The following is a 72,089-nucleotide window of genomic DNA, read 5'->3' as shown; positions in this document are numbered from 1 at the left end:
TTTTAATGCATCTGCCGCAGACTAAACAGCCGCAGGGCCATTGTGATTGGTCGGCCAATATTCACCTCCCGTCGGGGTCGATTGCAGTTTGGACTATGATGAGCTTCCTCGTGAAAAATGACCTCCTCGTGAATATATACATCAATATATATTCACGAGGAAGTCATGTTTTTAATCGTGTTCCCTGAATTGTATTTGTTCATCATACGCGATTTGTCGCGCGATAATGTCGCGTGTTTTGAAATAATACTGTATCGTTGGTGCCGGGCAGCCACAAGAGGGCGCCAGCACGAACCCACGGTGCAACCGTATTGTTGGGACGGCTGCTGCTTGACCAGGGAGACCCGTTGTTGGACTGCGCCGACTCAGTGACATTTTGTATAAGCTTTGTTTTTGTTGTGAGTTGTATAAAGACAGAGCCTCGTGTAAAGAAAGTGGCAAGAATAAATGGCCTAGAGCCCCGAAACCCTGAAGAATTGTGTCTGTGGTTTCCTTCGTCTGGGGTGTAAAAACACAGGATCCGGTCTACGTTACAATACACACAAATCAATGAGCGAATTTACCTAGGGCGACAAAGTGAATGTATGTCAATTGCTTTCGTTTTGCTGAAAAACACCCATTTTTGTGATCCATGGACTGAAGTTTAAAACGGTGTTTGTGTTTAAAACATTTTGAATGAATTTTGTGCTAAAGGAAAGCTTATGAAATGGGCTTTCATATCCTAGATATTGAAAAAGTTACATGCAGAACTATACTAAAAAAATGGTCCCAACATTTGGGTTTCGGGGTTTTTTTTGGCTCACCCTATACATACATTATTTTTGTTATTGACATGTCAAGCTACATGTGTATGTCACTCTCATTCTCAGCAGTGTCACTGATCATCTGCTCGGTGACTGAGTGATGAGTGAGTAACTAAACTCGAACTTTATCTGCTCCTGGTTCCATTATTTTCCAACCCAAACTAAACTCGAACTTTATCTGCTCCTGGTTCCATTATGGCCGCACGAGACTCAGCGATTTCAGGGCCCCTACCTCTAAATTACTCTCATCTAGCGTGAGGTCAACTCGCTACACACAGTCATTTGTCATTTTGCTAAATGTCGAGGGTAAAGTGGTGTTGTATCGTAGTATAGTAATAAATGAATGAACGCAAAGAACGAAACAAGAATACCGGCCGATAGGTGTTACAAAACTCAACTAATTTAATTTTCTCACGTGGCCCTTTATATAGGGGCAAGCCAGATCCTGTGCGCAAGGATATTAAATAAAGTAGTCCCACAATTTACATATAAATAGATATTACAAGTGGTTAATTACGTACAATACATGAAAGGTGCATAAAGCGCCCTCCCGGTCCCATCCCGATGAACCTTGAACTCGGCCGTTGGAAAACTGGGAATTCCCATCGCTAATTACGTGTAACGTAGTTGCGCAAAAATATTCCCTGTAATGCAACTAGTCATATTTTGCAGATGTTTGCCCTATGTCGAATGGTAAGTCAGATTTTGTAGGCTTTACGTTAACTTTAGTCCCCCTAATTATTTATTTTTGGACAAATTAAGGTCACAAAAGCCTATCTTTATCTGTTCCTGGTTCCATTCTGGCCGCACTATACTCAACAATTTCAGGGCCCCTTCCTCTAAATTTATCTCATCTAGCGGGATGTCAACTCGCAACACACAATTATTTGACATTTTGTCAAATGTCGAGGGTAAAGATAGGTATTAAGTTATGTACGTCTGGACACAACAACGGCCAGATCGGCAGCAGCGAAGTACCGGTGATGCAACTAAACGTTAGTTTAGTTGCTGCATGCACGATACATCCGTCACGTGGCGCGTGGCCGATGTTTTGATATGAACCTTGAACTTAACAGTATTATAAATTACTCGGCCGTTAGGAAAAGTGGGAAATCCCTATATGCTTACGACGTGTAATGTAGTTGCGCAAAATTATTCACTATTTTGCAGATTTTTAGCCTATGTGGAATGGTAAGTAACATTTTGCAGGTTTTGCGTTAACTTCAGTTCAAATTTTAGATCTAGTATAGGCCCCATATATTATATATTTTTGGACACTACACAGTACATGTACACTACTGTTAATCATGATTTGCTGTAAATTAAACGAGCTCCATTATTTTGGGCCCTAATTCGGAGTATCACTTGATTGGTTGGAGGATTTTTTCAATGCGTATGTGACACTGAATAATTGGAGTAGATTCCAACCACCAAGGTATTATTTGTGGTGTCCCCCTGGGGCCCCACACTGGGACCACTATTATACTATTGATAATTTATGTTATTGATAAGCCATTTTGTTGTTTTGTTGTACAGCCTTTTTTATTTGCGGATGACACAACTCTTCTTACCTCTGGGAATGACTTGAATGCATTGAATATGGAGGTTAACAGAGATAATAAGATTGGTTCAGAGCAAAAAGGTTAAGAGTCCATCATGATGAAACATGTTACATCCAGGCAAAATTTAAGGAACGGTACTTACCTGATATATCATTGTTTTTTTTTAAACTGTTCTCAAAAAACCTACTACTTGATTTTTAGGTCTTGAGACTGATAACAATATGCTCTGGAAGAAACAAATTTCTCATGTTTGTAATAAAATTTCCAAAGCAAATTATATTCTTAGTAGAACCAAAATACTTATGGAGATAAAATAGGGGCTATATAGTATTTCTATTTACAATGGATTGGTTAATTCGTATTAGAATTATGGAGTCTTGGCATACAATAATGGATTGTTTCTCTACAACTGAAGAACTTGCATTAGGAATGCCTGCCATGCCAAATAAAATGCCCATACTATATACCTCACCTCTCTCTTAAGTTTAAAATTCTTCAGTTTGAAAAAGTTAATAATTTTGCTTAACACTATTATGATTTCTTTCATAAATTGCTTCAAAAATAAGTTGTGATGAATTGTTTCCCTTGAACCAAGATATTCACTCGTGTGCTACTCGTCAAGGCAATCTCATTCATTTGCAAAGCACTTGTAGGCTAGCCATTGCCTCTGCTAATTATAAACATGTTTTGTCTACCATTGTTAATTCTTTCCCACCTTTTTTTTTTTAAAACAAGTTAGTGAATTTGTAAAAAACGATGACAGTGTTCATAAAGCATTTAAAATAATATTATTAATTTCATAAGTACATGAAATTTCTCTGTGCCAATCTTAACTGCCTTTCCTGTCCATAAGGAGCCACGCAGTTTTTGTTATCTGTTACTTTGTATTAAACCCAGAATGAACAACATCACAATTTAAATTATGCAACCGAAATAGATAGTATAATTATATATTTTTTGGTAATTTGACAGCAGTCTTGGGTGCTCCTCCAGAAGGCTTTGTCCTCGTGTCGGATGTCACCCACATTATGATTATTTTGCTCTTAATACAATTGTTATAATTCATTTTGTTAATCCATCATTTTGTGTAACCTTTTTATATGTATGGAAATTAAAACGAACGAACAATCAAACAAACACCTCAACACCCCAAAACGCCAATACCCCAACAAACAAACAAACAAACAAACGAATTCCAAAGGACAACTTAATATATTATGATTTACAAAGTGACATTGCTTGCCGCAGTGGTCAATACTACATGACCGTTCTACTACATTATTATAATTAACTTTATTACAGCTCTAGCACTCCGGGGAAACTCAAAACAAAATTATAATACATTTCTACATGACCGCTGCATCATAGCATAGCGGGGAGACTCGACACCTTATGTCTGATTGGCCTATACATTTTAAATAATGAAAAAAGTTACCGCGAAATTAACAGTATTTTTTTTCTTTCCCCACACATTCAGGCGCCAGTTCGTGGATTCCTCAAGATGCTGCTTGCCATGTTTGTGTTCTGTGCACTGAATCTTGGCAACGGCATTTCTGGCCTTCCCGTGCCCGAACAACACCCAGTCCATGCGAGGGCGTCTTGCGCTTCATGCATCAATAAAGGGAAGTACCATGTTAGTGTTCGTAGCAGGATTGGAATTTTAGCTGCGAGTCGGTCCAAACGAAATAGTAAATACTTTTTGAAGAATGCAAAATTCACAATTAAACTTTAAATGCCCATGATTTCTAAATAGTATTACTTACAAAAATATTAGGTCATCAACGTTCACTCAGTCGTTTATGATAAATTTAGCGACGCGATTTTGTAGGGCGCAACTGGGCCTGTTTTATATAACATTGATAAATGTATGCACGGTTGGATTGTTCTACAGATAACGAAAAGACGAAACAAACAAAATACGAAACTTCAAAGGAAAAATAAAAGCGTATCACTTCAAAACACCACCACCACCACCACCACCAGCACCACCATCACCACCAGCAGCAGCAGCAGCAGCAGCAGCAGCAGCAGCAGCAGCAGCAGCAGCAGCAGCAGCAGCAACAACAACAACAACTCCAAACTCTGAGAACATTTTAACGGAGAGCTTTTCATCCCAATACAAATTGGGACAAAATGTCAATTTATATGTTTTTCCAGTCAATTTCCTAAAAAGTTCATTTACTTCTGAAAACCAGTCTATCATTTTCATCTGTATTTGAAAATTGTTCTGAACACGTGTTTCATTTTCGCCACCAGAGCATTCGATTTCCTTTCAGTTCAATCAATTGAATGAAAAAAGCTGCACCTTGCGTTGATATCAGATTCGTTTCCAAGACTTCTTTTTTCGCTTTTAGAGGGCTATTTCAAACATTGACTATTTCGCTTGCAGTTTAATGTTCTGTGTAATCTGCTATGTTGAATGAGAAAAACGTACTTTTGATTGCACATTCACGAAATTGTATTTCAGAACTTTGCGCCAAAGTGTATGCTTGCGTAAATGAATGCACAGGTAACGTAATTGGCCGTCTATTTCTCAAAACTGAATGCACGGCCAATGAAAACGATTTAATTTTCGTTAAATTGAAATGGAGTTAAAGACGTGCATTCAAATTCAGTGGATATTGAATGACCGATTTTTAGATGTGAATGAACATTTCAGGAAATTGGCCGGGAAAACCTATATTAAAAAAACGGGGAATTTGAAAACAACAGATTTGCATTTCCCGTTGCTGATGATCGGGATTTCCCCTTTTCAACCTACCGTGACGTCAGCCTTGCAAATATAAAGTATGGCGCGGAGAATGTATTTTCATTCAATAGTAGCAATCGTCGTGTTTGTCGCACCATTAGATCTGTACTTCAAACTTCTTTTAATGTTCGCTTGATGTTTTGTATCCAACTGATCTTCTAGTGGGTATAACATAATTAAAATTGGGTTCATGTTTTTTTAAGATGTGTTATGTTTTTGATGGTTATTGAAAATCATCTGGTTTTGAAACTCCCCTCCAGAAATAGCATATATAGGCCAATGAATCAAGAAAATAGCCATAGCCATTACAGTCGATGTTCAATAATAATAACTAACTTTTCGTTGACAAATATTAGTATTTATTTTTGTTCTGTTCGATTCATGCAGTCGTCCGCTGCATGCTTGGCCTATACGTATAATTAATGTGCAGAGAATTTTGCCATTCTCCACAATAAACCACGATTAAACTGTTGTAAAAAAAAAAGTACTAGGCCTATCTAGGCAAGCTTAGTAAAGCTATCCCAGTCCGATTCAGTCTAAGGGGTCCATATAAATGTGGTAAGCACTGAACAATCAAGAAAACACTTGTTAATAGAGCCTGAAAGTAAAAGTCACGCGACGAGCTTCCAGACCCCTCGTGCGGCTCGCCTATGTGGGCACTTTACAGTCTGGTCAGTTTCCCTTTTACATGCTATAATTTTCGACAGAATGATTTCTAACCCCAAGAATTTACCTCGAGAGACTTGGGGTGGAATAATATCCTAATTACTTGCGTGAGAACAAAAACGTATGAAGGCGATACAATTTACCTACACAGCCGATGGGTTCTAGATTAAGTGACATGAATGCAGTCCTTATCAGCGATCATTTAAAAAAAAAACATAAATGTTAATTTTAGTCTCCTATAAGTTTCGGTTTTCACCAAATGATCGCCATACAATAATTTTTTGTTTTGTAAATTTTCATCTTTATACCAGAGAACACCGGGTTCCACTAGTCTAGTCCACCGGGTTTTTTTTTTAGATTTTCGGAAGTGAGAGGTCGAATTTTGACACAATGTTTCTTTTTCACGTCAGGCTCCTTTTCATTTTTTTTTTATTCTAGTAGCAATTTTACAGAAATTTCTTTTAAGGGTGATTTTCGAAAGAAATTAATGTACCAAAAATAACTGCAAATTTTAGAATTTGTGCACGCTGATTTCCTATTCGGAAGCGCGCCACCATGCAGGGCTGCACTTTCAGGCTTTATTCCCCTTAACTATGAGTTCCGTAAAAATGTACGCACATGTACATGTTGTTTTTATGTGATGCAGCAACCATATTGCTAACTTTTCGAATCACATGTATGCACATGCCCTACCATGCTGCACATGTGTGTACACACACGCAAATCACACGCGTCTAGTGCACCCACAGTGACCACAAATTCGTCTCAACAATAGAGAACAAAACATTGTAAAGGTCTCCACAGGGCAATTTCTATAGATGAATTGGTCCACTAGGTTTTCACAAAATAGATCTGTATTTGGTTCATTCCATGTCAGACCAACGCACTTTTTTTACCTCATGTCTTCCGATTTTAATAAAAATTGCTGTGCTTGTAGGTCCTAATGAGCAATGAATACACACCAATTTTTAGCCCGATCCGACCTACCATGTGGTCAGGGCAGAAGCCACAAAAAATGACATTTTTAGAGTAAAATACCACCCTTTTGGTATAAATATGTCAAAACTATGGCAATTTTCATCGAATATATGTGAATTTGGTATTAAAATAATGAAGATTGCATGCTCAAATCACTTCTTTTGTCAAAATTAAATTTTGTGAAAAGTAGGTCACATGACCTTTAATATGCTATCGTAACCTTTGACCCAATTTTTGTAAAAATGTATCATTCCGAAAATCAACGAAATAAAAATAACTTGCTAGAACATGTCTTCCTCTATCAGAATCTACTAAAAATCAGTTGGGGTCTTCAAAATTTACAACTTTATGACTACTTTTGTACAGTTGGTAGGTTACAAATGAGTCAATTTATAGACTTTACATAAGAAATACACCAACACAACTTACTATTCTGTTTCTTAAGTTACTAAAATTAATCTAGATTTTTATGTATAAAGTACAAAGCCAGGAAAAACAAAATTCTACCTTCTGATTCCAAAGAAACTGTCTAATCAGAATATCTGGACTCGTAAGTGTGCTAACCACTAACAGTAACCAGGCCTTCACCCAGTACAGCGGACTCACGTCCAGGTGAAATTCATCTCAAAGGAACAAAATGCCAAGTCTGTGAGAGTCATTAAAGTTCAAGAAGCACAGTGATGAATGAGTTAAGGTAACTTTGATTGTAATATTAAGTATTATCTTCAAGCAAACTTGAATCCTAGACCCTGATTAGGCCATCTATAGCAACAACTGTGTGATTTTAATATTGCACAGCTTTATTGCACCCCAGATATTAAAAATGTACGTGTACATATGTTGTGTTATTTCCTGATGAACGGACCAATACACTACATGTATGCACGTACATCATCACCGCGTGTACGCATTTGATATCAAGTTTGCTTGAAGATAAATTGGTTATAAATCCCACTTGCGCTCGTGGAACACGGAATTATGTAGTGCATCGAGTGGCATATGGGTCACAGCAGCATTGCATTATTTCATATTCCAATTGCGCTCGTGGGATAACTAATTATCAGTGGCACCCAGGAGGGGGGGGGGGGGCTTGAACCCATCCCCAACATTGTCAATTGTTTGTTTGATTTTAGGCTAGTTTTTGTTGGTCCAATCTTATACAGAAATTTGAACCCCAAAACGATTTATGACCCCCCCCCCCACCAAAAGCCAAATCCTGGGTGCGCCACTGCTGATAGGTAACCCTGTGAGTCTGGTTAGACCTCATCAGCCCTCAGAATAAGAAATTCACAAACCAAGATATATTTTAGTAACTTTTGAAACAGAATAGTAAGTTGTGTTGGTGAATTTCTTATGTAAAGTCTATAAATTGACTCATTTGTAACCTACTGTACAAAAATAGTCATAAAGTTGTAAATTTTGAAGACCCCAACTGATTTTTAGTAGATTCTGATAGAGGAAGACATGCTCTAGCAAGTTATTTTTATTTCGTTGATTTTCGGAATGATACATTATTAAAAAAAATGGGTCAAAGGTCACGATAGCATATTAAAGGTCATGTGACCTACTTTTCACAAAATTTAATTTTGACAAAAGAAGTGCTTTGAGCATGCAATCCTCATTATTTTAATACCAAATTCACATATATTCGATGAAACTTGCCATAGATTTGACATATTTATACCAAAAGGGTGGTATTTTACTCTAAAAATGCCAATTTTTTGTGGCTTCTGCCCTGACCACATGGTAGGTCGGATCGGGCTAAAAATTGGTGTGTATTCATTGCTCATTAGGACCTACAAGCACAGCAATTTTTATTAAAATCGGAAGACATGAGGTAAACAAGTGCGTTGGTCTGACATGGAATGACCCATATCTGAATCTGTATGGCTACGTTGCAGAAACCTATTCAGGCATTATCGCAACGGAGTACTGAGGTACTCAAGGCACTGGGAGTTATGTCTATAATTAGATGAATGAAGTACATGAGAGATATGAGACCCATTATGTGGCACCAGGGTTTACAAGGTGCTGCGGCCACTGCCAGAAACACCGGGGCGAACCCCTTCTCTTAGCGACAAGTGTTACTGGGTTCTTTAACGTGCATTACACAACACACGGGACCTACGGCTTTGCGTCCCATCCGAAGGACGAAGTGGTAAAGTGCCTTGCTCAAGAGCACAAGCACCATGTTCCCACGGTCAGGATTCGAACCCGTGTACCACAGCACACGAGTCGAACACTGTAACCATTGGACCACAGCACCCCACTAGATATATGGGTTTTACTCAAAAACTAGGAATTTCCAAGGTGGGTTGATTCGTCGCAAATGGAAGAGTTTTAGAAAAGGGATATTAATTCCAAATTTCAGCCAAGGAAACTAATTCTAGTTAAAATAAGAGCATTTTGAAACTTCACTTTCAAAATTGAACACTTTACTACACGAGAACAAAGAAATGTTTTCACAAGGATACAAATTTGAGAATGTGTGAGCGCGCATTGTTACGGCACTAAAGTGGAACGCGTGTTTAAGTGTAACTGGTCGCACTTTTGGAAAGATGTAAACTAAGTAGTTTTTATATTTTGAGTCAAGTATCCGCAGCGCGCGTACGTACATGTATACATATCATGCACTTTGTCATTTGTCATGTGCCCGTTTTCAATAAAAGACGTCGGACATAATGCAATAATGATTGCGATCATTCGACAATCAAAGCAAGTTTACTTCCAAGCTGGAATCAAACAATCATCCATCTTCACACGTTTATCGGGTAAAGTCCATGACCTTTAACTTCCCCTTTATTTACATTGTTGAGGTTGTTTAGGTTGTATTTCCATTCTTGCAATACGTTTACATTGCATGTCATCTCTGGGGCAATTTTCGGTTTTTTTCTTGAACAAGAGTTTAACCTTTCTAATTTGCAGTGAGCATGAATAATCAAGACTTATCACAGGGATACCGTACTTCAACATATAATTATTACAACTGTTTAGTTTTCAAAATAGTAGGAGAAAAAAACTATTTAAAGTAGAAATATTAGAACTGACGTTTAATTATAAATCTCCATGAAGGGAGAAGAGTAGAGGTGAATTAATTGTGTAAGAACATGGCAATGATAACGAACACACCTTTGACATGAATAAACACATACAGTCGTGTTTTACATAGCTCCCGAGGACAAGCCATTGTATTTTCCTTTGTCCCTGTAGTATAAAACTCTCAGATAGACTAAGCACATGAACGCACGATCGAAGACAGTTTTCAACAAAAGATGAAAGATCGAGGTCAACGAAATCTGTTGCTTCTCCCCTTGTCCGTCGGTCCTCAGTGTGTGTGTGTGTGTGTAGTGTACGCCGACAAGACTTACAAATATGTATAGCTTCGCTCAGTTTCAGATTTATAAAACTCCATCAGCATGGGAGGGGGGTTGACAGTGGCAAATCAAAATTAAGCGATGTTCAACACAACCTAAATTTCCCCATTCAAATGCACGGCGGGCGGGAAAATTATTTTTAACGTGACGAAGGTAACTTGACTTTATTCTTTCCAAAAATAAGATGACATGGAAGAATAAAAGAGATTTCTTCTTTCTGACAGGTAAAAGCCAGTCAGTCAGTTAGTCAGCAAGGAAGGTACAAAGAGGACCTTTGTGTACCGACCCAACTGCTCGTGGACCCTGAGCAATAGTCTACAATTTTCTCCCCTCGTTGTTTAGTGTGACATTTAAACGGAGAGAAGACTAGAAATTACAGAAAATGTATCTTATTCAAACCCAGGTGATGACCCCATCTTCAAGGAACCATTTTACGTCACACCCGGCAACCTAGTCTACTTGCAGATGGGCCAGACTTATCACATGCCATGCCCGATCCGTAGAGAAGGCGAGAAGGTCAGCGTCTTCTTGTGGTATCAAGGAAAAGACATCGTTGCCCGATATACGATTGTAGCGGGGGATACGAACTTCACCCAGAGTGATCGCTTTGAATTGTCTGGCACGTATGGTCTGATAGTCAGGCAAGTTGAACAGGATGACGGCGGAACGTACACTTGTTTGGTCATACCATATGGCAGCTCCAAAAGACGACAGAGCCTTATCGATGTCACTGTATTAGGTAAGATTTAGGCCTATTGGTGAATTGCTTCCGACGTCATGCACGACCCAGCATATGGCGTTTGCAAAAGTCTTAGAGAGCGAGGATATTATTCGTCCCTTTTTTTTTGGAATTTCCGTTCCTCCTTAATCCCCAAAATGATAATATTGAAGCCCGCACCCTAATCATATTTAATTTTTTTTTTTGGGGGGGGGGGTTGGCTCGAGTCCACAGATTAAACACGTTAAAGATCCTCCGTGGAACCAGCTGATTAACATTTCCACCCCTGTATTTTTGTTTAGTCTCTATAACGCAATATAAGGCCGTGAAAATTTCTTCATCATGGTCCTAGTCATTGACCAGATTTATTTTTCCACATTATGATTTGTGTACAAACGAGTTAGCTGGCCTGTAGGTGCAGCTGCATGTCTCTACGTGTAGTATCCTACATTCACATGCTCCAGCATTGGTCATAAGTTTACTGTATGAATTATTCAGGAACATATTAGAACGATCATCATTTGCAGATATTTTCAAATTGATTAAACACATAACGAGAAATACGGTAGCAGCCGAGGATTTTACTATGACAACTTTGTTCAAATCCTTTTCTTCAGATAAACAGTTTCCCGTCGTTGATGACGCTGTGGCGACAAGGCAAGAACAGAATCTCACCCGCGGAGAACGACACGAACTTCCATGCCCCGCTGGACTACCAGGAAATGGAAACCGCCGGGCCACAGTCTACTGGTGTTTAGACACCGGCGAGTCTGATTTTACGAGTATTATCGGAGCCAGGTTCTCAGACGAAGAAACCAAAGTTTACCTTGAGGAATACAACATCACCGTCGATAGTTCCTTGGTTATCAACTCTCCGAAAAGCAAATACAGTCGTTTCTGGTGTCATCGCTCTGTGTCAGGATCACCACTAAAATCTGGGTATATCGATGTCAGCGTAAAAGGTACACCATTTTGGGGGTGGTTGATAAAGGGAAAAGAGCAGTTGGGAATCAATTTTGTGTGGCTAGTTACAATTTCTTTGGAGGTTTTGATAATAAAAGATGTGCTCTCTGTGTCAAGATTAATATGTGTATATCGATGTCAACGGAAAAGGTGACAGGCCTACCTTTTGGGGTGGTTGATAGGGAAAAGAGCAAACGGGAATCTATTTTTGGGGGCTAGCTATATGAGGAGGTTTTCGATAATGATGTTGTGTCTTGTTTTGTCTAAAGTTGACTTTTTATTCCTGTTATCTTGTACCAGATCCGAGACCAGGCGAGATGCCCATGGTAACTACTCATGAGCCCGGACATGTTGGGAATGTGAAGCTCAGTGTGATACATGTACTAGTTTTAATATTCGGTCTGTTGTCAGCAATTGCATGCTTAGTTGCGATTGTTCTATGGAGGAGCAGGACCCTTTTCCACGAACGCTCTGGTACATTTCCTGAACCTGAGGATCAGATACAACAGAACCGGCAAGGTGGGTATCCCTGACATTCATGGTGAACTGCAAACAATGACAATTATTCTGAACAGTTCATAGCTGTTGTTTTGGGCCATGATGTGGTTTTAAAATAGCCCCTATAGGAGAACTCAAGATCACAAATTGTCTCATGTTCACTCTAAAAGTCCCTGATCAGCTTTGACCTCATACTTTCAGGTTCAAAATTACAATTTACAGGTCAAAATAACACTGTTCTGGATAATTATAGGTATAATTTTAAACCAGAAAATGTCATTTAGATCAAATAGAACCCAGGTTCCGGGTGCAATTATGACCTTGCTATTTTTAGAGTGTTGTTTGGATGAGCCCTTATTGACGCATGATTTTGCGTGAAGGATGGTTCAACTTATACCCTTAATACCAGTGGTACATGCATGCAATTAGAACTATGGATCCATGTTTCAGAAACAAGTGTTGAACTGATTGCAAGTGAGGAACACCAAGATGAAACCAGGATGGCGACTGCAGGTATCTGGTTCTTTTTCCGATTCTAAAGGTTGTCTTTACTGAAATATCAGGGGGGGGGGTAGATGTTTTCCTCTGTAGTTGTACGTGATTGTCGAACAATTCAAAGAACGCAATGGTATAGATGCAAGTGTTATTTGTACATAGACTGACTTATGTCGTTTTTTTTTTTACTTCTTCGATCGAAATTTTTTTCAGCTAACTTGTTTTTCATTTTATTTAGATGAGGGTTGTCACGAATCGACACCTTTGACTGAAGCCACTGGAACTGATACAGCAGGAGATTCTGGTGAGACTTTCTATAAAATTAGGCCCTAGTACCACACGGAAATCAAGTAAAAAGTATACAACTGTGTTCCATTTTGCACAAATAGGCTGTATTGCAGCAGTGCCAATTCACAAGTCCAGTCACAAGTAAATAATTCCTTTCACACGTCCAATCTCACATGTACTATGTACATCAGATTTGAACTGGCCAACCGATCCCGTTAGCTCGGTGGTCGAGTGGTAAGACATCTGCACTAGAAAGCAGGAGGTCGTGGGTTCGAGTCCCACCCGAGTGATTTTTTCCAACTTTCACTCGGGACGTAACACACTGAGTATACAGTGTTTAAAAACGTCGATGAAGGGCAAAACCTAATTTGAACATTAACAAAGGAACTTGCAAATAATTGTCGCCGTACATTTGAAAAGCTTGTGAGTTGAGTTGGAAATGCATGACTCGTGGGGACTTGTAGGGATTTGTGATGGGCTCGAATATGGCACTGCAAACGGGTAAGGCATAACATAAGATTATTCAACAATAAGTGTTTGATATTGGAATGAAATAATCCTGTGAACGACACAGAGTACTGATATAAATTTGATTAAAACTACGTAAATTGAGATCCGGGGTCTCCACTGATATTATGCAAGGGAAACGTAATTAGGCCTACTGGTATAACATTCACAATGAATAAATAAATTCGCCAGTGACTTCGATTGAAATCTGTTCCACAGTGGAAGTGTAATGCTTGTTCGTCTTTTGAACTTCAAATATGATACTTATACATGAAAAGATTGTTGATCAGTAAGTATTTATGCCACCAACAGGTAATGCAGTTAATATTTTCCCTGCAAAATATGCCGTTTTTCAGTTTTGCTTACAAACTTTTTTTTCGTCAGATCTGCATGACGACAAATCGTCATGGTTGACTGCAGACACTGCAGCTAAAACGCGCCATACAACAAGAGATTGTGGTAAGAGAGACCAGGAATTGAAATAAGTTTTACATTGAAAATGAAGCGAAGAAACGTAAGGGCATATTGAAATAACTTGGCGATGTGGTATTTAAATTCAGTAATCATTGAATCTGTCAGATCCGAAAGAAGACTAATCGTCACCATGCAGGTACTGCAGCAAATACGCCTAAATACAATAGGCCTACAGAGTTTTGGTGAAAGAGAAGTATAATTTATATCCGCGTTTAACTTTTGAAGGTGTATAACAGAGGGTTCGGCGATTTGGTATTTTAATGGAACAAACTTGACAAAAACTAAATTGAATTAATGTAATTAATGCACTAAAATGCGAAAATGGGCTGCCTACAATCTTGGGCAAATTCTTCCAAATTGTAGGTAATTATTTTATCTGAAATAATAAGGTACATTCATACTAATGTTGGGCAAATATCACCGCCAACAAAGTTTTACCAATTTTTTTTTTTTTTTTAAGTGTAAAATTGAAGTAATATTTTATTGATACATCAATCAGGAGAATCTTCTTCGTCAAGGACCAACGCGGGCGTATATACTATATACATCCAAAGCAGTTCCGATTCCATCACAAGTACCGACAGAATTATGAGAAGGCTGAAATCACCACATAAAGGTTTTACCTCGTCACAAAAACCTGTTAAAGTGACATCCAAGAAACCATCATATGCGGCACGGAGATCCGTGCCCAAACCCAAACGTTATTCACCACTGAAGAAATCTAGCCATCGTGAAGCTGGTAAAAGAAAGTTTCTTTTCTTCTGTTGTTGAAATAGTTTTTCTGAGACGATTCAGCAAAATGTAAAACATGAAATGCCTTTCCCACTATCATACTGTGTTGTGTTTTGTTGCACATGCAGGTGAAACACAGTCTGTGTTGCAAAAGGCCTCTACTCCTGAGTGTGCAAAATCAGAACTAGAGAAAGTTCCTCTTGTAGAAATTGTGCAGCCGAAAGATGAAATACCTTCTAAGAGTGGTGGACAACAGCAAGACAAAGTACTGGGGGACGAGGGAAACAACAAGGATGACCAAGGTTATAAGCTCATCTTCTTTTATTTATTCCTTATATAGACTAGACAAGGCTAGGCTAGTAAAACTGGTACAAGAGCTTACACAATTCTTTTCAATTGATTCAGAAGTCTGCATCTGGTCTACACAATAGGCCGGAGTTAGCCTATTCATTGGTGCTATTGTATTGGTAATCCAATACGATAGCATTGCCCGGCTTACAAGGTCAGTCAATGAGCCAGTCAGTCAATGAGACAGTCAGACATTTACAAAGATGGTCCTCTGAACTCTTTTTTTTTGTTTTGTTTTTAATTTTGTTTTTACTGCCAAATATTAAATAAGTTTCAGGGTAGCTGCATGTATATCTGGCAGGCAGAATAAAAGGAGTAGATTGTAGCATTTTATTGAGTAATTACATGTACAAAAGTAAAAACAAATGACAATGCTGGTTCTTGAGCCAGAATCCTCTGGGCTTATCCTTTTGATATTATTTGAGCGCCATAAACTTAAGATAATTGTTAAGCATAGGTAAATCATATAATGCTAATTAAGTGATGAATGAATGTTACGGACACGTTGGTATTGTGAATTCTTAAAACATTACAATGAGCTTGATCACGTTCACGGACGCAGGTTGGTTGGAGGGGCAGCAAGCGCTTCAAGACAGCAAGACTGGTTGTCCCAGTCAGACATCAGTGGTCGAAGAGGAGACACCTCAGACAGCATCAGCACCTGAACAAGCACCGACCGAGATTGCTGAAACAGGAACCAAGACGATTGGAACGAAAGACCAAATGAAAATTTCTGATGAGAAGGAAGGTAATTTTCAAGGCCAATTAACAACATAAGGAAGATTTGCACAATATAATGGAATGGAGCCATGCTTGCATGCTGCGGATGTTACAAATATAAGTTTTGTTTTTCTTTTCAGGTGTGAAGACAGCCAAACCTGATGTGAGTACAACCGATAGACCAAAGCTGTCATCCAACCCAACTCAAGACCAAACCAAAGCAGGAAAAGTTGAAAATGACAAAAGTGAAGGAGACAATAATTTGTCACCAGGCCATCAGAAGAGCAAAAAGGGTAAGCTTAAAAAGTACAAGAAGAAAGCAAAGTGGAAAGAAAGGCTGAGAGTGGAACCGAAAGGGAAAACAAAGTCTCCAGTTAAAGTTCGTCTCACATCTGAAGATGAGAAGACAACGAATGACAAGACTGGTTCTCGGTTAGAATCACAGCTGCAACCGGGAGACAAAGAAGAGCAGGAAAAGGAAAGAGACGAACATCGTTTAACACGAGAAAAAGGTGAATAACAAAATATTCCAATTTGTTTTGGAACCACCGTTTCGTAATTTAGCTAGAAACATCCTTAAAAAAATATATTTTGAAGTCCTGGCAATCTAGTCTAAACTAAGGCGCTTACGGGCGCTTCAAGCATTGATGAGTTTGAATATTTGTTGTTGGAAAACTAGCCGTGATAGATGTATAGTCGACTTCATATTTATTTTGAGGCTTAATTGCACGAGATAATTTGCTTGAACTCTTTCCGTTCCCAGATCCAGAACAAACATCAAATCAGCAAGTCGCGATATGTGGATCTAAAGGCATCGCATCCGTTGTCGAATCGAGTCCAACGAACCCAGACCGCCTACTCCGATCTGTACCAGAACTAATTGATGACAATTTGAACGCATTGTCCGGCGAAAAAATGTCGAAAACAATACCAGTTGCAAAGAAAAAGAGAGAACGGAAATCCCCATGCTTAACGTTTGAGCAAAATGCGAAGCGGCAGAAATCCTCGGAACCCCCTTCTTGCGAACAGATGAATCTTACAGCCCCTGCAAACAAGGCAATTGAACGAGGTAGGGGGTACTGCAGTGCTTTTTGAACTACCCAAGTGTCACTATTTCTTTTCTTTCAGTTGTACATAAGAAACCTTGCATCACGATTTTGTTTTTGGAAAATGAATTGTGTGGTTACTAATAAAAATTGTGTGGTTACTAATAAAAATGTCACCTTATGAAAGTCATCAAGTCAATTCAATTCAACATCTGTCAGTCGTATTTTGGTGTTGAAAACCAGGAGGAGAGCGGAGTGTTTATCAAAACTAAGATTTTTTTCATTACCGCTTCTGATGTTGCTCATTTGATAAAGTGTAATCTTTGTCCCTCTTAATTCTTTCTTTTGCAGGTAGTGACGCAACGATGTCTCTTGTCGATTACCCACCCGTTTCTGATCCCGATGTAGCTCCTACCCTACCAAACTACTATCCAAATCCCACACAGCCCATTGCCCCTGTGAAACCTTTTACATGCAATGATCCTGCATCACCACATTTCTCTACAGGGGCTGCTGCTGCCTCTGTCCCCCAAACAATGCCGTATAATGATGGTACATTTGAACCCATGGGCCACATTGGTACTCCCGAAGATACGCCATTTTTTACACAAACTGCATGTGATAACTATGGTCCCTCTGATATTCCATTATCGACCAATAATTGGGAAGATCCACATTCCACAGCAGGCAATCCTGAAGTACCCGTGCCCTCAAAGAACCCAATTTCAAGCGATGATGAGTCAATGGGTTCGAAGAGTGACATCGAGAATGAAGAGATAGAAGATCCTATAGAGCATCAAGCAGTGAAAGAAATTGGTGAGATATATCAAAATATTAATGTAATAACACTGGGAAAAACAGCATTGTATTTGTTAAATCCCATCTCTTCCTGGTGGTCACACTCTGGGCATTAACATTTGGTGGAAGCAGTTTCTGCTGTAGATCTGAACTTAAAATGTTCACATTTACCCTAGTACGAGAAAGTTGCAGGTGATGTAAAAAGCGTGCACATTTTTTTTTCAGGGATACGTCTGTACGATAGGCCAGATAATAGTGATTTCAACAACGAAATGTTACCCTGTTTTAGTAGTGTTGGGGTTAGGATCTGCATTGGGCGGTATATACCTTCTGTGTTGTGTGGCATTTATGTCTGAAACTTTCAGAAAAGAAAGGAGTGAGTGAGTAGTGACTGAGAGAATAATTGTATCTTTGGCCGTATCATTTTTTTAGAAGATGAAATGGAGGTACAATCGACAGGTGAAGAAAAAGACAGCAAAGTAAAACCGAAGAAGCCACGTTTATCACAAACGCGACAAATTGTAAGAAATCAGAATCCGCACAAACAAGGTATGTTGCACTAAATAGAAAACATAGATTTCTAGCTCACAAAACGGTCGAGTCCGGGGAAACAAAATTAATTGCGTTGGAGCTTTTGGCCATAACTAAAAACTAAGTGGACCTAAACATTATTCTATCCTTAGACCGTATATACCTGATTGTTTTTAAACATAATTATGCAAACTTAAAATTGTGTTTTAAATTGAGAGAATAGAAAATTATGACTTTCCAAAATAATGGTAAACTTGTGTTTTCATTCTTCCGAAGATTACCGTCGCATGAAGCGGTATCCGAACCTCAAACGGTAGACTAGTAATCAACTGCAGCTGGTTCGGGTTCTTTTGTACTTGTTAGGGGAAAACTATGCTGGATTAAGAAAAAGTGATAACCTAATCTTGTAAATTACTACGATCATAATACGAAATATTAGCCTTAATATTGTATTGTCGAGATTTGTTTAATGTTGTGTTGTATGAATGATATCTACATGTATACATATATTTGTTGGTTCGTATTATATTCGGGGCAAAGGACGACCAGGGCGCACGCCGCAGTATCACATGCTGTTTGTGTTCCATTTGGAGAAAAATAGGCCCTACTTTAAAATATACAAAAATAGTGAAAGCTCCAGGGAAGAGGCGATTGGGGTTGGAGGGGGATGGTCATCAGTAGATCAGTAGAAATACTTTGAAAGAAATCGGAATGGAATGGAAGCTCAAGTAAAAATTCGATGTATTAGATCGAATGAATCCCACTCTAAATCGTCATGTGCAGTCTTTTGTCGATTGGAGCAAAATTCAATCAAAATAAGGGAATTGTCCCAATTTTGGAAACAGAAGCTAAAGAGGAAACAGAGTTTTGTTTTGAATTGTTGCCAGTTAATGTTAACGTAGCCCATCTCTTCTCCGCTGCTTTAATAAAGCCCGCCGCACACGAGAGTTACGTGCTGAGCAAAATGTCATTCGAGGCCGTTTGCTCAGCATGTAGCTCACAAAATATCCCCGCGTGCGGTGAATTTCTGCTGAGTTTCCTGCCTCGTGAGGCCGTGAGGCAAATATCAGCCCTGCTTGATCGCATCGCGAGGCGAAAAACTGGCTGGTTAATATTTTTAGCTCAGCGCGTAGCTCAGCAAAAAAAAAAAAAATCACCGCACACGGGGATATTGTGTAAGCTACGTGCTGAGCACGTAACGTAGCTCTCGTGTGCGGCGGGGTTAACGGTAATGGGTCCTCGGAGTTAACAATTGCAAAATACTGCAACTTAAAACTTTCACGAACGGTCATGCAAGTCTGTTATTATTTTATGAGTAATCAGGGGCGTCGCGAGGGGGGGGGACCCCCCCCCCCGGAAAAAAAGAAAGAAAAGAGGCGCGAAGTCATATTGCTGTTCATTCATATGGGTCGGGGGGGGGCAAATGTCCCTGCCCACCCTCGAAAAGTGAGAAATCGAGATGTACAGGGATTTGGGGGTGGGCGAAATGAGTTTGGTCCCCTCTAAAAATAATTCCTGGCGACGCCCATGTGACTCATGGAATGTGGATGTTCCAAGTAATAGTCATGGAAAATATCATTGAATTGTGCACAGCCTATGATGATGATGATGCGTATTCGGGTATGGCAGTCTGATAGGCCTTGACATATGCCTTTACTTTATAGGCCTATTGTATAGGCCTATATTATTTCTAGTTTATTAACCTGTATTATTTCCTCTTTGTGCATATCACGTACTTTGCTCCGTACAATGTATCAATGTTTTGTTTGTGGTGTTCAGTGGCCATATGCGCCAGACTATCATTATTTTACCGTGAAAAAAAAAATCGAAAAGCTGGGGGGTGGGGGGGGGGGGGCTTGGCTTGCGAGGGAGAATCTTGGGGGGGGGGGGTGATGCCCCGTATAGCCGGGGGACAGAAAGGGTGTGGTGTCCCTTGCCTCAGAGTGATGGCTTACCGGAGTATGTTCCTATGTTTCAGATGCCAAGACTGATAGGGGATTGGTAATTGAAAGCCCTGATTTTGTCGTGGAATTTCATTATTTCATTCAAATTTTTGTTGGGAACCCTGATTTCATTCCGAATTCAGTTCTCAGTCGATCTTAATGATGTCCACTCGGTGTATTCAGCATACATGTTTGTTGTAATTGAGAAAGGAGAACTATAACTATATGAAATGGATTACAGGTGCTAGTAAATAATCGACGCTGGAGGGTTTTCAGCCTGCATGCACCGCCCCTTAACCTGAACTTTTAACTTAACTTTTAAACATATAAGCATGATGTAAAAACAAAACACATGTAAAATGTAGCATGATGTACATAGTAAAAGCCCATGTTTTGCTTTCGTAAGCTGTATATTGTTTAATGATACGAGCCATGAAAGTATAACGCTTTTCTGAACCAGCCTGGAATTAAGTCCAATCACATTCTATGTTTTAGATTGTCCCAGCTACATAGTAAACATGCTGGAGGTCACGCAGTAGAAGATCCTAGTATGGATCAGGATAGGTCCTTCAGTGTCACTTGACAGGCCTCAGGTGCTTGCTCAGAATTGCGGTGAAAGGATTACACAAACTTGTGCACAATCTAAAACCCATATTGCTGTGAGGTCAGCCTGGAATCAAGACTACTCACATTTCTATGTTTTATATTGTCCCAGCTACATGGTTAACATGCCGGAGGTCATATATCAGCATCTATTCATTGATGCATGGACAAAAAAAAAAAAATCTTGAGATGTGTGGCTCATGTTTGGGCTTTTTTTGGGATGAAAAATTGTTTGGGAATAAACAAATATCCCGGTAAATTACATTACGTGTGGTTTGAAAATCATGCACGCAATGGCATGTTATAGTTGAAATTTGGATGATGGCTCAGAAAAGGGGGAACGGATTATTTAATTCGTAGATTTGTATATTGTATTGAAGTTAATACAGTTCTAGTCGCAAAGTACACTGTAAAAACTGTGTGTAGAGTTCTAACACTTTTTTACCCACTTTATTAAGATTTATGGATGTGTGACGAATGAAAGCCCACTAGTACCATGAAGTATAAATTGTGAAAAGTAAATATAAATGATTTATCGGGTTGATGTCACTGTCAGGCTTCCATACTGTACACAGCCATAAACATGTGTCTGACTAGACGTGAAAAAACTAAAGGGTATCCGAAGTTTTTAAAGTCTGAGCACCATTTTTTTCAGTGTCGTTTTAGTGCTGTCATCGGTTAAGTCGAATTAGCAAACCATGCAGCTGATTTAATTATTGATGTTGATTTACTGCTTTATCTAGTTGGTTCAAGTTATGTATAATTGGAGATTTGGTTAAATCCTTGTTTTTGGACTAATTTGTAAAATTTAATTTTCTCTTTGTGTATATGTATCGTACTTTTTAAATGATCATTCTAATTACTATACGCATGTTTTAATAACCAATCGGTTTTTAATGTATTTTCCTGCAATTTGCATTGTTTTTGTGTTTTAATCCAGGACCCCCAGATGGGGCTTCGCCGTGAAACGAGAAAGAAAATTAAAACAACACTTCTTAATTATCAAACATTTATATAATTAATAATAAATTATCATTACACTTCAAGAATTCACTTTGGCCCCGAGTTGACTTTTCTTAGTCCGTTCCTTTTGTCAAACTAATACGCCAAGGCAAGTCTAGTAAAGCGGGTTGCCTACACAGTAGACCCGATGTAGCCCATTCGTTGGCGTATAATACACGGCAATCCTATTTCAACCTTTTGGGCCAAGGCGAGACTGAAGCAACTAAGTGAAAATCAGTAAGTCGGATTAAAAAAAAGAAAGACCTTGAACAATAAAGCATCTCATGACAGGACAGGGCAGGTAGCAATCAAAAATCGTCTAAAACCAAACCCTCATTAATATGTAGGGCCTACATTTGAAAGAGAAAGTGACGTTCCGAAGAACAAACAAACAAACAAACAAACAAACAAACAAACACCCCAACGGACAAAAAAAGCAACAAACAACTCAAGCAAGTGTATGAAATGCCAACGCGGAAATGTTTTCAATTATTTGTGTTTTCTTTTTCTGAGAGTTATAACTCTCATTATGAAAGTAAAACTAGAAGCTAGGCCTGCATGCACAAACTGCCGTTCTGCAAACGGGAAAGCCATACCCTCAGAGATGTCATATTTTATTTCGAGCTGACATGGCACATCTTGTTCTTAAATGCGCTGTTTCCATTTTTCAAAACTATTAGTGGTTCCTCTTGGATTGCTAGGTTGTTAAAATGGTTACAGCCCGATAGTCCGAAGGTTCGATAGTCCGAATGGTCTTTGGTCCGAAGGGTCATCAGTCCGAAGGTTCGTTAGTCCGAAGGTTCAATAGTCCGAAGGTTCGATAATCCGAAGGTTCGATAATCTGAAGGGCCCATTAGTTCGAAAATAGAATAAGGTTCATTAATCCGAAGGTTATATAGTCCGAATAAACGATAGGGTTCGATAGTCCAAATCGACAATAAGGTTCGATAGTCCGAATACAGGATAAGGTTCGATAGTCCGAATAGACGATAGGGTTCGATAGTCCGAATTGACAATAAGGTTCGATAGTCCGAATTAAGAATAAGGTTCGATAGTCCAAATGGGCAATACGGTTCGTCATTATGACACTTCGGACTATCGGACCTTACCGTTGATTCGGACTATCGCACCTTATTGTCGATTCGAACTATCGGACCTTATAGTCTTTTCGGACTATCGAACCTTATTGTCGATTCGGAATAATGAACCTCCGGACTATTGAACCTTCTTACTGATTGACCTTATCTTAAATTCGGACTATCGAACCTTCGGATAAATGAACCTTCGAACTAATGAACCTTCGGATTAATGAACCTTCGGACTAATACATCAAATTTTCGGATTAACGCACCTTATTTCATTTTCGGACTAACGAACCCCCTCTTATGAATTTTTTTTTGCATTCGGACTATCAGACCTTCGGACTAAAGAACCTTCGGACTATCGGATCTTCGGACTATCGGGCGGCCCCCGTTAAAATACACTGTATTTTGACGGCAAATTTTGAGCTGAGTGTGTTTTCAAGTGTTTGAACAAAATAGATGTTTATATTTAACTCAGTTCTGCAATTGTAATTACAAAGGCATTTTTTATGAAGAAAACAAAGCGAAAAAACATGCATTGATTAAGCTGTTCTGATTTACAAAACAATCATAGCGAAAGGTTTTTGAATGTTTATTAAGCACAGAATAAGAAAATTGCTTCACCTAAAATGCACGTCATCTATCAAGGCGAATCATAACAATAATTTTTTGTTATATTTAAAATTTTTAAACGGGAATACCAAAGCAAATTTTGAAATCTTATAGAAGAAAAACACATTTACACTTTAGTAAATCATGAAACTAAGTCTTATTTAAGTTGGCAATGCATTTAAGCCTAGACCATAACTTTATGAATTTGGTTAATTAAATTATATGATCCAGTGTATACAGGAAATAGTGTATGTACAATTGAAATAAGATTCCCTTGCAGGCAGCACATTGTAGTATTTCTAAATATGTCTATAGAAACTTTAAAAATCAATATTATATTCGTTGCCTTAAGTGTAGACTAAAAGAAACAAATTCTGTTTGTGACATCACCGCCGCCCCTTTTTGCAAACAAGCCGAGCGTTGTTGATTAACTTTATTGAATTGTTTGAGTATTATACTCGGTTTGTGCTAATTGGAATCTGAACAACGTAATAACATAAATAATAAATGCGAAATTACTAGAATATGCAGTGAATGGAAATGCTAATTCGTTTAAAAATCAAATTATATTACTTTCACATTTTTTTTACACTTTCTCTCATTATCCTGGAATAAAACTACAGTATGTCTCCAAAAAAGTGTACGTCTGACTATTTTTGAAATAACTACAGAACATTGAGGTCAATTATGGTTTGGTTGTGCAGATTCTCCTAAGCCTTTCCCTCAACCCTATAAGTTTTACTTAATTTCAGTCACGCATCACTACACGATTGTCGATTGACCACAACAACATTTTTTGACACTGTGACCAAGTTCCTTGCTTCATTTTCAGTACTGTGTAAAGCAAGCTCTTTCCATAATGGTGTGAAAAGAGCTGATGAGGTTTGGAATTGGAATCATTTACCTGATCATCAGTCATAATGATGACAAGACATCAATTTTAATAATGCTCAATGGCAAATGATTCCAATCCCAAACCACATCAGCCTTTTTTCACAACATTCTTCAGAAGAAGGATGAGGATGAGGAGCAAGGAGAGATGGAGGAGGGGGAGGGGAGGTAGAAAGGGGGACTCGGGAGGAGGAGAAGAAGGAGGAGACTTCAGCTAAACGTAATATGAAACCGTTTACATGCATTGCCGCAGACCAAACAGCCACAGCGCCATTGTGATTGGTCGGTCAATTCACCTCCGGCCCGTAGGGGTCGGATGTAGTTTGGACTACGCGTTTTGTCGCGCGAAAATGTCGCGCGTTTTGATATAATACACACAAATCAATTCACCTAGGGCGACAAAGTCAATATGTGTCAATTGTTTTCGTTTTGCTGAAAGAACACTTACCTTTTTTTGTGATCCGTGTATACAGAAGTTTAAAACTGTGCACATGAGTGATTTGAATGAATTTTGTACTAAAAGAAAGCTAATAAGATGAGCTTTCATATCCTAGATATTGAAAGTGCTACGTGCATAACTTAACTAACAAAAAGGTCCCGACATGTTTTTTTTTTTACTCACCTTGCGTATACTAATTATTGTTATTGACTCCACGTTTACAGGTCTAGAGGCCAGTGCTGGAAATTTACAGCTACATGGTTATGTTACTCTCATTGACAGCAGTGTCACTGACCTTCTGCTCGGTGACTGAGTGACTATAGCATGCGCGGATGGGGTGGGGGGGGGGGGTCAAACTCCCCCAGCTCTGTATTTTTTTTCCCCATAGAAATTTATGGGAAAAAATGCTCCCCCCCCCCTGACTCCCACAATTGTATTACTGGTAATACTGTCCGCCTTTGCACAAACTACGGACAGAGACAGCTTGGTTAGGGGGTATATGTGCACTATTCTGTGATATTGTGCTAATAATTGTCGGATTTGAACGGCGCCCCCATTGAAAATATGGCACGACCGGAGGCTAAGTGTCCGCAGATAAAAAAATACCTGCCTACATTTCAGGGTTTTTTGCTGATGACCCCCCCCCCCCGCGAAAACTCCTGGATCCGCCTGTGTATAGTGATCAATTAACCTTGAAATGTATCTTTTCTTGGTTCCATTCTGGCCGCACTATACTCAACAATTTCAGGGCCCCTTCCTCTAAATTACTCTCATCTAGCGTGAGGTCAACTCGCAACACACAATCATTTGGCATTTTGTTAAATGTCGAGAGTAAAGAGAGGGGAAATTATGTACCACATCTGCACACGGTTCGGCAGCGGTCCGTACCGTTCCGTGACCGTCACACCGTACCGCACGCGATATTTTTTTTTACACAACTATCTGGGGTACTTTGTGCGCTTTCCCATGGGGCTTGGTTTTTATAACTAGGCTTGAGTGGAGGCTACTATTTTTCAACTTGGTACGGATTTCGGACTTTATTTCCCTTTTTAAAAAATTCCTCCAGAACCTCAGATCAGGAAAAGGAAAAGGAATTTGCTGCTATACAAGTAGTATCCGACTGAAAAATAACGTTTTTAAGATACAACTTTAAATTGTTGAAAAAAAAGAGCAAAATCTTTGTAGGCAAAGCGCGGAATCGAACTCGAGACCTCCGATCATTAGCCTGCATGCCTAACCACTAGGCAACGGCGGTGCTCGAAAAAAAACCCTGCAATTCATAAATTATATACTTTCACACATGTGCAGAGAGTATACGCGCGCGCACGTAGGTAAAAGGTTACAGGATTGTAGAGCGCCGTTACAATCCTATAACCGTGATTCAAGTCGACTGAAAAATGGGTACCCCAGATAGTTGTGTAAAAAAAAATATCGCGTGCCGCACTCGCGGTGCGTGGTTTGAAAAGAAGCCACTGAGTATTAGCGCCCTCCCCCGGTACGTATCCAGATGAACCTTGAACTCTTGGGGGAATCCCAATATTTCTTTTGCGCAATATTCATGATCTCGCCAACCCAAACAGTCAACCATATTTTGCAGATGTTTAGCCTATGTCAAATGGTAAGTAAAATTGTGTAGGTTTTGCGTTAACTTAAGTTCAAATTGTAGGTCTAGGCCCCATTATTATTTATTTTTTGACGCTACACTAAAGAAAGCGTTTGATTACTAGATCACAATTTGCTGTGGCTCCATTATTTTGGGCCCTGAGGGGAGTATCACTTGATTGGTTTGGTAGATGGTGACACTGAATGGAGTAGATTCCATACACCAAGGTGTTCCCTCACACTGGGACCACTATTATTATACTATTTTTCATGTATGTGAATGATATGCCATTTTGTTGTTCTTATTTGCGGATAACACAACTCTTCTTGCCTCTGGGAATGACTTGAATGCATTGAATATGGAGGTTAACAGAGATTACGAGATTGGTTCAGAGCAAATAGGTTAAGAAATTATCCTGATGAAAAATATGGTATACATCCAGGCAAAAGGAACGGTACTTACATGATATATCATTATTTAGAAAACTGTTCTCTCAGTTAAAAAGGTCCCTATGGTACTAAATGTTTAGGTCTTGAGACTGATAAAAATATGCTCTGGAAGGAACAGATTTCTCATGCTTGTAATAAAATTTCCAAAACAAATTATATAGTGAATTTGTGAAAAACGGTGACAGTGTTCATGAAGCAAATAAAAGAATTTTATTTAGACAAGGACATGAATTTTCTCTGTGCCAATCTTAACTGTTTGTCCTGTCCATAAGGAGCAAGGCAGTATTTGTTATCAGTTGCTTTGTTTTAAACCCGGAAATGAACAACATCTCAATTTAAGTTATGCAACCGAAACAGATTGTATAATTATATATTTTTTTGTAATTCGACAGCAGTCTTCTACAGAAGACTTTGTCCTTCTCTCGGATGTCACCCACATTATGATTATTTTGCTCTTGATACAATATTTTATATATATATATATATATATATATATATATTTTTTTTTTTTATTCTAGCATTTTGTGCCACTTTTTTATGGGCCTATGTATACAAATTAAAACAAAAAATCAAAGAAACAAACAAACAAACACCCCGACACCCCAACAAACAAACAAACAAACAAACACCCCAATTCAGAGGGACAACTTAATATATTTTGATTTACAAAGTGACACTTAGTCGCTACAATATTATAATATTAACTAATTATCAGAGCTCTAGCTCTCCGGGGTTGCTCAAAACAAAATTATAACACATTTCTACATGACCGCTGTATAGCATAGTGGGGAGACTCGATACCTAATGTTGGATTGACTATATATTTTAAATAATGAACAAATATGTATCGATAAATTGACAATATTTTTCCCCCACACTTTCAGATGCCAGTTCGTGGATTCCTCAAAATGCTGTTTGCTTTGCTTATAGTCTGTACACTGAATCTTCGCCGCGGCATTTCTGGCCTTCCCGTACCCGAACAACACACGTTCCATGCGAGGGCGAGAAATTAAAACAAACAAACAAACAAACACCCCAACGAATTCAGAAGGACAACTTCATATATAATAACTAACAAAGTGACATCGCTTCTGCCACTAGTATAATATTAACTTTATTACAGCTCCAGCTCTCCGGGATAGCTCAAAACAAACATACATGACCGCTGTATCATAGTATATGGTGGAGAGACTCGACACGTAATGTTGGATTTGCCCAAATATTTTAAACAATGAACACAAATGTATCGAAAAATTGACAATAGTTTCCCCCACACTTTCAGATGCCAGTTCGTGGATTCCTCAAGATGCTGCTTGCCTTGTTTGTGTTCTGTACACTGAATCTTCCCCACGGCATTTCTGGCCTTCCTGTACCCGAACAACACACGTTCCATGCAAGGGCGAGTGTTCGTAGCAGGATTGGAATTGTAGCTGCGAGTCGGTTCAAACGAAGTAGTAAGTACAGTACTTTTTGAAGAATACAACATTCACATTTAAACCTGAATTGCTCATGATTTCTGAATGAAAAAAAGATATGAGGTCATATCAACATTCACTGGAGTCGTTTATAATATATTTAGCGAAATCGATTTTGTAGGGTGCAGCTACTATATAATAACATTAATATATGCACAGTTGGATTGTTCGACTTAAGCCCACCCTCCCCCGGTTGGACTACCTAGCTTTCCTAACGCTCGATACCGATTCCGAACATTCCGAACGACTACACGCTGTAAGGAATGCGTTAGGAATCGGTTAGGAATCACAAGTGGGTGTTAGGAATGTGATATCGGATTTCGGCAAATGTGACCTTTAACCCGAGTACAAGATGGCGGCCTCCATGATTCAGGTGAGAACGTATTTTTCTCTAGTCAATTTTAACTAAATGTTCACACTTCCAAAATACATTAGGATTCATTTTTTCTCCGGTGGGTTATTGTTGGATGTAATTTTCATTACTGGACCAAGCCCTGTCTAATGTGGCTTTCGCGAACCCGGGAATCCCGGGTTCGTATCCATGAGCCCCCTAATAAGATAATGGCTATTTAATCACTTGACGACCATAATAAATATGTTCGCACATACTAATAAAACAGGTAGGAGTGCAGTCCTCCTGAAGCCACGCGGTACTATTTCTACGCGCTCGCCTTTATTGCGTTATGTGCGCTGATTTACACCGCAGCATTACTTTCATTTCCCTACAAAAACATCGCTCTTTCCTATCCTAGTCTCAACATCTCTGCATATAAGTAACCCAAAATTACATCCAACAATAACCCACCGGAGAAAAAAATGAATCCTAATGTGTTTAGGAAGTGTGAACATTTAGTTAAAGTTGACGATAGAAAAATACGTTCTCACCTGAGTCATGGAGCTATATGCCGGACTCATGGAGGCCGCCATCTTTTACTCGGTTTAAAGGTCACATTTGCCGAAATCAGTCCGATATCACATTCCGAACACCCACTTGTGATTCCTAACCATGGAGGTAGAATTCTACCTCCACTCCTAACCGATTCCTAACGCATTCCTTACAGCGTGTTGTCGTTCGGAATGTTCGGAATCGGTATCGAGCGTTAGGAAAGCTAGGTAGTCCAACCGGGGAGGGTGGGCTCAAATATGAGGTTGATGAACTACAGATAACAACAGACAAAAAAACCCATAAATACAAAACTTCAGAGGTAAGAAAACCCACCTTGTCATCCGGGCATTTATGTGATGATAATAATAAAATTAAATACATTTAATCTATTGGCCAGATGGCTCACTCCATGATGATGTTCGCACAGATAGAAGACAAATTGTAACCAACTAGTACAAAATTGCTTGGCCAATGTAAATACATTAAAACAAAACCGAATAATGGTAATACTGGCAGGTAAATATCCTTAAAATTAACAGTATTTCCCGTTGCTGATAAGTGTGATTTCCCTCTTTCATCTGACCGTGTCGTCAGCCATGGAAATGTTAATAGCGTGGAGAACGTATCTTCATTAAATAATATTAATCGTCGTTTTTGCTGCACCATTACAAACTTCTTTTGATGTTCGTGTATTTTTGGAATCTCAAAGGCAATATATGTAACCTTTAAAATGATAAATACCTGTTCAATTCTTAGGGAGGGGGAGGGGGAGGTGCTCATATGAGCACGGGAGAAGGAATATGAGTGGCAGGCGGGGGGGGGGCTGTGACACGGCTGTTGGTGTAAATTATGACAGGTTCACTTGCAAATTGATATCTATTTGGGTAAATACACACAACAATCAAATAAGATGGCAAGGGAAGGGGGTGGGGAGACCTGGACATGATTTAAACAATGGATGCACTTCAATCAGAGGACAATTAATAGGGCCATTTTTGTTTATTGTGGCTTGCAAACACATGATTTTTGTCGACGTGACAATGATTTTCCGACAAAGCCAAGTTATTCGTCCTCAACCCCAAGCAATGCCCCGGGGTGGGGGGGGGAGGGGAGGCTGTGAAATTCCTTAAGTGTTCATCTGCAAACTATATGATTGCATTTGTTTCGTGATGCAATCAACATGCAAGATCTAAATTTGGTGGCAAAGGGGGAGTGGGCAGGGCCTATCCGGGTTAATTGGGGGGGGGGGCGACTATACGGCCTACTATTCATCCACCGGTCTAACAATGATACACAGTGTGCGTCTGTTTGTAAAAATGTGCTAGACTCAGGAACAAATCCAATTAAACAAGTTATTACTCAAAACAGAGGACATAACTGAACATACACTTTTTAAGTTTTTTTTATGAAAATTATCATTTTTGGAGCGATACTGCACAAGGGATATACAAAACCGAAGATTCTCTCACCAGATATGACAAACACAATGTCTGAACTAACCATAGCCAAAAGAAAATTATTCTGAGCGCCCTGGCAAGTGCTATTTTGGAGGATTGAAAATGGGGTAAAAAATGCAACTTTGATATATGTAAAACATGCTGTATAGTGCCCCAAAATAATATAAAGATGTGTGTGTTTTTTTTTAAAGTGTTTCTATATTGTTCTTGTAAGGGTAGGAATGATACTTTGTCGATATATAGTTACTTTTGTGTCTTCTTGTTTTGGCTTGTTGACCATTTAAAATGACGCAAAAAATGAATGTTTGCAGCTGCCTCAATATTGAAACTTACTTCCAAAGTCCTTTCATCCCACTAAGTATAAATAATCTTTTTGAGCGTGGAAACTTATATGAAGTATTTACACGAAATGACCGTTAAGTTCTCCACCCAAGCTGTCAAAAATTAAGCGATTTTCTAACCTTTCCACACAAAAACGCAGCTGCCTCAATATTGAAACTTACTTCCAAAGTCCTTTCATCCCACAAAGTATAAGTAATCTTTTTGAGCGTGGAAACTTATATGAAGTATTTACGCGAAATGACTGTTAAGTTCTCCACCCAAGCTGTCAACAATTAAGCGATTTTCTTACCTTGCCACACAAAAACGCAAGGCTGACGGGGAAATAATTCTCAATTAATTCAAAAGCATGCGTGTTGCATTATTCTTGGAGCTGACTATTTGAGTGATATTCAGAGGCTTGTGATCGGTTAGGCCTCCAAACTTTGGAAGACGGAAGACTCCATCTCTGCTTCCAATTTCCTAATAAATGTACAACATCTGTCAGATATGCAGAATAGTTTCTATACCTAATAATAGTACCCACAATGTGACTCTGAGACAATCAAACATTAACCAGATTCTTCATCACAGAGCCAATGGGTATGGCAATAGTGCAATTCCCTCTCTGACTTTTTAACCAGTAACATAACTGTTATGGAACGCTTTTGTGTGTTTTCAGATTATTCTAAAGTTGATAAATCTATATTCGTAATGTTTATTTTTTGTTTTTATAACTTTAAATTATTACTTGTTGTTTATATTTTAGTTCATGTAATAACCATGCAATTCAGCTTTCAGCTGCGAATTTATCTAAAATATGAACATGAACATGACTAGTCAGTGAGGAAGATACAACGAGGACACTCAAGACCGACCCACATGCACGTGGACCGTAAATAATCTCCCTTATTTATTTCTCCCTTCATTAATTTGACATTTAAATGGAACAAAGACTGGAAATTACCAAAAATTCAATTTATTTAAACCCAGGTGATGACTCCATCATCAAGGCTCCATTTTACGCCACACCCGGCATCCTAGTCTACTTGCAGAGGGGCCAGACTTATCACATGCCATGCCCGATCCGTAGAGAAGGCGAGAAAGTCCACGCCTTCTTGTGGTATAAAGGAGCAGACCTCGTTGCCCGATATACAATTGTAGCCGGGGATACCAACTTCACCAAGAGTGATCGCTTTGAATTGTCTGACACGTATGGTCTGATAGTCAGGCAAGTTGAACAGGATGACGGCGGAACGTACACTTGTAATATCGTATCCTACAGACAGAGCTCAGCTGATGTCGTTGTATTAGGTAAGTGCGTATACCTATATTATTAGTGAATTGCTTTCGACGTCGTGCATGTCTAGCATATTGCGTTTGCCAAAGTCTTAGAGCTTGGATATGTATTCCCCAAAATGATAACATTTAAGCCTGCCCCCAAATCATCTTCCTTTTGGCTGGTTCGAGTCCAAAGTTTTAACACATTAAAAACCATCCGTGGCGCCAGGACTATTAACATTGTGTGCACCTGTATTTTGTTTTAGTCCTTAAAAGGCAAAATAAGGCTGTGGGAATTTCGTCAGCCAGGTCCAAGGGCGTATGGGGGGGGGGGGGGGCAGAGGGGGCCATGGCCCCCCAAAAAACGAAACCAATTTTGTTTTTGATGTGACATCGCAATAAAGGCAGGCAATGAGTACACCACCATCTATTCCTCAGGAAAACATTGGTTAAAGTGGTCAGAAATTGCCTCAGATCGCACCACAGAGCATCTAGAATCCAAAAAAAATCGGGGCCCATAAGCGGGCCCGGAACCCCACGCCGTAATTTTTTGGACCTACTTTTTTCGGGGACCAAATTTTTGTCCGAGTCATTGACCAAAATTACTTGTCCACTGTATGAGTGTGTACAAACGAGTTAGCTGGCCTGTCACGGTGCCTATGTCTGTGTGTAGTATCTCACATTTACATGCTCCAGCATTGGTCGCAAATTGTCTGAATGAATTATTCAGAAACCTACAGAAATACAGTAATTATAACATGATCATGAAAAAGTGCAGATATTTGCATAGTTGCATTATACAATTATTTTTATTAAACGCATAATGAAAAATACGGTAGCAGCCGAGAGTTTCACTAAAGGCCCCCTTTTTTTTGTTTAGATAAACAATTTCCCGCCATTGATGACGCTTCGGCGACAAGGCAAGAACAGAATCTCACCCGCGGACAACGACACGAACTTCCATGCCCCGCTGCACTACCAGAAAACGGAACCCGCCTGGCCACAGTCTACTGGTGTTTAGACACCGGCGAGTCTGATTTTACGAGTATCATCGGAGTCAGGTTCTCAGACGGAGAAACCAAAGTTTACCTTAAGGAATACAACATAACCGTCGATAGTTCCTTGGTTATCTACTCTCTGAAAAGCAACTACAGTCGTTTCTGGTGTCATCTCTCTGTGTCAAGATTACCATCAACATCTGGGTATATCGATGTCAACGGAAAAGGTATACCATTTTGGGGTGGTTGATGTAGGGAAAAGAGCAGTTGGGAATCAATTTATTTTGTTGTGTAGCTTTAAGTCCTTTAGGAAGTTTTAGTGATAAATGATGTTGTGTCTTGTTTTTATGTTATTTTTTATTCCTGTTATCCTTTGCCAGAAACGAGACCCAGCGCGATGCCCATGGTAACTACTCATGAGCCCGGACATGTTGGAATTGGAACGCTCGGTGTGATAGGTTTTATTTTCGGTCTGTTGTTACCATTGGCAACAGTTCTAATTCTGTTCATTTGGATGAGAATGAATAGAAGGACTCGCGAGGATCGCCATGGTAATTTTCCCGAACAGAATCGGACAGCAATGAATTTGCAGTGTATAGGCTTCTTAAATTTATGAACTTCAAACAAACATTATTAAAATCAAACCTATATTATAGTTCCTAACACTCGTTTTTGGACTGAGATTGGTTTTGAAATAGCAACCAGAACGCATAGAGCTCAAGACCGTAAATTTTCTAAGTCCTTGGTCAGATTCAGAATAACACGATATCCGGGTTCTTAAATTCTTTTCAGCGTAAAAAAATATTTTTTTTTCTCCCCAAAATGATGCCTCTACGGATCATTTCCCTGGTCATGATTAAACTCAAAGCTTGGCAAAATGACATTTTGAACCATTGCCCCATATTAGTGTTAGGTCCAATTGACCCGTTATATTGAAAACCGGCACGGCTAGCGAATAAGGTCCTGTATAAACATGATTACAACCCGCAATGATAAATATTTATTAATTTATTTATTTTTATATCAATGTTCCAGAATCAAGCGTTGCTTTTATTATTCCAAAGGAGTCGCATCAAGATGAAACACACACGGTGGCCGAAGGTACGTAGTTTTTTTGTCAGAACATCACCCTTGTCTTAAATTTAGGGCAACAAATCTCTATCAAAATATTTATGTTGCATTCTTCACCTACTTTGTCGAAAAGGTTCATATAGAATGCACAAACTTTAGCCAATAGTGAAATGCAAGTTTTGCCAGTATATCGAGAGCTTAAAACCAGACCCGCCCATGTCCATTATTGGCGAAAAAAAGTTGAGTCTATTAATAAGTATGCATATTGATAATGTTTTCGTGGCAGAAGTGGCTATGTCCCAAACTTTAAAAAAAAAGAGGGCGCCCAAGCGAAAGTGTTGAGTCCGTATTTGTTCTATTTGTTAGTTACATACAGACCCACAGGCCCATTACCCAAATAGGCATGTGTATATGTACATTAGCTAACACACATTATTTTCCAAGACATGATGGGCATAGACAGTTTTAGTTGAACAATAATTGTTGGATTGGCCTGATATTGCCAAAGTTATAATGAACCAGAACTGGTCATGTCCATTTTTGGCGTTTTTTTGACCCACCCAGGGGTCCAATGAGCTTGAGACCCCAGCATGAACTTTGACAAAGTATTAGTAGCAAACTCTGGAAGATGACCGTTTATGCTAATGTATGATTTTATAGCTACAATCAAAAACTTGTTTTTCTCAAAATGTCATTTTTGGACATAGGCTTGTCTGGTTTTAAGACCTGAATATATTCCCGGCTTTTTATGTTGCTGGTTTTTGATTAAAATTTTTTTTTTTTCAGATGAGGATAGGGACAAATCGATGCCATTGACCAATGCCATTGACGCAACATTAACAACTGATACGGCAGATGAATCAGGTGAGAATCTGTATAAAAGAGTAGGCCTTACCTCATGGATTTCAAATATTGTTAATTGCAATATATCCATTATAATTGTAACTTTGTCCTGTTTCGCCTAAACGGGTATTTGCACACAGACAAAATAGGAATATTTTTAAATAGTGTATACATATGACAATAGAAACAAAATATCAATCAGTACAGGAAGTTCAGTGTATTTTGAAGCATGTTTGGCAAATAAATGTAACATTTAATTCTTCGTCTGGGTTAGTAGGATGCTTGTGATCTCGAATGAAACTCATTTCACAAGTTAAGGAAAAAACGACACAAATTCAGAGAAAAAAAGTGGCGAGGGAAGCAAAGTGCTTCGACAGTGCTTCACTGGAATTGAAAGGGTGTTATGACGTGTGCAACTGAATGACATGAATATTCATAATGCATTGTGTGTAATCCAGTGGTTGTATTTTGTATGCCGGCTACGTCAGAATCAGTGACGAGACCATCGTTTACAAGACCACGCACAAGACCAATCGTAGAACAAGCACACGATCATTCACAAGATCATTCACAAGACAATCCACAAGTAACCGGGCTAGAACAACGACAAAGGAAGTTGTTGCAGTGGAATAGCTCGTGACTTGAAGCGAGGTCTTGGGTTGTTGGTCTTGTGGTGGTTTTGTCGGGTCTTGCTTCCAACACCAAATTAAGATTAGTTCAGATTTTTGAGTATATCCTGATGATGGGAGGAGCATACTCGGAAAACTCGTAGAAGAGAATCAGTTAAGGAGAATACACGAGAAAGTGTGGATTCGTAATTTAAGAATTCACGAGGCGCGAAGCGCCGAGTGAATTCGTAACTTAAAGGGAATATACAACATGTGCAAACATCGAAAAATAAAACTACCAAGTTTTTGCGAAATACCTTAATAGGATGTTGGTAAATGACAGTCTAAAGCATCCTGTAAAATTATGGCACCTGGTATACTGTCATTTTCAAGAAATGTGGTATTTTTGTATCAATTTCCAACGCTGATCGGCCGATCAGCGTTGGAAACAACTGGCTTTTTTTCAAATACTGGCCCCAATTGACCATTGCACTTGTTTGCAATCGATTACAAACCTATGAACGGGTACGAGCCAGCTAGACTGGTTCCCTGACCTTACAATTCCCCAATGTTTGTAAACTGCTCTGTTTCTTCTTATATGGAGTCAGGGAACCAGACTACAGGAAAATGATCGTTTTTCTTGGTTTTTATAGCATTTTCGAACCCAAAACCTCCAAAAAGTCAGTGTAACTATATTTGCTATATATTTCCAACCCCCCAATTCCATCCATTTCTGAAAATTACAGCAAAAGCAAATGATGTATATTCCCTTTAAGAATCCACACTTTGCGAGTGTATTCTTCGACTTAAACCATTGCGTCAAAAGAAGTATTGGCATTAACAGTGAGTGGAGAGGAAAAGACTTGGGATAAATGTTGCAACCTGACGCCACTTCCGCGATTGTGTACAAAGTCTTGTATTAAGTATTTCGTATTAAGTATTTCCTAACAAAATTGGAAATATTTTTCAGTCCCAGATTCATGTATATCATCATTTTTGCAATGAATGCCCTTCATTGAGATGATAAATGGAGAAAAACAAGTGGCGTCAGGTTGCAACATTTGTCCCGGCTCCTTCCGTCGGCAATTGATAGTACAGACGATGATTTGATTCTGACTCGAAGTAGGTTTTGCAGTGACGGCGGAGAATCTGACATGGAAGATGCATTGGTAATTTCGGAAGGAAATTTTCACGCATACGGTCCTATTAATGCTCATTATAGAGAACAATTGTCTGACGTGTTCAAAGTGTGGATTCGTAATTCCGAATCCACACTTTACTAAAGATTCTTCGTTCCGAATCCACACTTTGTGACCAGCGTAACAGATTCGTAGTTCCGAATCCACACTTTTAACAATAGTGTGACGTCATAGCAATGGTTTAATAATTTACGAACTCACTCGGCGCTTCGCGCCTCGTGAATTCTTAAATTACGAATCCACACTTTCTCGTGTATTCTCCTTAACAGAATCCACACTTGCGAGTGTATTCTTCGACTTAAACCATTGCGTCAACAGAAGTATAAGAAAGAATGCTGCAACCTGACGCCACTTTTTCCTTCATTTATCATCTCAATGAAGGCCATTTGTTGCAAAATTGATAATAAGACATGAATCTGGGACTGATAAATGTTTCCAAAATGTTAGGAAATACTTGAAATGACTCTCCATAAACGTTGTACACAAGTGCGGGAGTGGCGTCAGGTTGCAACATTGTTTCCTGGCGTGTTTAGCATGTGTATCGCCACATACGTCAAAATGGATAGTTGAGACGACGATTTCTTTCTGACTAAAGTAGGTTTTGCAGTGACGGCGGAAAATCTGACAGTGAAGATGCATTGGTAATTTTCGGAAAGCAAATTTTCACTCAGACGGTCCTATTCATGCTCATTATGGAGAACAATTGTCCGACGTTTTCAAAGTGTGGATTCGTAATTCCGAATCCACACTTTACTAAAGATTCTTCGTTCCGAATCCACACTTTGTGACCAGTGTAAGAGATTCGTAGATCCGAATCCACACTTTTAACAATAGTGTGACGTCATAGCAATGGTTTAACTGTCACATAATGTACCCGCAAGCGTGCTCTTACTGCATTCAACATTTTTGCCCTGTCAGATCTGAAAGAAGAGGAATCGGCACTTTTGACAGTAGACTCAGCAGCAAATACTCACAATCCAACACGAGATTTTGGTAAGAGAGAACTGAGTATTCCAATTCCTTTAATTTGACAGGTCATATCTAATCAGTTTGGCGATATGGCATTTCAGTAGAACAATCCTGACAACAAAAATAATTTAATTAAAGTAATTAATGCACTAAAAGGTTGTCATAATGGCCCAGGATTCAGACCACTGTTTGTTAACTTCTAACTGCCCTTAGTCTTTGACAAATTCTTTCCAATAGTTGATTTATATATATATATCAGAAATAACCAACAATAAGGTACATTCATACCAATGTAGGTAAATAGCATTGCCCAAATTAGAAAAAGTGTGTATAATTGAAGTAACATGTTTTTATGCATCCATCAGGAGAATCTTCTTCGTCAAGGACCAACGCGGACGTATATAATATATACATCCAAAACAGTTCCGATTCCATCACAATTTTCGACAGAATTATGGGAAGGCTGAAATCACCATATAAAGCTTCGGCCTCGTCACAAAAACCTGCCAAAGTGACATCCAAGAAACCATCATATGCGGCACGGAGATCCGTGCCCAAACCCAAACGTTATTCACCACCGAAGAAATCTAGCCATCGTGTAGCTGGTAAAAGAAAGTTTCTTTTCTTCTGTTGTTGAAATAGTTTTCTGAGACGATTCAGCAAAATTTAAAACATGAAATGCCTTTCCCACTATCATATTGTGTTGTGTTTTGTTGCACATGCAGGTGAAACACAGTCTGTTTTGCAAAAGGCTTCTACTTCTGAGTGTGCAAAATCAGAACTAGAGAAAGTTCCTTTTGTAGTAATTGTGCAGCCGAAAGATGAAATACCTTCTAAGAGTGGTGGACAACAGCAAGACAAAGTACTGGGGGACGAGAGAAACAACAAGGATGACCAAGGTTACAAGCTCATCTTCTTTTATTTATTTCTGATATAGACGAGACAGAATTCTTTAAAATTGATCCAGAAGTCTGCATCTGGCCTACTCAATGGGCCGGATCTAGCCTATTCATTCGTGTTACGGGGTAATCCAATACAATAACACTACCGGGCTCACAAAGGAAGTCAACGGGTCAGTCGGTCAGTGAGATAGTAAGATATTTACAACGATCCTCTGGAACCAGCAACAAGTGAACTCTTTGACAGTTAACCCTAACTCCCTAGGGGGTGTGCAAAATTATGTTGAAATTGGAGGATTCAGGACAAATATCTAATAAGTTTCAGGGTAGCTTCATTGTGTATGTCTAGTAGGCAGAATGAAAGGAGTAGATGGAGTACTTTATTGAGTATTATAATATTTACAAAAGTAAAAACAACTAACAATGCCGGTTCTTGAGCCAGAATCCTCTGGACTCATCCTTTTGATATTATTTGAGCGCCATAAACTTTAGATAACTGTTAAGTATAAATAACTCATCATTAATGTGCTATTTAAGTCACACAATGAATGTTCCTGTCACGTTGGTATTGTGAACTTTTAAAACATTACATTGAGCATTATCACGTTCACAGACACAGAGAGGATTGAGGAGCAGCAAGCTCTTCAAGACGTCGAGACAGGTGGCCCTGGCCAGACGTCAGTGATCGAAGAGGAGACACCTCAACAGGAATCAGCACCTGAACAAGCACCGACCGAGATTGCTGAAACAGGAACCAAGACGATAGAAAAGAAAGATAAAATGAAAATTTCTGATGAGGAGGAAGGTAATGTTCAAGGTCAATAAACAACATGAGGACGATTCGCACATTTTAATAAAACGCAGCTAGGCTTGCATGCTTGGTATGTTACAAATATAGCTTTTGTTTTCCTTTTCAGGTGTGAAGACAGCCCAACCTGATGTCAGAGGGACAACCGATACACCAAACCTGTCATCCAACTCAACTCAAGACCAAACCATAGCAGGAAAAGTTGAAAATGACAAAAGTGAACGAGACAATACTTTGTTACCAGGCCCTCAGAAGGGCAAAAAGGGGAAGCTTAAAGACAAGAAGAAAGCAAAATCAAAGGAAAAGCCTAAAGTGGAACCCAAAAGGAAAACAAAGTCTCCAGTTAAAGTTCTTCTCACATCTGACGATGAGAATACATCGAAGGGCAAGACTGGTTCTCAGTCAGAATCACAGCTGCAACCGGGAGACAATGAAGTGAAGAATCACAAAACAGACGAACATGGGTTAACACCAGATAAAGGTGAATAACGCAACAATTCCAATTTGTTTTGGAACCACCGTTTCGTAAATTAGCTAGAAACATCCTTCAAAATATATTTTGAAGTCCTGGCAATCTAGTCTAAACTAAGGCGCTTACGAGCGCTTCAAACATTGATGAGTTTGAATATTTGTTGTTGGAAAACTAGCCGTGATAGATGTATAGTCGACTTCATATTTATTTTGAGGCAAGTATGTGGATCAGCAAGTATGTGGATCGAAAGGCATCCCATCAGTTGTCGAATCGAGTCCACCGAACCCAGACCGCCTACTCCGATCTGTACCAGAACCAGTTGATGACAATTTGAACGCAGTATCTGGCGAAAAACTGTTGAAAACAATACCAGTTGCAAAGAAAAAGAGAGAACAAAAATCCCCATGTTTAACGTTTGTGCAAAATGCGAAGCCGCAGAAATCTTCGGAGCCCCCTTCTTGCGAACATATGAATCCTACAGCCCCTGCAAACAAGGCAATTGAACGAGGTAGAGAGTACTGCAGTCCTTTTTGTACTGCCCAAGTGTCACTATAACTTTTCCTTCAATTGGACATAAGAAACCTTGCATCACTTTGTTTTGGAAAATGAATTGTATAGTTACTAACAAAAATGTCACCTTCGAGAAAGTCATAAGGAGATTCAATCCAACATCTGTCAGTCGTGTTTTGGTGTTGAAAACCAGGAGGAGAGCGGAGTGTTTATCAAAACTATTTTTTTTTTCATCTCCGCTTCTGATGTTGCTCATTTGATAAAGTGTAATCTTTGTCCCTTTAAATTCTGTCTTTTGTAGGTAGTGACGCAACGATGTCTCTTGTCGATTACCCACCCGTTTCTGATCCCGATGTAGCTACTACCTCACTAAACTACCATCCGAATCCCACACAGCCCATTGCTGCTGTGAAACCTTTTACATGCAATGATCCTGCATCACCACATTTCTCTACAGGGGCTGCTGCTGCCTCTATCCCGCAAACAATGCCGTATAAGGGTGATACGTTTGCACCCATGAGCGACATTGGTACTCCCGAAGATACGCCATTTCTTACACAAACTGCATGTGATAACTATGGTCCCTCTGATAGTCCATTATCGACCAATAATTGGAAAGATCCACATTTCACAGCAGGCAATCCTGAAGTACCCGTGCCCTCAAAGAACCCAATTTCAAGCGATGATGAATCAATGGGTTCGAAGAGTGACATCGAGAATGAAGAGATAGAAGATTCTATAGAGCATCAAGCAATGAAAGAAATTGGTGAGATATATCAAAATATTAATGTAATAGCACTGGGAAAAACAGCATCGTATTTGTTAAATCTCTTCTCTTCCTGGTAGTCGCACTCTGGGCATTAACATTTGGAGGAAGCAGTTTCTGCTGTAGATCTGAACTTAAAATGTCCACATTTACCCTAGTACGAGAAAGTTGCAGGTGATGTAAAAAGCGTGTTTTTTCCAGGGATACGTCTGTTCGATAGGGCAGATAATAATGATTTCAACAACGAAATGTTACCCTGTTTTAGTAGTGTTGGGGTTAGGATCTGCATTGGGCGGTATATACCTTCTGTGTTGTGTGGCATTTATGTCTGAAACTTTCAGGAAAGAACTACAAAGAAAGGACGGAGTGAGTAGTGACTGAGAGAATAATTGTATCTTTGTCCGTATCATTTTTGTAGAAGACGAAATGGAGGTACAATCGACAGGTGAAGAAATAGACCGCAAAGTCAAACCGAAGAAGGCACGTTTATCACAAACGCAATACATTCTAAGAGATCAGAATCCGCACAAACAAGGTATGTTGCACCAAATAGAAAACATAGCTTTCTGGCTCACAAAACGGTCGAGTCCGGGGAAACAAAATTATCTGCGTTGGAGCTTTTGGCCATAACTAATAACTAAGTGGACCTAAACATAGTTCTATCCTGATTGTTTTTAAACATAATTATGCAAACTTAAAATTGCGTTTTAGATTGAGAAAATAGAAAATTATAACTTTCCAAAATAATGGTAAACTTGTGTTTTCATTCTTCCGCAGATGACCGTCGCCTGAAGCGGTATCCGAACCTCAAACGGTAGAGAAGTAGTCAACTGCGGCCGGTTCGGGTTCTTTTGTCCTTGTTAAGGGAAAACTATGCTGGATTAGGAAAAAATGATAACATAATCTTGTACATTACTACGAACATAATACGATATATAAGCCTTAATATTGTATTGTCGAGATTTGTTTAATGTTGTGTTGTATAAATGACATCTACATGTATACATATATTTGTTAGTTCTTATTATATTCGGGGCAAAGGACGACTAGGGCGCACGCCGCAGTATCACATGCTGTCTCTGTTCCATTTGTGGAATAAAATTTAAAATATACAAAAATAGTGAAAGTACCAGGGAAGAGGCGATTGGGGTTGGAGGGGGGATGGTCATCAGTAGATTAAAATACTTTGAAAGAAATCGGAATCGAATGGAAGCTCAAGTAAAAAATCGATGTATTCGATTGAATAAATCTCACGCTATATCGTCATGTACAGTCTTTTGTCGATTGGAGCAAAAATCGATCAAACTAAGGGAATTTCCCCAATTTTGGAAACAGAAGTTAAAGAGGAAACAGAATTTTGTTTTGAATTGTTGCCAGTTAATGTTAACGTAGCCCATCTCTTCTCCGCTGCTTTAATAAAGCCCGCCGCACACGAGAGTTACGTGCTGAGCAAAATGTCATTCGAGGCCGTTTGCTCAGCATGTAGCTCACAAAATATTCCCGCGTGCGGTGAATTTCTGCTGAGTTTCCTGCCTCGTGAGGCCGTGAGGCAAATATCAGCCCTGCTTGATCGCATCGCGAGGCGAAAAACTGGCTGGTTAATATTTTTAGCTCAGCTCGTAGCTCAGCAAAAAAAAAAAATCACCGCACACGGGGATATTGTGTAAGCTACGTGCTGAGCACGTAACGTAGCTCTCGTGTGCGGCGGGGTTAACGGTAATGGGTCCTCGGAGTTAACAATTGCAAAATGCTGCAACTTAAAACTTTCACGAACGGTCATGCAAGTCTGTTATTATTTTATGAGTAATCAGGGGCGTCGCGAGGGGGGGGGGGCAACCCCCCCCTCCCCGGAAAAAAAAAGAAAGAAAACGAGGCGCGAAATCATATTGCTGTTCATTCATATGGGTCGGGGGGGGGGGCAAATGTCCCTGCCCACCCTCGAAAAGTGAGAAATCGAGATGTACAGGGATTTGGGGGTGGGCGAAATGAGTTTGGTCCCCTCTAAAAAAAAAACCTGGCGACGCCCATGTGACTCATGGAATGTGCATGTTCCAAGTAATAGTCATGGAAAATATCATTGAATTGTGCAAAGCCTATGATGATGATGATGCGTATTCGGGTATGGCAGTCTGATAGGCCTTGACATATGCCTTTACTTTATAGGCCTATTGTATAGGCCTATATTATTTCTAGTTTATTAACCTGTATTATTTCCTCTTTGTGCATATCACGTACTTTGCTCCGTACAATGTATCAATGTTTTGTTTGTGGTGTTCAGTGGCCATATGCGCCAGACTCTACCATTATTTTACCGTGAAAAAAAAACACGAAAAGCTGGGGGGGGGGGGGGGGGGAGGGGGGGGGGCTTGGCTTGCGAGGGAGAATCTTGGGGGGGGGGGGTGATGCCCCGTATAGCCGGGGGACAGAAAGGGTGTGGTGTCCCTTGCCTCAGAGTGATGGCTTACCGGAGTATGTTCCTATGTTTCAGATGCCAAGACTGATAGGGGATTGGTAATTGAAAGCCCTGATTTTGTCGTGGAATTTCATTATTTCATTCAAATTTCTGTTGGGAACCCTGATTTCATTCCGAATTCAGTTCTCAGTCGATCTTAATGATGTCCACTCGGTGTATTCAGCATACATGTTTGTTGTAATTGAGAAAGGAGAACTATAACTATATGAAATGGATTTCAGGTGCTAGTAAATAATCGACGCTGGAGGGTTTTCAGCCTGCATGCACCGCCCCTTAACCTGAACTTTTAACTTAACTTTTAAACATATAAGCATGATGTAGAAACAAAACACATGTAAAATGTAGCATGATGTACATAGTAAAAGCCCATGTCTTGCTTCGTAAGCTGTATATTGTTTAATCATACGAGTCATGAAAGTATAACGCTTTTCTGAGCCAGCCCGGAATTAAGTCCAATCACATTCTATGTTTTAGATTGTCCCAGCTACATAGTAAACATGCTGGAGGTCACGCAGTAGAAGATCCTAGTATGGATCAGGATAGGTCCTTCAGTGTCACTTGACAGGCCTCAGGTGCTTGCTCAGAATTGCGGTGAAAGGATTACACAAACTTGTGCACAATCTAAAACCCATATTGCTGTGAGGTCAGCCTGGAATCAAGACTACTCACATTTCTATGTTTTTTCTATTGTCCCAGCTACATGGTTAACATGCCGGAGGTCATATATCAGCATCTATTCATTGATGCATGGACAAAAAAAAAATCCTGAGATGTGTGGCTCATGTTTGGGCTTTTTTTGGGATGAAAAATTGTTTGGGAATAAACAAATATCCCGGTAAATTACATTACGTGTGGTTTGAAAATCATGCACGCAATGGCATGTTATAGTTGAAATTTGGATGATGGCTCAGAAAAGGGGGAACGGATTATTTAATTCGTAGATATGTATATTGTATTGAAGTTAATACAGTTCTAGTCGCAAAGTACACTGTAAAAACTGGTTTAGAGTTTAAACTCTTTTTTTACCCACTTGTAACATTTTGTGTTAAGATTTATGGATGTGTGACGAACGAAAGCCCATTAGTACCATGAAGTATAAATCGTGAAAAGTAAATGTAAATGATTGATCGGGTTGAAGTCAAATGACAGTTTAAATGCACACTTTAATCACAATGCTATTATTATCTGTATACGAAATCGAACCGTATACTTTTGACTTTTCTTATAAGTTATTCATAAATACCTCAGACAGTTTAGCTATTCCTATTGGTCGAGAGCCCGTCACATGGCCGGTCTTAAACGGATGATAAAGACATGGCTAGCTGGTCTTAAATTAAACACTTTTCCAGTGTCACAATAAAATGTGGACTCCTAAAAATCCAGTGCCTCTTACCGTTTCATTGGAACGTAAACAATCCTCACGTAAACTAAAGGGTATAGTGTTTAAAATCTGAGAACCATTTTTACAGTGTCGTTTTAGTGCTGTCATCGGTTAAGTCAAATTAGCAAAACATGCAGCTGATTTAATTATTGATGTTGATTAACTGCTTTATTTAGTTGGTTCATGATATGAATAATTGGAGATTTTGTTAACCCTGAAGGGGCCAGGGGGGCGGAATCCCCTCAACATTTTCCGTGATAGCCTCTAAAAAAAATTTTTCGCGACCCGAGCTGTTATGACTTTTTAGCCTCGAGCTTTGCGCATCTTTTGATACCAAAAACCTAAAAATCGGATCACGAGTTGCCGCGTAGCGAAACATTTTCCGGCGCTACGCGCCGTGAAAACTGAATTTTTGTATATACGTCGTGTACACAGAGCAGAATTGCCATTAGTACATATGAATCATTAATTAGCCATAATTCCAAAACCCTTTGACCTATAGTCATGAAATTTCTTGGGTATGTTTAGGAAGAGTTGCTCTATGCATGTGCCGAGTTTCAAAATTTTTCGTCACTCGATGGGGGGGGGGGGGCGGAATCCGCCACCCCCCCCCCTCCCGGCTGAGAGATAACCCGGCCCCTTGCTTTAGGGTTAAATCTTTGTTTTTTGGACTAATGTAATTTACTCTGTGTATATATACCTTACTTTTTAAATGATCGTTCTAAAAATTACTATATGCATGTTTTAATAACCAATCGGTTTTTAATGTATTTTCCCACAATTTGCATTGTTTTAGTGCTTTAATCCAGGACCCCAGATGGGTCTACGCCGTAAAACGAAAAAGAAAATTAAAACAAAAGTTCTTGATTATTAATTAATATTAAATTGTCAATACACTTCAAGAATTCTCTTTGGCCCCGAGTTGATTTTTTTTCTAAATCCGTTTCTCATATGAAACTAATAAGCCAAGGCAAGTCTAGAACAGTAGACCCGATGTATCCCATTTGTTGGCCTATAATACGGGACAATCCTATTTCAAACTTTAGGGCCAAGGCGAGACTGAAGCAACTTTACTTGACAAGTGAAGTTAAGTTAATCAGGTACAATGAGGATCTGCAAAAACAAAACAGCTCAGGTATAGACACTAAAACTCGTCTAAAACCAAACCTCCATTGATGTACATTTACATTTGAATGAGCAAGTGACTTTGTTTTAAAAAAAAACCAAACAAACAACCCAATTAACAACCACAGCACATGCATTAACGCAATGCCAACGCGGAAATGTTTTCAAATTACTTGTGTTTTTCTTTCCTGAGAGTCATTACTCTCATTATGAAAGTAAAACTTCACAGGATGACACCTCTGCTAAAACTAGGCCTGCGTGCATAAATCGCCGTTCTGCAAACTGGAAAGACATTTCTTCATAGATTTCACATTTTATTTCGCATTGACATGGCACATCTTGTTTTAAATGCGGTGTTTCCATTTTTCGTAGGCTACCTCTGCTGCTCAGGTAAGTTCAGTTGATTTAGATTATGGAAATATTGTTCAATTTAGAAGTAGAAGATTAACAAGAACGAAAATAAGTAGGAAGGTTAATCATTTACAACCATACATTAGGAAACCACATTTCGATATAAATGTTCACATAATTATGCATGCCATTTTATGTTTGTGTCTTTTTTTTTTTAAAGATTATAATCATTAAAGGGTTCACCATGGCCCTAGAGAAAAAATGAAAAAGATTAAATGATTTTCTTTTAGCTGAAAAAAATCCTGAAAAACATATTTTGGATCTTTATTTATATTATACATTTGGATTTGCTGGACTAGTACATATATATTTTATTTGCCTTTATTTTTTAACAGTTTACGCTTTAGATGTGACACTTTGTCCTAAGGTGGCAAGCCAGTATTACTTAGAGGGTCAAAATGCAGAGTTTATATGTGCAGCAACACCTCCACCAGATGCCGACAACAAGTATTATGTTAGCTGGATTTTTGACGGTGAAGGTTTATCCAATACTACTCAAGTGATGAAAACAAGAGAACGCATCAATATTACATTTCATCACTGGGGACATTCCACTCTGATGTGCACAGTCTCCGGCTTTGATTCAAAGAACACATCGTTGAACCTTGTGGTCTGTAAGTTGCTATACCATTTCGATCGTTAAAACAAGTATAGGGCCAAAAGAAAATACAGTCTACAAACACAAGAACACACTGTTTTTCAGCACAATTATCAATTTTGTAAGGCATATTGACTTTCGTGACCGACCTTTTTGCCTTCCACAAAGAAAAGTTTGTGTGTCGACAATAGTTACAGGGAGTATACATCATTTGCTTTTGCTGTAATTTTCAGAAATGAATGGAATTGGGAGGTTGGAAATATATAGCAAAAATAGTTACACGGATTTATTTGAGGTTTTGGGTTCGAAAATGCTATAAAAACCAAGAAAAACAATCATTTTCCTGTAGTCTGGTTTCTGACTCCATTTAAGAAGAAACAGAGCAGTTTACATATATTGGGGAATTGTAAGGTCAGGGAACCAGTCTAGCTGGCTTGTACCCGTTCATAGGGGTGTAATCGATTGCAAACAAGTGCGATGGTCAACTGGGGCCAGTATTTGAAAAAAAAGCCAGTTTTTTTCCAACGCTGATCGGCCGATCAGCGTTGGAAATTGATACAAAACTACCACTTTTCTTGAAAATGACAGTATACCAGGTGCCATGATTTTACAGGATGCTTTACACTGTCATTCACTAACAGTCCAGCAAGGTAAAATGATTTGGTAGTTTTATTTTTTGATGTTTGCAAATGTTGTATTTTCCCTTTAATTTTTTTTTTTTGAATTAAAAAAAAATACAAAAAATAAATACAAAATTACAAAATAAAAACAAAATCAGTGTCAAAATGTTTGGATATCTCAACCTTGGTCGTTTGAATGTGTATACAGTTATTATTAACTTCTTCAATACGTGATGATAATGTTAGAGGAGAGCGACCGTACATTACTTTATTTTTATGGTTCAATTAATTATTACTCAAAGTTCCTGTATATCATTTTGAAATACTGTGTTTTACGCAGCAGATTCCCCTTACTTACACTAATTGAATGTGTGAATTACGCACAGTCTCTTAAAATTTATATCAACGAGATTACTGTAAGCGGGATGAACTGTCTTAACAATTAAGTTTAGTCAGAGTTAAATAAATAAGCCATTAGTCAGACGGAAGAGAACAAATAACGGAAATGCTTTTTTCTTTCTTTTTAATTTATTCATTTTAGACAAACGTGCGCCGAGTCTCACTCTTGAGATGAACTCCAAAGTAGTCAAGGACAATGTTAACGTGAAGATTGGTCATCTCTACCGATTCACGTGTAACGCGTCTGGTTTTATAAATCCAGCCAATCACATCACGTGGCTTATTGAAAAAGAGGGCCAACAAGACCAAATAAAGGGTACTTGTGATTGGGAGCTTGGAAACAACACGTACAGGGAGGCGTCAACTGAAATCTGCTTGAATATCACACAGAATCACTCCTCGAGCAGAATAATATGCAGGGTAGTGTTTCCAGATAACGGAGAAGTAGCAGTGTATCTGTCAATTGAAACTCCAAGTAAGTGCAAGTGCCGGAGATGGGGTTTAAAGAGTCCGAGAAATATGAATGGAGTGTTTTGTGTATATTAAAAAAAACAGTTAGGCCTACGGTGGGCATTCAATGAAATCAAAATTAGCACAGCAATTGAGAAAATCACAAGGAAAGCTTTTGATCATTTCATTAAGTTGTTCAACAGTAAGTAAGTGTTATGATAAAAAAATAAAATAAATACCTGTGTAAACTTCAAGCAGCAACAAGTACTGCCGTTCAAGCAATGACGTGCCTTATCAATTTTCAAGACATCTCTTCCTGAAACCAACCAAGGTTGGTTACTTAGCGCAATTTTGGCTTCTGTGAAGTTAACAAACGTTTCGTAAGCAGCAGTTTACTTGACAATAGCTCCATTATCGTGGAGGCTTCATTATGGCCAACATATTTGCGAGACATTAATTAAAAAAAACATTTTGGGATTTAAGTACTAACCGACATTTTACTGCATTTTTTTTCTTTAGATCTAGGAACATCGACTCCTGAACGAGCGACCACTTTTCTGTCAACATCCAAGGAGCCAGTCAGTGACGTCACAAGGCTTCCCATCATGCCCACTGTTGTCATCATTCCTGTTGCGTCTTCTGTTGTAATCTGCGTTGCCATTGCAATATTCTGCATCAGGAGACGAAAATACCAGCAGACTCGTACAAAGGAGGAGGTCGCAACGTCAAACGAAGTTAGCTTGACGGTATGTATTCAACGTTCTTTTTAAAATGTAGAGAACAAAAGATAGGCCAATTTCAAGCCAACATTGACACATGTCAATTGCAATTAATATTGATTTTTTTTTAAATTGAATTTCGGTCACCCATATCCCAAGCATGGTTTTATCTGGGTTTTTTTAATGAGATTTACACTCTGGTCGGTGTTGACCCGGTATCCGAGTTCTTTATTGTTTTGCCTTATATTTGTTTTAAGGATAAAATAACACTTTTCTCGGGTCCAAATGACACCTTTGCCAGGTTTCCGGTTTAAGGACCCGGAAAATGATCCAGTCGAGTGTCATTTTGATCTCACACAGTGTCATCTTTTCACCTCATAAGGATTGGATCAAATAGAGTCGGGTCATTTTGACTTTGTTGAGTAATAAGTCAATTAAAACAATAAATGAAATCGATGGCAGGATACAGTTCTACTTATTTACACATAGCACGTGCCACAGCATTCACATTACCGAGGTGCTGTGCTATCGATGTTAAGACAATAATGTTCAGACAATTGGTTTTTTTGACACGAAGTCCTCCGCCAGCAGTTTTCCTATCCCAACTATAATTAAATTATCACAACTTTAGGTTATGTTCCATTTTGATTATTGTCTATCTTTCATTTTTCAATTCAATTTGCTAGACATTTATTCAACGTTGTTCCTCGTATACAAAATTGATGTTATAATTACATGCATTATATTGGATAGAAATTACATTCAAACCAATATTTATCATAAATGAACAAAATACATACTGGAACAACGTTAGGGATAAGGTAAAGCATAGCTTTTAATTCTCGATTGCCCAAAATTAAGTTGAAATGTGAACTTAAGATAAACGCGTTTGTGTTTTTTTTGCGCCAGGAGGTTTCTGCTGCTGACGAAGGGGCTTTCGGGCGCTCACAGAGAGACTACGATTTTCCTCGTGAGAGGATCGCCCTGCATGAGGTGCTAGGCAGCGGGAACTTTGGCCATGTTTATCGAGCCACGGCTGACGGCATATACTGTCCGGGAATCAAAGTAGACGTGGCCGTCAAAATACTCAAAAGTAAGGAAGGGTGTTCTCTTTTATTCTCAATTAGTGAAACAAGAGACAAGACAATTCTGAGCCAAAACAATTCAATTTTAGACTGAAATTATATTGGAAAAAAATACTACTCACAGCTGAAACTTAAGTGCAAACGCTATTACGGTCATTGTTGGATCGAGTGAATTTACACTCGAGTAGAGGGTTTGTCATGTTCTAAAATAATGTATGAATTCCTTTTCTTCATTTTTATGCGAGTCATTTTATGCACTGAACTTCCTATGTGTGGTAATGTCCCTGTCCCTGATGCCTCTGAACTAGTGAATTTTCCACTCAGGTGTATGTACAATGTATCATACAAATGATTTCAAATTCGTTTCTATTTGGTGGGTATAGGTTCCATTACGCCTTCAAAAGACAAAGCATATACACATATTGACCCCAAATTGTTAGCTTGACATTTGTGCATCTGTTTAGTAATGACAATAAACAACGAATCAGTTTTAATAGCTGAATTCAGTTGACTATAATTTGCCTTTTGGAGATATGGTTTGAATGGTTGTCGACCTTGTACATTTGGTACTTAGTTCAGCTCATTTATTGACTATTCGTTCAGCGTTTTGTACAGAGCGGCATCATGGTCGGGACAGATGATTAAGAACGACAAATCAATATAGGAAAGACGGAAAGGGAAAATGAAATAAAATAAAATAAAATTTAATCTTATTCTTGGTTATTTCAGAGTCGGCTGATGCGGATGTGGTCGCTGATTTCGAGAAGGAAATCGCGGTTCAGAGGGATCTAATGAAACATCCCAACATCGTGTCCATGCTGGGCTACTGCATGGAGACGCGTAAGTCAACCATGATATATTTAACCTAATATATTTTTATCGATCCTTTTGATCCATTTTCAGTGGAAAATGTAGTTTAAAAAGTTATGCGTGTTTTGGCAAGCACAATTAATTTTAATTTTCGTTTTGTTGAGATATTTTAAACGTGTGTACGTTTGAACAATTTAAAGGGAATGTACAGCATTTGCGACCATCAAAAACGAAATTATCAAATTATCACGAAATGCCTTACTGGATTGTTAGTGAATTACAATCTGAATCAAAATTGTAAAATCGTGGCTTCATGTGTGCTGACATTTTCAAGGAAAAAAGGATTTTTCCAACGCTGACCAGCGTTGGAGAAAACTTTTTTATTCTTTTTTTTTCATATTTAGTTATTCCGCTTTTTCTACAACATAATAATTGTCCAAATCCTTTTATTTCCAAAAATTGCAGCAAAAGCATAATGTTGTACATTTCCTGCACGACACAAGTGTTTGCCAAACCACTTTTCTACTTGATGACACATCTGCTTTGCCAAATCAATAGACTTGCATTTGTTTGATAGTGTTCAGCAACAAACATTGCGTGTTTGAAAGCCAAAAGTAAGGTACAACTGTGTTAAGCATCTCGTTCATTTCCTGGTATTGAACTAATATTTTGCTTTCGTTTTTTGTAAAGTAATGGTTAACAAATCACGAATAGATGACGCACTTTCAGTTTGGTTTCCGCTGGCCTGATTTATTCTCATAAACCATACACCCCGATTGACCTTTTGGGGAGCTGTATACTTTACACGCACTTACTGACAATTCCCACGCATTCCAGCAGCGGCCGCCATCTTGGATCACCCATAATATGAAGTCAGCACAGTACAAGTGATTTTTTGTTTGTTCTTCTTCAGAGTCAAGGTGGGACGAAATAAGAAATGTAGACTTCTTTTATAACCAGGTTTTGAGGTTTTTTAACCAGGTTTTGAGGTTTTTAGGACTGGCCAGCATCCAAAGAATATCTTATTATCATTAGGGAGATCGTTGTTTTCAGTGAAAAAAAACCTCTATGCATTTGGTGATCCAAAGGGGTAGATGCTTTAATATAGCCTATAGGCGCTTTGGCCAATTAGCGTGTAACACCCATATCAGTTATAGTATTGTACTCGCCCACATTCCAAAATGCCATTATTATTTGACTTTTTTACAGAACCGTTTTACCTGATACTGGAGTATATATCTGGGGGCAACTTACAGAAATTCTTGAGGGATAAGAAGGACGCTTGGAGAGATGATCCCGTTGAGGGCGCTCAGCCTGCTTGCCCCTTCCAGCTCTTGACATTTGCCTCTGAGATTGCCAACGGAATGGACTACCTCTCCACCATGGGGGTACGTGGGGTCAAATCGAAATAGAAGAAACATTTCGTCATAAGACAAACTCCCAGAGCAGAATCTAACTCCAATCTTTATTTTCTGTGTTTTGGCAAATAAAGTCCATCTGTTGCCCACTATGAAGATGTATGCTTTGAAGATGTACTATGAAGATGTACGCATGAGTAGACCTCTTGTGCATTTAGTATTGCGAAATTAATATAACCTTACAAACAAATAAAAGAAAGACTGGGGAATGCAAAAGGTCGATAATATTTAAATTCTAAAAAAGCTTTTCTAAAACAATTGTGGCTGTTGAGATTTTCTTCGAAAATATTACAAAGAGTTGCACAAAGTTGGAGTAAAAGTTTGTCTTCTCTAGGAGAGTACCAAACGTTGTACAAAACGTTGATCAATTGCCGCTAGGACAACAAATTGAAGACTAGTACCATGTGTTGCGTAAGGACAAATTTTCATGCTCTTGTCATTGCAGTGCATTCACCGTGACCTGGCTACTCGCAACATCCTTCTCAGCGACGACCTTGTGTGCAAACTTTCTGACTTTGGATTGGCACGTGACGTTTCTGAGACTGAACAGTATGAGAGAACATCCCTGGTAAAGTAACCATAGCATTCTGACTGAACCAGACTAACTTAATTCGCAAGATATCAAGAGTTGGATCTATGAATCCCTCCTTCACACGGGCGTCGCCAGGATTTTTTTCCAGAATGGGGTTAAGTCCCCCCCCCCCCAAAAAAAAACAAAAAAACCACAAAACAAAACAAAAAAACATGTACTTGTCCAGCATACTCTCCATTTATCATTTTTCGAGGGTGGGCAAGGACATTTGCACCACCATCCCATAAAATTAACAGCAAAATATGACTTCGCGCCTTTTTCTTTTTTCTCCCCCTTTGCCCCCTTGCCCCCCCCCCCCACCTCGCGACGACCATGCTCCTCCATATTCTGGACTGATAGGTAGCTGTTTCTTTTGCTGGACCAAGAGATTGCCAACATAAACGTCTGTGTACCTCTTTGTCTTACTCACTAAATATCTGTCAATTGTGGTTCGGGTAGTGCTGTCATATAGGATTACCCCATCACGCTAACAACTGGGCTAAATAAGGTCCATTGCATTCACGCATGTATGAAAGGACTTCCAGTTAATAGCAGTTAGGAATCAATTGAGTACACGTTTGAGGGCTCTGAATTCAGGTTTATGTTGCCTCGTCTTTTTTATGAGTTGAAGTCATATATGTTTTAACATTAGAATGCGCTTACTCTTAGATGTCAACATGCCAAGTGTCCTATAATTACAATTTCTTTAGACCAGTGGACTCTTGCTGTCTTCTTAACTGCCTCAATAATGGTAGAAAAAAAACACTATAAGCACAATAAAATATCGTTATAATGCCAACAATTTACACTTTTCATATTCATGAATTTTCATTTTTTTTTTACTTTTGTATTGTATCTCTGATCACCTACATGCACACTCATGATGATGGTGTAGTCTTTTGTCATGTCTGTCTCTTTGCCTGTCACAAGGTTAGGGAACAAAATGATTGCTGCTTCACCCAAACCTAAATGTTGTCCCTTGTTAAATAATTTGATACTATATGTACATGCCATACTGTATTTAAATGTATTGTAAACACTGTACATTTTCCTTTTCGCAATGACAGCATGGACATATAATGTAACATTCATTTAAATTCATTTCAGTTGAATACTAGGCAATAAAAAGAATGTCTAGGCTGTCATTCATGATCAATTGTGTAAGCTTGTGGATATAGGACCTCGATTTCTTAATGTACAGACAATTCGTGAGCTCATATATTTGGTATCCTGCATGGCAACCTGGATGTTCTTTTTTGTTTACATGGCTTTCGATCCCGTGTCCCTTACCAAAATCATAACATCCAAAACTGTTATTGTCCAATTTCTTTATTGACCTCTATTTGTATTTCAATATTTCAGGGATTGATTCCTGTACGCTGGCTTGCTTTGGAGTGTCTTGTTGAGAACACGTACACCACAATGAGCGATGTGTGGTCCTTCGGTGTCTTGCTGTGGGAGATTGTCACTCTGGGTATGTTTAACTGACCTCATTATATTACAAATAACTGGACTGGCTGCTCATTGGTCAATTCGACTTGAAGCATCTGATCGACCATCTTGGATACCCAAAAACGTTTTGCAGTTTGAATTGTATATTTAATTATATCATCTATTTCCCTAATGATCAATTATTCTTTGGATGTTGGCCAATCCAAGGGGAAAACAAATCTTTAAATCTCAAAGATCGGTCAGAAAATACAGTACTTATTTTCACTGATTTAACTCGGAAAACATTCAAAAGAAGCAGCTTGTCCCCCATAAAAGTGCGTTTACTGCGCGTGCGTCATGGGGGACCCAAGATGGCAGGCTATGCTTCGAAGAGTTTGAAAGAGATGTTCCACCGGCAAACTCGGACTTCGTGTACGCGTATTACGTAATAGCCATGGAATGCAACAAAATAACAATGTCAGTCACAATTAGCTCAGGACCCTAAATAGGAATGAATCGTAATTTGTTTTTTTTTTCCACTTGCTCTGTGCGAATTGCGAATGTTCCAAACCAAAAACAGATTTGTGGATCGAACTCTGCACTTAATATTTCATTTTCGTATGTGGTGCATTTTTTTTCTTCATATTTTTCTTTATTTTGTTCAGGCGCCCATCCCTACCGTGGAATGTCCGCAAGTCAAATAATTGACGCCTTAGTGGAGGGGTTTCGTTTACCCACTCCCGCCCATTGCAACAAACAACTGTGAGTAATGGACTTCTTACGAAATCGGGCTTGAGTTAAGACACAAGTCAACCCAATATCTGAAATATGGGTGCCTAGCAGTTAGAGAAATCTAGTACCCAAACGATTTCGGGCTAACCATACGAATTGAATCTCTGTGTGCCAGAGGTATATTCACGTCCATCATATGGGTGCAGCCCAGTAATTAGGCCAAATATCCGTCCACCGAGCTCATGACTAAATGTTATACATTCAAATTATTCAATATTTAAGAGTTTTGTGAGGCATGGAATTGAGAGATTGAAGACATATATGGCACTGCACCTTGGCATGGACTTGGGGCTTTAGTTTGGAGCATTCTGACGCAATGGGGTCGGATAATGGCGCCATTTAGTCATGTTGTGGAGGAATCATTTTTCAAAATGGCTTCTTTCCCAGTTTTGAAAATGTCATTCGTTTTAGGGTGGCCTTTCCTGAGAATTTCGCAAAAAGTCACTGGTCAACCCACCATGAAAGACGACATGTTAATCATCATTTTTCTGTACAACCTGAGCACCTGTGAGAATTTTGAGTATTTCGAAAAGATTTGTGAAGTACGGGTATTCATCACTGGTCTGTATGGGAATTGATTTACTTGGGTGCATCCTATAAAGACTTACAAAATGGACGCCACGCCATGCATGCACTAGGCCGTGAGAGTATTTTTGTTAGTGGGCGGAACTGGAAGGAGAGAGGGGGACAACAGCATTTCAACGGGTTCACCAATGGCGTATCTGCAACAAAAGCTCACAAAACCTCAAAGGGCCGATACACCATCGATCGACAAAATCAATTTCGAGAATACAAAGTATTGGGATTGGGGTTGGGAGGAGCTGTAATTTAATTCACGTCATGAGGACGCTCTATGACATGCGTATACAAGCCGTCCATGGGTCATGCCTGAAATCGACCTCAGATCATTTGCTTCTCTCAATATTTTGTTGAAGTTTTAGTCATGGATCCATCCTCTCGCTGTAAACGTGGCTTGAGGGAAAATAGCGAAAAATCCTGCATCCTGCGAAAAATTCGTCCATCGAGCTCATGTTATAAATTCATATTATTCTATATTTGAAAGTTTTGAGTCATGGTATTGGGGGATTGAAGACACATGGCACTGCACCTCTGGTGTGGACTTGGGGCTTCAAATTCTGAGCAGTTTAGATGCAGTTGGGTCAAACAGTTTGAGAATATCGTTAGTTTTAGGGGTGGTCTTCTTTGGCTGAGAATTTCTCAACGACATGTTGATCATTTTTCTGTGCAGCCTGAACACCTGTGAGAGTTTAAGGTACTTTGTTTTTTTTATGGGTATTTGTTACTGGTCGCTATGGAAATGTATTTACTTGATTTTACACTAATGAGTTAAATCCCAAGTGAGGTCAGGGGTAACATGAGGGAACAAAAACTTACAAAAGTAGGACTGTGACAACATTCATTTTGGTAAGCTTGCCCTTGACTTGGGACATGTTATTCACATGTGATTAACTTAATTATTGTTAGCTCTTGAGGACTAAACCTGTGATGACAATTTTACCTCTTCAAGTTATCAACAAACACAAAACACTTGTTGCGATAGCTACAATATTGCATATTCAATCATTACAATTTTACTTTCAAAGATAAGACTGTGACAACATTCATTTTGATTAGCTTGCCCTTGACCTGGGACATGTTATTCACATGTGATTAACTTAATTATTGTTAGCTCTTGAGGACTAAGCCTGTGATGACAATTTTACTTTCTCAAGTTATTAACAAACACAAAACACTTGTTGCGATAGCTACAATATTGCAAATTCAATCATTACAATTTACAATCACTGAATCTTTTCCATGCAGATCTCCAAGGTCTGCGTACCAAATGTTTGATTTTTTCCGCTCTTAGTTATACAGTCATGAAGGAGTGTTGGAGAATTTCCCCCACACGTCGCCCGTCTTTCAGCAATTTAAAGAGGATCTTGGACATTATGATTCCCGACTCGCAGGTGAGCCATTTCATTTATTATCTGATGATTGGGAATAGACAAATACTGGCATACGTCAGGCCAAGCCTTTTTTTTAATGAGGTCAGAAAATGATCCTCTATGGTATTACCCAATTCTTGCCCATGTGGTCGAAACTAACAACAAGATCTTGGCGGCACATTGCACTGTACACACTTTAAGGTTCAAATGATTCAAAGGTCCATGCAAGGAATTCTTGTTAGGAAAGTTATTCTGTGCAACTCTCTTCTCCTTTTAAATGGGTGAAAATTATACGACATGTCCTTTTGGCTAATGGTATTGAAAAGTGCATTTTTTCAAACGTTCAAATTTGGCCTTCGCTCGTACCCCCCGCCCTGCAAACAGGACGCTGGGATACTCTGATGAATTCACGATCTGATTGGTTGGATTTTGCGCGACCTGTGACCTGCGCGTCATCATGGTCATGACTTTGCAAAGTTTTAAACGGCTGTTAAGACTGATTTATTACTCTTTAATTCCAGTTTCGAGATGTTTTTTTTTTCTCGTTGAAAAGCGTAATAATGTAGGAAATTCTGTAAAACTTACATGTGTTGTAAATTTACAACTTCCAGTCACTTGGTCGGGCTCCATTTTGAGTCACGAACGGTCGGATTGCATTATGCAATGCTCAAAATTGTGTCCACATGGGCCGCAATGAAACATAAATCACATCCGGTATGGAATGTGCGCATTTCTATGGAACGTTTTCGGATAGCATTTGTGCACATTGTCTAAGTGCGGTCTTGAACAGCTGCAGCCAGATGCTTTATACATAGGTCATAGGCCACTTCCTTCACAAGATTCTGTAAAGCTCATCAGAGTATCCCAGGGTCCTGTTTGCAGGGCGGAGGGTACGAGCGAAACATTTGGCCATGCTTTTCTGGAAATCTGAGGGCGCTGTTCAGATGTAACATGTGCTGCTGAAAAAAACATTGATGTTTCTACCTAAAATAATAACACACTTTTGCTCATGAATATGGAAATTCACATTAGCAAATAAACCAAACTAAACAGCATTACAATACCCTTGAAACCCCCTTGAATGGCAAAACAATAAGGTTGAACAGGGAACAAAGATAGACTGTATAATTTGGGTCTTTGCATTTTAAACAATTATATTGCATGTGCCCTGTAAATGTTACTGAAAATGACAATCATACTTTATTAAAATATCCAATGAGAATGTGTTTCTCTTTTTTTTGGGTTTATTCATGTATAGATATACCTGGCAATGGAAGACTTTGTGGCTGACAAGTACACATGAAGATGTTTACTTTTCTCAAATTAACGTCTGACCATGGTTTGCATGGCATGAGTTCCATTCCACCTCATGTAAAAACAGCTTCTGTGACTGAAACTATTCGTGGTTTCTCCTGGAATTCTAGTTGTTAAAATACACTGTTTTTCAAAGTCAGTGTTATTTGGAGAGAACTCGGATGGCAAATTGTAATGAAGCCGAGTGTACGTGTTTTCGAATATTTCAACAAAATAGATGTATAGAGTGGTGCAAAAAGAAGGAAACCCACTTTTGAAAGCAATTTTCAGCTACTCGTTGAGCATATGTAACAAAAAATAATTTAATGGTATTAAAACATTGATATTTAAAATAAGTAACGAACAAAATTATTGCAACTTTATATTTTGTCTCTCAGATATGGCAGTTGACAAATTTCATGTACTAAACCAGTTTGTCCGGATACGGGTTTATTCTATCCGCCTGACTAAGCCTCGGAGCTTGATCTGAAAACGATAAAAACACTGCACTAGACTTAGACATGGACAACAGTAATTTTGGTGACACAATTTGTGTGAATTCTTAAAAGATTTTTGTCACCAATTAGAGCTATACTTCACTACATATACAAAAAAAAATAACATTGCAAATTTGTTGAGTAAGTTGATACCATTTCTGTCAAATGTGGGTTCTCTCCTTTTTCCCACCACCATGTATATATATTTTACATATTAACACAGTGCTTTTACAAAGACACTTAGGGGTGACCCTAAAATGCATTTATTAAGCTGATATAATTTCTCCAAAAAGGTTAAAGGTTAATTAAGCACAAAATACGAATAAAGCAGCACGTAAAATACACGAAATCTATAAGGCGGATAATAACATGAATTTATTCGTAGTATATTTATAATTTGTAAACGGAAGTACTACAGCAAATTTTGAAATATCATAGAAACAAATACATTTACTGAAGTAGGAAATCATGAAACTTTCCGTCTAAAATAATTTGGCAATACAGTTAAGACTAGACTTTACTGTTTTCACTTTTAGCTAATTACGTGAGCTATATAAATTATGGATGTACAGCAACTGTTGAAATGTGATTCCCTTGCGGGCAGTACATTAGATTGTATAAAAGCAAAGTCTATACATGCTTAAAAATGCAGAAATCAACATGCTTATGTGGTATACAGAAACAGAATCTAGCGTAAATTGTGCATGTAAAGACATTATATCAAGACTTGTATACCCAGTACGTTTGTGGAATAATATCGAAATCTGAATAATTCTTTTCTGAAGACGGTCAGAGCATACTGACCGAAACGTCAAGTTAATACCTCTGGTTCTTTTCAGAACCATTCTCTTAGTTGAGAAATTATTCGTACGTGCGGTTTCCGCAAACCTCTCATTTTCTGAATATTCACTAATATAGTAAACGAAAATGATTAATACTAAATCAAAATTACCAGAATATGCAAATACAGTGAGTGGAAAGGCTCAAAGAAAAACATGTTACTTCTCTGAAAATATCCAGAAATTCAAAAATCTACATAGCTCAGTGTCAGTACCGCTGTAAATAAAGCAACAATTCTGCCTAATTTAAACCATAATGATGCTCTGTCTCTTATTTGAAAAGGAATTAATGCAAAGATCGATACTCCATCAGGTCATAGTCCAATCAACATCCGTGACAAACGAGGCATGTCTGGGGCAAAGTGCGATTCGAACGTGCATCACACCTAGAGCAGCAGACTCAGTAATGCAGCTAAACGATAGCAAAATAAGAAACTGTTTACATTGTCATTGTGATTGTACGACCCTTCACCTTTTGGGTCGAATAAACATTGACTGTAGTCACGACTATACGCATTAGTAACCGTAGTCTAAATGTTATATCAATACACAAATCTGTTCATATCCGTTTAACAGCGTTCTCTGTGCAACTGGCTGCAATCAAAGTTTACACAAACATCAGAGTATACGGACTGCATTGGTCCGAGATGCATCAACAGTTATATACAAGGAGCATCCCCGCCAATTCCTACATGTTATCACACTTTGTGGATTATGCTAAAAAAGGAAACCAAACTGCAGTGCGAATGGAATCAGTCAAATGATACAAGGAAACGACGGACTTCTAGTCTCGAATTTGTACTAATTTATATTCCGTTCCGTGAAATGTATTAAAAGAGCTTTTTAGGCAAAACAAATCAAAACCAACAATAACAAACAAAAGAGCCACACAACCAGGGAACAGTACAATACACACGTACTTAATACATGTAAATGCATGAAGTGTGCATACAGCCGGCCGAAATATGCAGCTATAAAACGAGAACCCTAGTATACGCCTGCATGATATGCTAAACGAGAACTGAGCAGTTAACCATTACAGACTCATACCAATAGAAAGCATGGTTTTATGTGGTTGTTCATAATCATCCATTTTATTTTAGGCTGTGGAAAATCCCTATGCAAATTATACCCGAAGGGTCAACGTTCACACGATGATTACAAAATTGCATGTAATAAACAGAGGGTTGACAGGTCATAACCCTCGACTTTCGCAGTCCTACGTGTTTGTCCACGTTAAGTGCCATAATCATTTTAATGACATTACAACGCTTTAATACATTTGAGAACAATATTATAATAATGTTTTAATATTTTGCCAAAATCGACAAAATAAAATCGGGAAATATTTAGACGCTCGTTGGCTATTTTACAAAAATCACACTTCAAAGTTTATAATGTTTACAATATTACATTTTTATAGTGAGGAAAAAAAAATCAGTTTTTGATGATGTTTTTTTTTTTTTTTTATATTTTGTCCTTACCCATGCAATTAGCTGTAACGGCATATTTGCTTGCCAAAATCACTTTGAGTATTCCAGAAGGCTCTTAAATTATGCCTGTTTTCAATCATGGGTATTGAATTCTTAGTGTTGCGCTTTAAAAACCAGGTCTTGTATGAGAAGGCTTTCATCATAAATGACTATTACTGTTTTGCATCACCCTTTTTAAGTACGTGAACTGAGTCACGAGAATAGAGAACTATCCTGTCTCCACTGATGAACTTCACGCCACGAATACCAGGTGCCTTAGCTATAATGCTATGCATGAATGCCCCGTTGTAAACGTTCAGTTGTAAAAGCTGCAGTAACCCGGGATCTTTCAGATGGTTTACCACCAAAAGCTTGTCTTCTTGCACGGAGATATGACCAGGTTTGAATCTTTTGAATTCTAGAGTTTCTTTGTCGATGTCAAAATGGTGAGTCTGTTTCATCTTGGTTTGTTTCTTGTCTCCGGAAATATGATACTTTTTTACTACTAGACCCGATGTGACGAAGACACTTTGCGCCCCTTCACGGACATGAAGTGCCAGAGACCCTGGCTGAATACTTGTGGCATCCAAGCGTTTCAAATACACACCCTCGTGATCAAAAACTGAGATTGTTTTCCCACTGTGATCACTTGCAAACACGAACCCACTATTCACCGCTATACCATTCAATCGCACTATCTTATCTTTTGCTGGGGTGACGGAGCCAAAGTTATTTATCTGCTTGTTTGCAATATCGAAACTTACAAGTTTACCCCATTTCAAACCAAACAGCAGCTTGCCATCCGTAAAATCTGCAACACAAATGTAACAACTGTCACCTAAAGCTGAATACAGATCAATAAAACGATAATGATACTCAACCGTGAATCGATGCAAGCCGTTTAAATCAATGACCACCACGCCGCCATCTTGGATACTGATGACGTCTTTGATATCCCGGAAACCACTCATATTATTCACCTCGAGAGCAGGCTCGGTAATCAACTGTCCTAGGTAATTCCAAATGAACTCCTGATCTATAAAACAAGGTACACATTAAAATGATGTTGGTTAAATTTTGGTCAACAAATAAAGCACGTCTTTCTTAGACAGCATTTTGATAACCTTATAACACGACAAGGCAAGTCCTGTAAAGCTGATCCCAGGCTGCACATAAATGAATACTTATGGCCCACAATGGCTATTCTCTAGAAATCTGTTCATGCATCTGTTCTACACAGTGGGCTGGATTCAACTCATTCATTGACGCTGCGAGGTATTCATATACGAATACTGCCTGGCTAAAATTGAGAGTTAGTCGGTGAGTCAAAGTGTTAGTAAAATCAGATAAGTACAAAGACGACTTACTACGAACTGGCCCTTTGGGCCCAGGAAAAAATTAAATCTATATTTTTCGTCTCTTATGACTGAAACAAACCTGTTATATCAACTTCTCTGCTCCCTTGCTTTTTCAGGCATACCTTATCTGTAAACAAAAAAAAAATTAGATTACTCAATTCCGGAAGAAAGAAAATCATTGTGCTAGAGTGGAAACACACAAATCAGCAGGAAATGATAAACAAATCTGAAACGATTTCGATCGACGAAGTGAAGAATCAAAATAAATAACACTTGAATTAATAACACTTGCATCTCTATACCCTTGGGTTCTTTGGAACTGTTCGACAATCACGTATAACTATACAGGAACGCATCTTCTCCCCCATACATTTCAGTAAAAGACAACCTTTTGAATCGAAAAAAAAATACCTCCAGTGGCCATCTTGGTTTCATCTTGGTGTCCCTCACTTGCAATCGGATCAACACTTGTTTCTGAAACATGGATCAAAAGGTCCGATATTCTAATTGCATGCTTATAGGCCTACCACTGGTATTAAGGGTAATCTTGTAAAATTGTACCATCCGTTACGCAAAATCATGCGTCAATAAGGGCTCATCCAAACAATACTCTAAAAAGACCCCGGTCATGTTGGACCCGGATCCCGGGTTCTATTTGATCTAAATGACATTTTCTGGTTTAAAATTATACCTGTAATTATCCAGGAAAGTGTTATTTTGAAATGTACAGTGTAATTTTGAACCTGAAAGTATCAAAATGTTTAGATTACTCTTTCTTTTACAGAAGAAAGAACATCACTGTTCTAGAGTGAAAATACACGCCCTCTATCTGAGAACTATAGGGACAAGGCGATTTAGAGTGAAATGCAATCGATCAAAACGATTCTTTTTCAAGATCTCATGGTTTACTATTTGGAGACTGCTTAATCATGTCATCTTTATATGTTTTCGAAGAAAGTAAAATGTATACCTCTTTTCTCATCTGCTTCGTTACCTGCCATCAAGGGTGTATTGTCTTCAGGTGTCATTTCTCCATCTTCTTTGTTAACAACTGTAATAAAAAATTCATAAATAGTAAATCATCGCATTAGCATGAATTCAAAAAAGACGTAATATTGTTCGACATACTCCATGAAACCAAATCCATTAAACACGGGTATGAGCAACATATATTGGTGTATGGTCTACCCGTGTAATTAAAACATTGCCGTTTGTATGCATTCATATTGGTTATGATCAAATCGGCTTGTTCTACCTATGAACTCGACGATAGATGTGCTCACTGACTTCATAGTTGACATAGGTTTCGCGCACTGCTCAGGAAACCAGGGCTAAGGTTGGGAAATCCCCGACAAATTTTTGAATAAACGTCTGACTTCGAGGACAAAGCAACATGCCAATAATTCAAATTAGTTTTGTCAGGATTATTCTATTACATTACCAAATCGCCAAACTATTAAGACAACACCTTGCGTTATGCAACTTAAAACGTTAAACGGGTATACTTCTCTTTTACCAAAACCTCGCATTGTATTAGGTGTATTTGCTGCAGTACTTGCATGGTGACGATTGATCTGCTTTCAGATCTGACAGATTCAAAGATTACTGATATTAATACCATATCACCAACATATTGCAACATGCCCTTTCGTTTCTGCGCTTCAATGTAAAACTGATTTCAATTCTAGGTCTCTCTTATCACAACCTCTTGTTGTATGACGCGTATTGGCTGCAGTGTCTGCAGTCAAACATGACGATTCGTCGTCTTTCGTATCTGACCAAAACCAAAAAACACGTTTGTGAGCATTTCTGAAAAAGCCGGAATATTTTGCAGGGAAGATATTGACTGCATTAACTGTAGGTGGCATTAGTACTAACTGATCACCATTATTTTCACGTATAGTACCATCTTTAAAGTTCAAAAAACGAACAAGCATTACACTTCCATCGTGGAACAGGTTTTTAAAAAGTCACTGGGGTCTTGCTTTATTCATCGTGAATGTTATACCAGAAGGTCTAATTACTTTTCCCCTGCATAATATCATTGGATACCCCCGATCTCCATTTAAGTAATTTTAAGCAAATGTATCTCAGAACTCTGTGTTGTTCACAAGATACTTTCATTCCAATATCAAACACTTACTGTTGAATAATCTTGTGTCCTGCTTTACCTGTTTGTAGTGCTATAGTGAAGTCCATCAATTCACAAAACCCTACAAGTCCCCATGAGTCATGCATTCCTAATTCAACTCACAATCTATTCAAATGGACGGTGACAATAATATTTGCAAGGTCATTTGTTAGTGTTCACCTCTATTATGTGACACTATACGTGTGAATGGATTTATTAACTTGTGACTGGACTTTTGAATTGGCACTACTGCAGCACAGCCTATTTGTGCAAAATGGAACACAGTTGTATATGAAAGGGATTGTTCAGGTATACTCATTACTTGATTTCTGTGTATTGTACTATTATTGTACAGAACGTCCCACCTGAATCTCCTGATGTATCAGTTCCAGTGGCTTCAGTCAAAGGTGTAAATTCGTGACAACCCTCGTCTAAAATAAATGAGAAACAAATCAGCTGAAACGATTTTGATCTACGAAGTGAAGAATCAAAACCGACAAGTCACTCTATGGATAAATAACACATGCATCTATATACCCTTGGGCTCTTTGGAACTGTTGGCGATCACGTACAACTATAAAGGAACGCATCTTCTCCCCATCCCCTTATATTTCAGTAAAAGACAACCTTTTGAATCGAAAAAAAAACCCAACAAAACACAGATACCTCCAGTCGCCATCGTGGTTTCATCTTGGTGTCCCTCACTAGCAATCGGATCAACACTAGTTTCCGAAACATGGATCAAAAGGTCCGAAATACTAATTGCATGCATATAGGCCTACCACTGGTATTAATGGTAGTCTTGTAAAGTTGTACGTACCATCCGTTACGCATTATCATGTGTCAATAAGTGCTCATCCAAACAATACTCTAAAAAGACCCAGGTCATGTTGGACCCGGATCCCGGGTTCTATTTGATCTAAATGACATTTTCTGGTTTGAAATTATACCTCCAGGCGCCATCGTGGTTTCATCTTGGTGTCCCTCACTTGTAATCGGATCAACACTTGTTTCTGAAACATGGATCAAAAGGTCCGAAATACTAATTGCATGCATATAGGCCTACCACTGGTATTAAGGGTAGTCTTGTAAAGTTGTACCATCCATTACGCAAAATCATGTGTCAATAAGGGCTCATCCAAACAGTACTCTAAAAAGACCCAGGTCATATTGGACCCGGATCCCGGGTTCTATTTGATCTAAATGACATTTTCTGGTTTAAAATTATACCTGTAATTATCCAGGAAAGTGTTATTTTGAAATGTACAGTGTAATTATGAACATGAAAGTATCAGGTCAAATCTGATCAGGGACTTTTAGAGTGAACATGAGACAATTTGTGATCTTGAGTTCTGCTATAGGGGCTATTTTAAAACCACATCATGGCCTAAAACAACAGCACTGAACTTTTCAGAATAATTGTTTTTGTTTGCAGAGCACTATGAATGTCATAGATAGCCACCTTGCTGGTTCTGTTGTATCCGATCCCCAGGTACCTGAGCCCTGCACTTCTTTTGTTTCCACATGAATAGAACAATCGCAACTGAGCATGCAATTGCTACCAACAGACCGAAAATTAAACCTATCACACTGAACTTCACATTTCCAACATGTCCGGGCTCATGAGTAGTGGGCGTCGCGCTTGGTCTCGTATCTGGTACAGGAAATCAGGAATAAAAAAGCCAACTTTAGACAAAACAAGACACAACATCATTTATTATCAAAAATTTCATAAAGAACTTGTAACTAGCCACACACACACAAAAACGTCGATTCACATCTTTGTTCCTCTCTAAATCAACCACCCAAAAGGGTAGGCCTAGGCCTATACCTTTTCCATTTACGTTGATATACCCAGATTTTAATAGTGATCCTAACACAGAGAGCACAACATTATTTATATCAAAATCTCCGAAAGAATTTGTAACTAGCCACAAAAAAATCGATTCCCAACTGCTCTTTTCCCTATATCAACCACCCCAAAATGGTGTACCTTTTCCGTTGACATCGATATACCCAGATTTTACTGATGATCCTGACACAGAGAGATGACACCAGAAACGACTGTAGTTGCTTTTCAGAGAGTTGATAACCAATGAACTATCGACGGTGATGTTGTATTCCTCAAGGTAAACTTTAGTTTGTTCGTCTGAGAACCTGACTCCGATGATACTTGTAAAATCAGACTCCCCGGTGTCTAAACACCAGTAAACAGTGGCCCGGCGGTTTCCGTTTTCTGGTAGTGCAGCGGGGCATGGAAGTTCGTGTCGTTCTCCGCGGGTGAGATTCTGTTCTTGCCTTGTCGCCACAGCGTCATCAACGACGGGAAACTGTTTATCTGAAGAAAAGGATTCGAACAAAGTGGTCACAGTGAAACCCTCGGCTGCTACCGTATTTCTCGTTAGGTGTTTAATCAATATGAAAATATCTGCAAATGATGATTGTTCTACAAGGCCTACTTATTGCATTTCTGTATGTTCCTGAATAATCCATACAACTTATAACCAATGCTGGAGCACGTGAATGTGAGATACCACCCACGGAGACATGCACCTACAGTCCAGCTAACTCGTTTGTATACAAATCATACAGTGGAGAAAAATAATTCTTGTCAGTGACTCGGACCTGGCTGAAGAAATTCCCACAGCCTATATATTGCCTTAGGGACTACACAAAACACACAGGTGTGGACATTATTGTTAATCACATGGCTCCATGGAGGGCTTTTAACGTGTTGAAATATGTGGACTCGAGCCAACCAAAAACAATATGATTTGGGTGCGGGCTTCAATGTTAGCATTTTCGGTAATAAGGAGAAACGGAAAGTAAAAAAATAAATAATATGATGCATAATATCCTCGCTGTAAGACTTTTGCAAACGCGATATGCTAGGCCATTCATGACGTCGGAATCAATTCACTAATACTATAGGTCTACAACTCACCTAATATCGTGACATCGGTTGAGCTTCGTCTGCTTTTGGAACTTCCATCGGGTATGACCTCACAAGTGTACGTTCCGCCATCATTCTGTTCAACTTGCCTGACTATCAGACCATACGTGCCAGACAATTCAAAGCGATCACTCTGGGTGAAGTTCGTATCCCCCGCTACAATCGTATGTCGGGCAACAAGGTCTTTTCCTTGATACCACAAAAATAGCGTGACTTTCTCGCCTTCTCTTCGGATCGGGCATGGCATGTGGTAAGTCTGGCCCTTCTGCAAGTAGATGCCGGGTGTGGCGTAAAATGGTTCCTTGATGATGGAGTCATCACCTGGGTTTGAATAAGAGTAACTTCAATTGTCAGTAGTTTCCAGGCTTCTCTCCGTTAAAATGTAAAATTAATGAGGGGAGAACATAGATTATTGCTCACGCTCCACGTGCACGTGGAAAAAAACATGTACAAAACCTATGGAGAGGAGTCTGAAAAGAAAAAAAATGGGGGGGGCAAATTAAAGAAAACAAGAGCTGTTTCGGATAAAAGTCAGGTTAGGTATTTACACTCTGTATTTACAATCCAGTATTAAAATCTCTATTTATAATCCAGTAAATCTCTTTGTAATCCAGTAAATCTCTTTGTAATGGGTGGAAGAAACCATGTACAAAACCTATGGAGAGGAGTCTGAAAAGAAAAATAAAAAGGGGGGGGGGGCAAATTAAAGAAAACAAGAGCTTTTTCGGAACAGGTACTCCGAAACAGCTTAGTTTACAATTTTCCAGAAGCACGACAAGCTACACTTTTACAGGCGTTCCACTTCAGTGCGCTGTGAATGCATGCACTAGACGCGTACTTGCGTGGGTGAGTATATTAGTTTACACCGGCAATCGTGGACCTGGGACAAAAGGGTTAGAGCACAAACAATACGTCCATGATTGACAGAAGGTCCATGATTGAAATTTGTGTACAAAACCAATGAGAGCTGTTGCTAAAAGATTCAAGTACAAACAAAGGAATATGAGGATTATGGACAACAGGGGGTCCACGATCACGGGCGGATCCAGGAATGTTTGCGGGGGGGGGGGTCATCAGCAAATCATTGCTGAATGTAGACAGGTCTTTTTTTGTCGGGACATTTGGCTGTTCAAGTCCGATTATTAATATTGTATTACGTACAAATAGCCCCTTACCAAGCTGGCTCTGTCCGTATTTTGTTCACAGGCGGACATTATTACGGGGTCAGAGAAGGGAGGGGGGAGGGGGGGGGGGGGTTCGCATTATATTTAATGAATTTCTATGGGGAAAAATGACAGAGCTGGGTTTCTCCACCCTTGGTTCCGTGCCTGCACGATTGCCGGTGTTTACGAAGATGGGTGTGTGTATGTACATGTGCAGAGCAGGTGCAAAGGATGTGCATACATGTGATTCAAAAAGTTAGCAATTGGGTTTCTACATCACACAACAAATAACATGTACATGTAAGTACGTTTTTACGGGGCTCATAATTAAGGGAAATAGAACCTGAAAATTCACACCTGGTGGCGCGCTTCCGAATAGGAAATTAACGTACACAAATTATAACATTCGCAATAATTTTGTGTACATTGATTTCTTACGAAAATCACCAGTAAAAAAAATCCCTTTAAAATTGTTACTAGCATCTCCAGTTATGAAATCTGTTTAAAAAATAACCTGACGTAAAAGAAAAATCATTGTGCCGAAAATTGTTCTCTCACTTCCGAAAATCTAAAATACATGTGGACTAGTAGAACATGGTCTACTGGTATCAATATGAAAATGTATAAAACAATTGTGCATGTGGCGGTCATTTGATAAAAACTTAAACTTAAATCGGAGACTTATTTTTTTTTTTTAGGACGTACTATTGTTTTTAATTAAACTTGAAGTTTAGCATTTCTTTTTTTTTAGCATTTACATTAGCATTTACACAACAAATATAGAATGATCGCTGATGAGGATTGCATTCAAGTCAGCCCGACTAAATCTAGAACCTATCGGCGGTGTGGGTAAATTTTCCCGTCATACGTTTTCGCTCCCACGCAAGTACGCGATCAGAAAACAAACGTGAACGAACAAGGAGACTTGGAGGTTCTTGGGGTGATTTCTTGGGGTTACGTTCTCAGCCGCGGATCCAGGGGGAGGGGTGTTTAGGGATACCCCCCGCTCTGTTCATTTTTTTATTCATAGAAATTCCTTACAAATAATGCGAAACCCCTCATCCTGCTCTGACACCATCCAAAAAATTATACTGGTAATAATGTCCGCCTGTTCTAAAAATACTGACAGAGCCAGCTTGGTTTAGGGGGTATTTGTACACTGTTCTGTAATGTAGTGTTAATAATCGTCGGGTTGGAACAGAGTCGGATTAGAACAATCATCGGATTTGAACAGAGTCCCCCCCCCCCCGCCACCCCACCCAAACGGTTGATTTTAGGAGGCCAAGTATCCAGATGGAAAATATGTCAAAATTGCATACTGTTTTGCTGATGAACCCTCTTTTTTGCAAAAAAAATCCTGGATCCGTCCCTGGTTCTGTCAAAAATTATAATTGGTGAAAGGAACATTTACTGACTCAGACTGTAAAATTCCCATTTAGGCGGGCCGCGCGAGGGGTCCAGACTGAAGCTCGTCGTGTGACCTCGGTTTACTTTCAGGCTCTATTAAAAAGTGTTTCTGGACTCGACTCGTCAGTGCCTATCACAGTAACATGGCTCGGCAATTTTTAATCATTTGTCCCAATTCGTCTTCTAACTGTGCGAATGATCATCGTACAGGGTGAGTAAAAAAAGCATAACCCCAACCCCCCCCCAAAAAAATATCTTCATACTTAAATATCTTCATACTTAAATATATAAATATATATTTAAGAGTAATTTTCGTGTAAATACTTCATGTAAGTGTCCACGCTCAAAAAATCGATTTTTTTTTTTTAAACTTCGAGGGAGGAAAGGACATTGGGAGCAAGTCACCAAAATAGACTTTTTAAACCGATATTTTGCCCGTTGCCATGGTTCGGGTCATTATGTGTTTTGGCCATTTTGGGGAAATTTTGAGGCTGCAAAAATCCATTTTTTGCGTTATTTTCAAAGGTCATCAAGCCAAACTGCGAGGTAATGTTACAAAAGTAACTATATCACGACAAAGTATCATCCTTACCCTTGCAAGAACAAAATTAAAACACTTCTGAAAAATCTCCTTTACATTATTTTCAGTCCCTATAATACAGCATGTTTTTACAACTAGCAAAATTGCATTTTGCCCCCATTTTTATCCCTCCAAAATGGCACTTGCCAGGGCATTCAGAGTAATTTCCCTTCGGGTATGGTTAGTTCAGACATTGGTCTTTTCATTTCTGGTGAGAATATTTTGGGTTATTGTATATCCTTTGTGCAGTAGCGCTCCAAAAATGGTAAATTTCACAAAAACCTTAAAAAGTGTATTTTCAGTGTTTTCCTTTGTTTTGAGTAATAACTTGTATAATTGGTATTGCCACCGAATTTTGAACTTGTGTGTTGCATAACGAAACAAATGTAAATAAATAATACGCAAGTGAACACTTTAGAAATTACATAGACTTCCTTTTCACAGCCTCCCCTTCCCCCACCCTGGGGCCATTGCTTGGGGTTGAGGGTGGGGTGTGACCACCCACCAATAAATTGGCTTTGTCGGTAAAATCATTTGGGAAAAATATCGGTTTAAAAAGTCTAATTTGGCTACTTGCTCCCAAAGTCCTTTCATCCCACAAAGTATTTAAAAAACCACAATTTTTGAGCGTGAACACTTATATGAAGTATTTACCCGAAATGACTCTTAAAAGTCATTTCGTGTAAACACTTCATAACAGTGTAAAACAAAAACCGATTTAAAAAAAAAA

The 72,089-nt window shown here is 38.9% G+C and overlaps 3 protein-coding genes and 1 long non-coding RNA gene across 4 annotated transcripts; 3 read left to right on the top strand and 1 right to left on the bottom strand.

The window, feature by feature from the left end:
* The first annotated feature begins 12,255 nt into the window (after positions 1 to 12,255).
* Positions 12,256 to 13,097, top strand: LOC119732610. Its single transcript, XR_005271577.1, has 3 exons — positions 12,256 to 12,332; positions 12,762 to 12,824; positions 13,045 to 13,097. It is a non-coding gene; the product is annotated as an uncharacterized LOC119732610 (long non-coding RNA).
* A 3,545-nt stretch (positions 13,098 to 16,642) lies between these two features.
* On the top strand, positions 16,643 to 42,252 carry LOC119728079. The gene is made up of 4 exons (XM_038200190.1): positions 16,643 to 16,944; positions 17,606 to 17,737; positions 41,853 to 41,969; positions 42,212 to 42,252. Exons 1-4 carry the CDS (start codon positions 16,791 to 16,793, stop codon positions 42,250 to 42,252), a joined length of 444 nt encoding a protein of 147 aa, XP_038056118.1. The 5' UTR covers positions 16,643 to 16,790.
* Positions 42,253 to 48,612: 6,360 nt separating this feature from the next.
* LOC119727983 (fibroblast growth factor receptor 3-like) lies at positions 48,613 to 59,261 on the top strand. Its single transcript, XM_038200097.1, has 10 exons — positions 48,613 to 48,916; positions 49,411 to 49,637; positions 50,520 to 50,703; positions 51,425 to 51,535; positions 52,715 to 52,893; positions 53,369 to 53,491; positions 54,857 to 54,968; positions 55,591 to 55,687; positions 57,588 to 57,687; positions 58,925 to 59,261. Exons 1-10 carry the CDS (start codon positions 48,613 to 48,615, stop codon positions 58,967 to 58,969), a joined length of 1,482 nt encoding a protein of 493 aa, XP_038056025.1. The 3' UTR covers positions 58,970 to 59,261.
* A 2,679-nt stretch (positions 59,262 to 61,940) lies between these two features.
* Positions 61,941 to 66,219, bottom strand: LOC119727884. The gene is made up of 6 exons (XM_038199996.1): positions 66,207 to 66,219; positions 65,622 to 65,687; positions 64,120 to 64,176; positions 63,537 to 63,599; positions 63,205 to 63,252; positions 61,941 to 62,803 (listed from the first exon to the last, which is right to left on the bottom strand). Exons 1-6 carry the CDS (start codon positions 66,217 to 66,219, stop codon positions 61,941 to 61,943), a joined length of 1,110 nt encoding a protein of 369 aa, XP_038055924.1.
* Between the last annotated feature and the right edge of the window lie 5,870 nt (positions 66,220 to 72,089).

This window comes from Patiria miniata, unplaced genomic scaffold (assembly GCF_015706575.1).
Source record: "Patiria miniata isolate m_02_andy unplaced genomic scaffold, ASM1570657v1 HiC_scaffold_1, whole genome shotgun sequence".
Taxonomy (NCBI): Eukaryota; Metazoa; Echinodermata; class Asteroidea; order Valvatida; family Asterinidae; genus Patiria; species Patiria miniata.
This window is presented reverse-complemented; position numbering and strand designations above follow the sequence as displayed.

Bases quoted from the DNA above. Each gene is read 5' to 3' on its own strand.
- LOC119728079 (XM_038200190.1), top strand. From the start codon at position 16,791: ATGTCGAAAACAATACCAGTTGCAAAGAAAAAGAGAGAACGGAAATCC. The intron at 16,945-17,605 runs GTAGGGGGTACT...CACATTCCACAG, and splicing joins AAACAAGGCAATTGAACGAG to CAGGCAATCCTGAAGTACCC. The intron at 41,970-42,211 runs GTATGTTGCACC...ATTCTTCCGCAG, and splicing joins TCAGAATCCGCACAAACAAG to ATGACCGTCGCCTGAAGCGG.
- LOC119727983 (XM_038200097.1), top strand. From the start codon at position 48,613: ATGAACTCCAAAGTAGTCAAGGACAATGTTAACGTGAAGATTGGTCAT. The intron at 48,917-49,410 runs GTAAGTGCAAGT...TTTTTTCTTTAG, and splicing joins TCTGTCAATTGAAACTCCAA to ATCTAGGAACATCGACTCCT. The intron at 52,894-53,368 runs GTACGTGGGGTC...TTGTCATTGCAG, and splicing joins ACTACCTCTCCACCATGGGG to TGCATTCACCGTGACCTGGC.
- LOC119727884 (XM_038199996.1), bottom strand. The intron at 64,177-65,621 runs GTGGGACGTTCT...TTTTTATTACAG, and splicing joins TGATACATCAGGAGATTCAG to TTGTTAACAAAGAAGATGGA. The intron at 63,600-64,119 runs GTAACGAAGCAG...TCCATGTTTCAG, and splicing joins CAATACACCCTTGATGGCAG to AAACAAGTGTTGATCCGATT.